General features: G+C 42.1%; 2 protein-coding genes and 2 long non-coding RNA genes across 7 annotated transcripts in view; 1 reads left to right on the top strand and 3 right to left on the bottom strand.

Moving 5' to 3' along the window:
- LOC105015791 overlaps positions 1 to 3,453 on the bottom strand; it is a 16,717-nt gene extending 13,264 nt beyond the window's left edge. Inside the window, exon 1 of the long non-coding RNA XR_828403.4 lies at positions 3,148 to 3,453. This is a non-coding gene — a long non-coding RNA (uncharacterized LOC105015791). The remainder of the gene's footprint in view (positions 1 to 3,147) is intronic.
- Positions 3,454 to 5,469: 2,016 nt separating this feature from the next.
- Positions 5,470 to 8,030, bottom strand: foxa2 (forkhead box A2). The gene is made up of 2 exons (XM_010879197.4): positions 7,755 to 8,030; positions 5,470 to 7,008 (listed from the first exon to the last, which is right to left on the bottom strand). The coding sequence occupies exons 1-2, from the start codon at positions 7,824 to 7,826 to the stop codon at positions 5,824 to 5,826; spliced, it is 1,257 nt and encodes a 418-aa protein (XP_010877499.1). The 5' UTR covers positions 7,827 to 8,030; the 3' UTR covers positions 5,470 to 5,823.
- Positions 8,031 to 21,237: 13,207 nt separating this feature from the next.
- On the bottom strand, positions 21,238 to 71,286 carry prkd3 (protein kinase D3). Of its 2 annotated transcripts, none has more exons than XM_010879196.4 (18): positions 71,026 to 71,286; positions 69,882 to 70,634; positions 50,135 to 50,273; positions 45,406 to 45,537; positions 43,646 to 43,809; positions 42,823 to 43,012; positions 42,612 to 42,689; positions 42,343 to 42,523; positions 41,974 to 42,175; positions 33,962 to 34,235; positions 28,419 to 28,474; positions 28,038 to 28,110; positions 27,647 to 27,753; positions 27,362 to 27,523; positions 24,784 to 24,882; positions 24,381 to 24,648; positions 23,342 to 23,427; positions 21,238 to 23,170 (listed from the first exon to the last, which is right to left on the bottom strand). In XM_010879196.4, exons 2-18 carry the CDS (start codon positions 70,188 to 70,190, stop codon positions 22,997 to 22,999), a joined length of 2,694 nt encoding a protein of 897 aa, XP_010877498.1. In that variant the 5' UTR covers positions 70,191 to 70,634; positions 71,026 to 71,286; the 3' UTR covers positions 21,238 to 22,996. The 2 variants fall into 2 exon arrangements, with proteins under 2 accessions (XP_010877498.1, XP_019909752.1); XM_020054193.2 differs by lacking the exon at positions 71,026 to 71,286 and adding an exon at positions 51,455 to 51,626 and having other exon boundaries at positions 69,882 to 69,934.
- LOC105015788 lies at positions 24,480 to 29,266 on the top strand. Of its 3 annotated transcripts, XR_828402.4 has the most exons (4): positions 24,480 to 24,567; positions 25,142 to 25,247; positions 26,250 to 26,306; positions 29,166 to 29,266. It is a non-coding gene; the product is annotated as an uncharacterized LOC105015788 (long non-coding RNA). The 3 variants fall into 3 exon arrangements; XR_003782934.2 differs by having other exon boundaries at positions 24,563 to 25,247; positions 29,169 to 29,266; XR_003782933.2 differs by having other exon boundaries at positions 24,563 to 25,247.
- Positions 71,287 to 72,089: the final 803 nt, after the last annotated feature.

Genomic DNA, 72,089 nt, shown 5'->3' with positions numbered 1-72,089 from the left:
AAATTAGAAATATTGTAAGAAATAAACCTGCAACTTTATATAATTCCTATTATAAATAAAAACGAAAACATGAACGAATGTTTTGTCTAACATGTTGTTTTGCCACCCATCGACTGTAAAGTGTGAAATTAGTCAATTCAAAATGCTTACAAGCAAAGATCATTAAATCAATATGTTGTCTGTGGTTGTCAAAAATCCATTATCAACGTTTAGCAATACTGACTGTTATTTTTTTGTTTGTTTGTTTTGCGACTCTTGTTAGTTTATGGTCAGTTGATTATGTAATTTTATTTCAAAGCAGCGATCACAATATTTTACATGAATAATAATAATAATAGTACCACTGATAATAATAATCACAATCATAATAGTTCCAGAAGAAAAATATTTGTTTGCGTCGCCAGGTGACCTGGGTGGGCGGGGTTTACACATTTTGGTACTAAAGTGATATCTCCACGCGTGCAGAATCCGAAGCAATTAGAATTTGCTAAGTCTTAACCGCCGTTTTTTTTCAAATAAATCTGTTTAACTATCGGTCTTCATAATGCATAGGCGTAGGTGTTTTAAATGCTAAATATATGCATTTCACGTGAATACGATAAATTAGCACGATTGCATTGAAATGTAATTCCAACAATTTCACCTATTTAGAAGAATTGCTACTAATAGTAGCGTTAATTGAAGCAAAATGGGCGCACACGAAGCGTAAATCCTGAGGAGCAAGGACCAACTGACTGCTAAAAAACCATGGGTGGCTTTTAGTTTGACTTTGTTGTCCTTTAATATACTGTGGGATAGCAGTTTCCCTTGCTAAAATATGGGATTAGGAGTATTTCGCGTGAAAGAGGAGTTAAATCGGGGTAGTGTGGACGGTCCCACCCCTGCAATAGGCTAAAACAGAATTACAGCTTGTTAGACTGGTGTCCCGCTATCACCCGGGAGACCGTTCTACTTGGGTGTTCCAGTCCTTGGTGTTGACAGCAGAGCTACTGGAGGCCACTAGTTTTCAGTGAGAATATAGGGCCAGAATTCCCCATCAAAACACACGGTGTTATTGTAGGTAGTCCATGGGCGTGCTATGTAATGCAAAATGTAATTATTCATTTCAACTGATTCGATTTTGGTTCCTAAACAATTTCAACGATGGGGATTGGGATTAACAAGAGTCATACTCCAGGCACAACCCTATTTGTTTTTTAAAATAAAAACCAATTTCAAACATGTTTTAAAACGTAGCCCATCATGGATTTAATGTCGCTTCAAAGCTTAGATCTGTATGCCGTAAATTGATTTATTCTATGCCATGGAAAACCTTATTAAACCTATTTTATTTAAAAATTGGGATAATAAAAAGGCAAACATGAGGATAGATAAAACATCAGCAACTCCAGCGTCAGAGTCTAGAGTCGAGCGTGAATTGCAGGGAGAATGTCATTCAAATTTGACCACAACTTGTTCTAGGAATTCACTTGGTCTAGAGAAATGCCATTGGTTCCTTGTAAGAGTCAAACTAATCTTGAAATATGCAAATAGGACGACTGGGTAGTGGTAAGAAATGTAATTAAATTGGTTTACCAAAGTAAAGGGATCAACAAGCTGGACTATCGCTTATTTTGTTTCTATAACAACAGTGAAGGGGTTGCCTGTGCTGGTGCTCCCAGGCCCTTTTAGAGGTTTCTCTCTGTGCTGACATTTGAAATCCCTTTAGGTGAGTGGGTGTGGGTGTGTGTGTGTTTTGCCATTTTCGTACATACTTAAATGTAGGCCTTCATACATGCTTCTCTACGATACTAAAGGGTTTCCACCATGCAGCCTTAGATGGATAGATATAATTGGATGATGTCGGCCTGATTTCAGAGTCATAAGCTATAATGCACTTTGAGATAGACACTTCTCCAGTGCAGATTGTAGCGGGTTACCTTTGAACAACGGTTCCAAAAAGGCCATTCCCAATTCACTCCGTCATAGAGAAGGCTTGACAGGGGTTATCCCCTCCATCAAAGTCGCGGAGTAGAAGAGTTTTGGCATACGCTCGAATAATAAGGGTAATGAGTGTTTTCGAGGGCTTTTGCTCCTAGTGAGAATGATATTGGATAAGAATTAATTATTGAAAAACGGTCCCTAGTGTTTTGGGCTCATTATCCGTTTTTATCTAAACAACTTTTACAATTACAGTTATCTGTATACAATGGTGGATATTCCTTTTCATACAGTAAGCCTATTATGCTCGTATTATTATTATCAGTTATTATATTAATAACTCGCATTATTATTATCACCTAATAATAGGCTATTGGCCTATAGCCTATTATTAGGTATATAGCCTATTAAATATATATTTGTATTGTTTATTATATTATGATTACGCTTAGTTTATCATTAGAAGTTCATTTGTAATGGGTATCATTAATAAGATGATGAAGATAAAGAAGATGTGTTTTAGCTAATCAATGGAAGATAAAATATGTTGATATTTAGAATTCCACATAGACTGGTGATTTAAGTGATGGAATTATTCTTCACCAGCAACACATATACATGGTTTTATTTTTCGATCATTCTCAAAGGAAAGACAATCTAACATAGTTTGTTGTTAATTCTATTAAATTCTAAAACCTGGAGCCAATAAAAATCCTCAAAAACAGATAGGAAAGATTATAATGATATGCTATATACCGGGGTGGAAATGAACCTATTCCGAAAGCCAGAGGATTGTAGCCTACTTTTTAGACAGGACTAGTAAAATGCTGTTACTTCAAATATGCATTGCACAGATTTAGGACTCCAGGCTAGTAAAACTGGTAACATGCTATTCAAAGGCTAACATTTGAATGATTAAGCGACATCATAACAGAGATCCATGTGCAATAGAGCAAGTGCTCTTTTCATGGTACCAGTGAAAGCTGTCAGCTGCAAGGCTCCTTGACAAGCCACAGACATGCACTGAACGAAGAGGCAACCTCTATCAGAGAACTTGCAAAGCTTTTGAACAATCCATTGTCATGTGAAATCCAATACGGCCTGCTCGAGGACTTTTCTCAAGCCTGCGCTCAGTTCTTATCTAGCTTACCTAGGCGAATAACGTATCACACTTATCAACGATTGAATTGAAATAAAGTTAGGAAATATACAATAAAATGTCCATACCTGTGCAATACTGTCGATGCTTATTGGCAATAGCCTATCGGAGCCCATTGTGGAACCTCGCCTTTCAGCCTTCTGCAAAGGGCTGGAGACATCACTGCATTTATTTGAGCTCAAACTCTGTCACTGTTGACTTTAGCACAAAGCAAAGATTTCACTGCCTCGCTAGTTTAAAAAAAACGATTATTTTACCGCGATATCGATCAGTGTGCTATAAAAAAAGTCAGCTTAGCGTTATGTCTAAAATGAAGAGAACGAAATGTAATGTCTATGTAAATTTACAGAGCGGTGACGTCCTATTCTAAGTTTATACTCCTGCAATTTGGTTGTGCATGCACACTTCCTATGTTGTGGGCATAGCCTCCACTCCATTGTTTACTGTCTTTGTTTATTCGCAGATCACGGCTGTTTAAAGTACGATTTGTGAGAGGAACTGGAGAATAAACGCACCCTTTACGTGTTCAGAAGTTGAACCGCTGTCCTATCTGGCAAGAGGACAAACTTGTCCTCTCGGCATCCTCTTGGATATGAAAGCACTCCGGCTGGGGCTTGGTATCCATCGTTTTAAGTAAAAGAATGGGCATCTTGCCGTGTTGGGAGTGTGAGGATTTTGATTCATTTTGACTACAATATCTTATCTTCAGGTTTATTTGAGATGGGATCTGAGTAGTCTGAAAGTACAATGGCTTAGTGATACAAAACAAAGCAGGTAGAGCATCACAGTCAGTAGACTTTGTTCTCAAATCAGCCTCCTTTTCCCCAACTATTCTCTGAAGCCATGGGACACTTATGTCATAGTTAAACAAAAGTAATCTAATGATTTCAGTGTGAGGATGTTATTAAGTCAGGGGGAATCACACTGTGTGTGAGAGTGTGTATGTTATAATTAATATTATGCATTATAATCATGACAAATGCAAAATAAAATGAGGCAATATTATTACTTCTATAGAGTAGGCCTAATCATAAATAACATTAATTGAGCTCGTAGCATTACTAACAATACGAACATTGGTCATCGTACTGCACTAAGATGTGAGTCCGGTGGTTGTATCTTACATCTGACACTGAGACGCTTTTGACGAGGCTAGGAACACGTTTGGCACCACAACTGGTACCACAATATTATCATAGAAAATACATTACTGTGTTAAGCAGAGCTAATTAATATTGTTCGGAGCATGTCCTAGCCTGTATTAAAGCCTGAATGCTTGTGGCTTCATCAAACGCCTACCTAAACTTCCCCCATAGTTCACCAATCATGGAATCAAATGTGTTTTTTTTATAGTTGCCAACCATAGAAGCCATGTGGATACATACTGCAGGTTCGTTGCTGCGTTTCTTTTGAAATGTATTTGTTATATTATTATATATATTAATGTAATTAACTGTTTCAATATTAAACGATATGGAATATAATCTTTTTTTTTGTTGCAAAAGTAAAGTAGTTTACTTGTTGGCAGGCACAAGGAAACATCTATACTCAAAAGTTGTGTAAGCTAAAGAACTTATATTGTTTGCTCAGGGGAAATGAAGACTAATAACTGCAATACAAAATGCGGGAAGCATTTTCTCAAATTGGTTAAACATATTTTGGGCATATTTATGATTTGTTTGATAAACTGTGTGAAGTGTGCGTGGGCCAGATTGGAACCCATGCTGTAGCGTTATATGTGCAACGTAGACCGCTGACAAGTAACTCTATATTTGTCAGTTTTTGACTCAAACATTATCTCTAGCCAAAATCTATGTATTTTCCCCTTCTCCTCATATAAACGTTTTCTCTATAGTTATTGCCACTGTTGCATGTTTTCGAAAGAAAAAAAAAATATTCTTGTTCAGTACACAAATGGCATTTGTATACGTTTTAAAATTCAGTTTACAGGATAAAAACTATTTATTCGAACTAGGCTTATTTAAACCTATTTCAACAGTATTTTCTAAAGACATGTTGCTATACGTACATATATATATATATATATATATATATATATATATATATATATATATATATATATATATATATATATATACAGAGAGAGAGAGAGAAAGAGAGAGAGAAAGAGAGGGAGAGAATTTAATAAAATATTTAAATTTATATTGTCTTATCTGGTGGTGCTCCTGCTAAAATAGGCCGATGCTTGATACTTAATGCTGCTGCCTAATGATACGAAAATATTTAATTTGATGCTGTGATTATGTTATAGTGATTATGATTATCATAGTCATTATTTGGCTGTGAAGAAAGTCCTCTGTACGCACTTAAAAATCAACCAATGTCTTCAGAAGAAAATCCAAATAACACTTTAATATATTCTGTTCTTGTTGTCAACTACAATAATGCACATTTAATACATACAAGCCATAAATAAGAAGTACACAAATTACTGAAGAATTTCAGTCTCCTGCCGGATGCATTGAAATTCATTTCAGAATGCCGGTAGCCTATATTTTACAGTAGGCTAATCATCTTTTGGTCATTCTCAAAGCCGCCTTTTAAACAGATTTAGTCACATTATTATTAACATCCCTTTACAAAATAATTACTAAACCAACTTGACAACTAAATCAGTGGGAAACGTCAAAAATATCTGGAATAGGCCTACATATGCACACACTTCAATTTTACAAATGTACAAATTACTGAAAAGGGTCCGTTTTGAGGTTTGAGGGCAGAGTTTATGAGGAGTTCATAATAGGCCTGGCGTATACACCTTGATAGTAAGATGCCTCAGTGGGTATTGACGAGGAATCTAAGCCCGTTTTTCCCATTGAACCCATGGATAGCGCCCCCGACATTGGGGAACCATAGCCGGAATAGTGCATCGCCTGCTCGTAAGTCTTTAAGTCCATTTTGTGATGCTGTTGCTCCGATGACATTAGGTTGTTGATGGAGAAAGGGTGATTAAACGAGTAGTGGTGCTCGGGTTTCAGGTGCGCTTCGTGAGCAAGAACTGAGTGATGTTGGGACATGAGGTGTCCATGCCCCTGGGAGTGGGACACCGGTGAGGCGGCGTGTTCCGGACTCAGCGCCTGGGTGGACGACTTCATGTCTGACAGAGACCTTTTGTGATCGTTGGAGGATGAGTTGGAGTGGGGGGACTCGTTTCCGTTGCAACTCTCCGAGCTGCTGTTGGAGCCGCCTTCTGATGTCTTACGCCCAGACTCCTTGCACATCTTCTTTTGACCGTCACACTTAAACCGCTTCTGCCTTCTCAGATAGCAGCCATTCTCGAACATGTTTCCTGAATCCGGGTGGAGGGTCCAAAATGAGCCCTTGCCGGGCTTATCCGGGGATCTAGGCACTTTAAGGAAACAATCATTGAACGATAGAGAGTGCCGAATTGAATTCTGCCAGCGCTGCTGGTTCTGTCGGTAGAACGGGAAAAGGTCCATTATCCACTGATAGATCTCAGCCAGTGTCAGCATCTTACTGGGGGACTGTTGGATAGCCATAGTGATGAGAGAAATGTAAGAGTACGGAGGCTTGGCGTGGGTGTAGCTCCTCCTGTAAGTCTTTGGGTCCCTAGATCTGTTGATGCTTGACTGTCCATACATGGGGCTCATAGCGTTCATGTTGGCATAGGACGACAGGGAGTTCATTGGTGGAGGTTGCGCGGTCATGGGACTCATGTTGGGGCTGAGCGCGGCGCTCATGGCTGTCATTCCTACACCCATGCCGTTCATTGCTCCGGTGCCCGGTGACATGCCGGTCATGGAGGGGCTCATGGCCGTGTTGACGTAAGACATGTTCATGGAGTTGGCAGTCATGTTGGCCGTCGTACCCATGCCCGACATGCTCATGTAGGTGTTCATTGAGTTCATGCCCAGGCCGGTGTTCATGTTGCCAACCGAGGTATAACACTGGAATGCAAGCCAGGAAAACAAAAACTGTTAGCTTAATATGAACTAAGATTTTAGCAGGGGATACACTCGACAGTATTGATGTGTAGGCCAAGCTATTTTAATAACATAATAACAACATCAGCAATAACACTGTCAACCACTAACATAACATTCATTAGGCCTATTATTAAACTGTGATCTATAGACAGGATGGTAATTGTGCGAAGTCGGTGTAGAAGCATGCAATGTCGGTGTTTAGCTAAATCATTGGCTACATTTGATAAAACAAAGTGAATTACTTAAATATGTCACTCGATGCACACCAACTGTAATGTCTAGCCTACATCAAGCAGGTAAAATAGAATTGTCACCATATCTTACTCCGTTAATCAGCTTAAATACAAATAGAAGATCTATTAAATTGTTGTAGTGTGTAGACGATAGTATACCCGCAACACAAATATTTGAATCAATCGTTCACCAATCAAATAGGCTAACACAAATGTTTGCTCAATGGGAAACATGGTAAACTATGATTTTGCTAAGATAAATTCAGACACATGGACTTACAAACTCAGTAAAAAGTTTCCCCTAAATGTCAAACACAACTTTGATAGGATAGTGCAGTGCGTAGAGATGGGGAAGGATTTGGAGGCGCCTCAAGTCAATATTTGATCACAAAGTTAATATTATCTCTGGGCTAATAGTGAGTTGTATAAAATGGGATCGGCGTTAGACGGAAAAAATATATTTAAGGTACCCACCTCGGGTTCTCCGTAGTATGTGCTCCAATCTGTGTGTTCGTGTCCTTCCATTTTAACTGCTCCAAGCATCATGGAAGTTCCGAATAGTTTTAAAACCGTTTCTCCGCAGAAGAGATAGCAAAACGCGCATTAACAGATGGTGATTTGGGACCAAGGGGTATTCAGATAGTTGGTATGCTCCTCTTAGTCAAGGACTGGCGCATGTGTCTTTCAGCCAGCCGTGCTCACGGTTGCTGAAAAGCTTCTGATGATGACTGGAGTTCAAATGACGTTCAGAGCTAGCAGTAAACGCTATGATATAGCTCCGTGCGACAGGCGAGCCTCCAATCCCTAGCCTACTTCTTCTCTTGCCCTATTTGAATAATCTCACACCTATGCGTGAGACTCCTCAACTTGCTCCCCTTTTGTACACCTGCGCGGACTAAAAAGCTCAGTCTCATATAAAAATATTCGGTATAAACTAATCTTCTTGAATTTCCGAAGGAGGGGAGGGTGGGTGCAATTTTAAGTCCTGTTTATTGCTGCTTTTTCATCATGTAAGCTTTTTCTAATGGAAATTCTTTCAAAAAAGAAATATAAAATCATTAAAAAATATATCTGGTTGACTAACCTACTTAATGATGAAATTCACTTTTTAAATAGTCTACCGATTTCAATAAAATGTTTTTTGTTTTAAAAAAAACGTAGGTTAAATATACAAGCTAGTCTAGATTTGATAGAAGGTAATAGAGAAATGATTTCGTTTAGGCTGTGTTTGATTCATTAGGCCTAGTCTATATAAAATGCAGCTTTATGACAACAATTCAGGTTTTACAGTTTTAAAAACACATACAAAGTAATACAATTTATATTTGGGTCTAATATGCATAGCAACAAAATATTGCACTTTAATATTATTTAATATTATTACTCTTGATATTTAAAGTTGGGACATAAAGAGGCCAGAGAGAGTGTAGCCCGTGAGCGCGGGTAAGGGTCAAGGGGTGGACTATTGATTGCTGAGAACACAAGGGCTGCTGTTAGTTACATTAAATAAAGTAGGCTAAAGTTTATTCAACGTGTTTGAGCACTGACAATTTAACGGATCACATCGATGACGGCTGATATGTCCCAGAAAAAAAGTAAGGCTTGACTGATTAAGGCTAAGCTTCTAGTATTACTAAAATCATCGAGCCACTAACGAGTTCATATTTTTGTGTAGGAAGCATATTTCAGGAATAAATAAATAATAACAAACAGCCTACAACAAATATTGTCAATAAACATGTAGAAGTAAAACAAATAAATAACCAATAAAATATTAAATGTTTCCAATACTGATTAAATTAAACATAATAATAGCGACAATGTATTAATTAAATAAAAAGTCAACGAAAGAAATTCATTTTAGGTATAATATTGATCATATTAATAATATCATAATATTGACGCTCCCATAGAAATGGATAGAAGACTCCATTGGGACTAAAAGCTTTTTATGTGGGACGGCATTGACAATTGCAAAGAAGTCATGATCAAATGGGAGGGACTTCCAACTTCATTGGCTGATTATCAGTAAATACATTATACTCGTTAAAAAATGTATATATTACCGTGCTGCCAATTATCTCACACACTACATGATGATACATTGGTCATTAGGCATATAGAAATGCGTTGTCTATCCAAGTCTATGGTTGCGCCACAACACAAGAGTAACCTATGAATACCTACGTTTCATAGCGCCCTCTCTTGGTTATATCTTACAATAGTGGCGCATTAGCATATGTACAGATTACACCATGTGAATCAGTGTTGCCTATCGTTATTTTAATTAATGACTGTCGTGTAGCAAGCCATAACCCAGGGATCTGGAATATTACAATCTTCAGTGCATCAAGGTGATGACAAAACCAATGACGCCAGACACGTGCCATTGGTTGAACATATATTCGACTGCATATAGACTTAGAATATCAGTAAAACACATCAGTAAAAGAGAGTAAACTGTGCCCTATTGACGTGAGGCCAACATGCTTAAATGAGATCACGATGGCCAGCTCTTGGTGTGACTAGATCCACTCAACACACATTCTTCCATTAAATGAGAGGTTTAAAAAAAAGTTCGTGCATTGCAATATTGATAATGATGTTTTAAATTCTGGTTGTATTTCACGTACGCTGTGGATACTGTATAACTATGTATAGGTCACTTACTTATTCACCAATTTCTCAGGTCTACATAAGAGCAAGATATGTTAGGGCAGTCTGAAAAACTTGCCTAATGTACGATATCAACAAAAACATGCTAAAAACAACTGTTCTATACTACTGTGAACTATGCAATTTCAATATGGAAATGTGGGTCTTTGGTTCAGACGTTGACCAGTGAAATGTAAACCTTTTGCCTATACATCCGCTGAAAAAGACCTTCAGGCATTCGCTGAATTTCCAATGTTACACATTTACCTTAAACCATGTAAAAGAACAACCAAATTACAACTGAATAAGAATGCAGTATTTTTGGTGAATGGCTAGTTGTCATCACGATTGCAAACAGGCGTTTTGAAATTCCGCGCAGATTATTAGCTAATTGTGAAGATCTCCACAGGCCTCCACAAACCATGACATCTAGCCTAAAACCCATACGCTTTCTATTAAAGTGCTCAAAATGTGGCTATGGATACAAAAGATGCCCATGTACCATTTTTATGGATACATAGCCTACATACCCGGCCCCGGATAACCGGAAGAAGATGGATGGATGGCATAGCCTACTTACCTAAATCAGAATCGCCTATATTCTGTCAGTAAGCCCAAAATGTACACATAACCATATTTCTACGAGGTGTAAAATTGGGCAATATAATTTTCGCCTAGGCCTACTTAGCAAGATATCTTTAACTCTGCGGTAATTCCGCAGTAAAATTTCAACATTTAAAGGAGTTTAATTTGAGCCAGTGGTTCAGGCGTTAAGGTGAAGCGTTACGGACCCCTTGGAGATGGAAAGAGGTCTCATCTGTTTTGTCGTAGGCTACCATTAGCGTCGGTTCGACAATATGCTTGCAGGGCCATTGAGGTCACCTCCATGTTAAAGTACTCCATTCCGCAGTGGCTTGGTATATCCTTCAGCTTCGCGTCTTTTTTGGAATAGCTCCAGAACTTTTTTATCCAATTCCAAAACATTAAGATGTCAACTTGTTTTGCATGCTGGTATTTATACAGTTGGACTGGGTGTTGAGAAAACACACTTGAAAACCATGACCAGAAACGACAGTAATTTTCAGTCATTACTTGATAATGCATGACACTATAGTTACTTGTTCTATTTAAAACAAATTTTACTTTATTAAAATAACAAAGTAGAAAACTAAAAAATAAAGCTAACAAACTAGCAAGTGTATTTGCGTATTATGCAATTGTTATTTAAATTGCAATGTCCCAATAACTTTTAGTGTGAACAGGCTCATATAGTTGGCTTTACAGTATTTAATACCTCATGTAGCGTGGTTCTGACCTCGCTGCCACCATGCAGGGGAATGCTGCTGGTACAGGGTGTTACATGGCACTACACAACCTGTGTCTTATTGGAGACTCAGTCTTAACCGTCTGGATGGCACTCACCATAACCGTGGGAAGTAGGGGTGCTGCAGCCCCCCTTGGCGTAGCCTCAGCTCCTACTAACATGATTCTGGAATGCATTTTCAGAGCTTGACCCCGACCGATCTGTGTGCGTTGTTCGTCTGTCCGTTGGCAAGGCACACACCGCTACTGCTGATAGGCTCTCTGTCCGGATCTGTGGCATACTGACTTGCGATCAGTCATTGTCAGCGCCCTCTGATCAAATCGTCTTTCCACGGGCCATGTAAGTCAATGCTTGACATGGGAAGGAGAGCCACAGGTCACTTAGATGGTGTACTGATTGAGCTCCTGCTCCTTATATCACATCATCGTATCATGTCATTATGTCAAGACATTATACTGAGCCATTATATCGCACATCAAATCTTGCCATCATATCACGCCATTGTATCACATCGTTGTATTGTCATAATAACAAGCCATCGTATCATTTCATTGAACTGTATTCTGCCATCATATAATGTCATTACATTACAAAGCCTAGTTCTCTGAATCCCTTCTGCATTAGGGTAATCTACAGGAGCCTGAGAGTTGCATGGAGCTGGGCTGGGGAATGGAAACTGGGTGCTCTCTGCATCGCGGGACCAACTAAACATTCCTTCAAACACCCAGAAGTTGTAGGCAGGAATGTGTTATTTTAAGATTTTACTTTCAAATTAGGATTTCCTTCCACTGTACTGCTTCAGTTTTTTCAGCAAACTCTAAATATTCACTTTTAAGGATTCCCGTTTGTACATTTTGTTGCATGCTTTCCTCAGAGGCCCATATAAAAAGTTGAGTTGAATACGTTTAACTTGTGATTTGTCTAAATGAAATTAATAAAGAGAGACCCTTTCTCTGGAAAGTCATTAAACATCTTTTGAGGCGAAGTGCCCGTGGTGACAGCAAACATTCCAGAGCAAAGTCCTGAGTTTAGACTGACCATTATCTGCCACAGCTGTGACAACGCCTGTTGGCTACAGGTTTGCCGCTTGCCACAGTGTGTTTACCTGGAAATGAATCTGAAAAGCGGCTAGACTGGGAAGGCACACAAGCAGGCTAAATAAAGGAGGACAGCAGTAGCAGTGTGATGCAGAAGGAAAGAGGGGGAGGCAGTTATTACACTGACTTGTCCCACTGTTGGCCCTGGGGGCAAATAGTGGTGTAAATGGTCCTAAGGATTTCCTCAAATACGTACCTTTTGATATTGAGAGGAATGCGCTCAGGAATTTCACGCAATAGCCTATGTTTCATGTGTGCCGTATCCAGGGCCTGACAATTTCATTTGTAATACTTTACTGTTGTCATGTTAAAAGAAGGCCTAAGCTGAGTGATGCTCTACATCGATCAAACAAGGTGACTGGCTCCTCAGTGGACCACAGGAGGAGACAGGAACCAATCTTTAGCGAAGTTAAAGTCAGATGACATCTCACAGGGGGAGGCAGAGGGCTAAAGGTAATAATATAAGAGCTACAGCGTAAGATGTGGAGCATGGTTTGTGTTGTTATTTACTCAACTGTTTGATGTTTGTCCATAAGCTTTTCATTTTGGTGACATATTTTACACTAACTGCTTGGTAACGACAAGCAAATATATTGCTCCAGAACCCAGTTTATGTTATACAATCTGAACAGATGTGTATTGGGGAGAATATTTAATATCACCAAATCACCCCATTGTTATTCATTAGCAGGTGAAATGCAGAGTCAATACACATTTAATCACAGACAGAAGGCAATCAAACGTGGGGCTGAGTATAGCTATGCTAAATAACCTGCTGTGATCCCATGGGAAGAACTGTGTCTAATATCACTCCAGCCACCCTTGATAATCAGCCAGTAACTGCCATTCTGTCACCTGCCACCCTCTAAGATCACAGGCAGCAATCAGGACGGTTGATTGGAAATATATCTGTTAATAGCCTCTAATGTTTAATCGAATGGTAAATGTTATCATGGGACCAATCATTCCTTCCCAGCATCAATTGCAAATGTAATATCTGAATGCTATATGTTTCCTTTTAATATAAAAAACATACACTAATTATCACACTGACCTGTCAAATCTCTATTTCAGGATGACAGGAAAATGTAAGATTGGTATGACCTTTGATATAACCACGTGGCTGACCTTAACTGACCTTTCAACCTGGGGATCTCCACTACACATCTACCATCACGACTACATCTGTCTTTAGGTAACGTGCAGGACGGAGGTGCAGAAGGGTCAAAATAAAGCTGCTGTGTCTGTGGAAAGCTGATATCTGCTAAGATGTCGTTCAGCATCCTTCCTGTGTTTTCCAGTAGTCGTCCATTTCTGGATTTGTAGATGGGTCATTTGTGGCGTTTACTAAGGAACATAGGGACTGCTGGGTAATTAAGAGGGCTTAAATAGATCAGCCTACATGTCACTCCAGGAGCCCGGCGGTAAAGCCTCCCCACTGGCCCTACAACATAAGTGTCCAATCTGTGTTTGCTTGCCCACCAACACCCTTGGCAGAGTTTTGGGAAGCCCATAAATTTAGCATTTACTAGCCTTGACAGCTAACATGCAATTGGCAAAGGAGGCCCATAGACATGGCCACTCAACAGATTAGCACCTCATCAGCCTCCTGCAGATTTCGAACAATTATGGCTCTGCCTGATGTAAAACACAATGGGGTCGCCAGTGCTAAACAGCTGCTCAGCAGGGGAGCCCCCACAAAACTTCCTGCTCTGCCCTTTCTCCGGGCCACAGCTGCACCAGAGGCCCCTCCCTTCCTTTCTCCACCCCAGCCCCAATTGGCAAGATGTGTGTATTTCAGGTGAGCAAATATTGCCACTTGCATGAGAGTTGAAAGGCCACTCTTTTTCGGGGGTTTGCGTATTGCCAGGAGGGTCCGTGTGGCCCCACACAGTGGCTCCGACAGGTCATGGGAAACATCCAGCCACAGATCAACGAATCAGTCCAATTTAATTTAATCTGCATTTACCACAAAACACAATGGACATCAAACTCCAGTGATCCTACAGTCATGATAAAATTATGCCAGGTTGTTGTGTTCCACCAACACCAGATTGGTCAGAGATGGCTTCTGGAATCGTATTGCGTAAACCTGACTTGAGTGATTCAAATCCAGGTTTATGAATCCTAATTGATAATCTCTTCTTTCATTTCTAATGTACTGTACATGCTACTTTATTTGTTTTTTGAGAAAATGGGCACACATTCTAGTCCCGTGACTCCTGTCATTAGGCTATTCTATGGGTAGGTAAACAGTCAAGGGAATTGAAAGTTGATCTTGTCAGTTACTTGCCATTTTTAAAACACCTTTGTCCCTAATACACATACATACACAGAAGTGTAAATGCCCTTAGTCTGTGATTTAAATTCTCACCTGGGCCTTAATGTGGAAAAAAGATAGGAAAAATAAATAATGTAGGTTGTGAGATTGCATTAGAGATTAGAGATATGGACTTTCCCTACTCCAGTTTGTCCTCCAGGAAGGACAGAAGAAACAAACACATAGGGAATGTTTAAAGGCTACATAAACAAAGCTTTAAAATAAACATTGTAGCTATTTCACATCCATTCAATATGTCATTTTATTTTGGTTTCTTATTGATCTTCAACTGGTTTCTGGTTAAGGGTCCCTTGATAAACAATATTTTGGATGGTTTACAACAGACTTTATATCCTAAACATTTTACAATATATAATTTCATATTTTATTTGAATAATGCATATTCATGAATGCAGCATATAGCATTTTGTCAGGTCATTCTTGGAAAGATTAATCAAATTAGGTGTGGCAGGATAGGATGATGATTACTGATTCACTATGGTACAAGCTATGGTAAGTTTTGTGAATTAGAGAGGCTGGAAAGTCCAGTGATTCATATTTTTCAGTATCTGCTTATTAAAACATGCTACACATGGAATGTCTCCCCCATGTGGAAGACAGGTGCATTACAATAACATTATCCTTCATTCAAAACCACCTCTCCTGCTCTCTCAGGAGTCTCACGCTTGACCACCAGTTTGACATAGCTGTAAACACAATATCTTTCTGATACTGAAAATACATTTTACTGCAATTCAAGTCTTGTTCACACTGGGAGTTTAATGTGACTCAAATCTGACTCATGAAATTGGATATGTCAAGGCTCATTCATGAACTCATTTATATGTGGTACTATATTGGAAAACAATCTGATATCTGCCAATTGATCTGACATCTGACAACCTCTGATGCATGTTAGCTCAGACCTCAATGTCTGAAAGCAGTCAAATCTGTTTCAGTCAGTAAACACTGTTTGAACAGTCAGTATTCCCAATCGCATTTCAAAATATTTACATTAAAGGACATAAACATAAAGGCCTGCAGTGTGAACAAAGCATTAAATGGTCAAATTACTGCATATACTATATAGTGCCACACTTTCTCGATGTATTTTTTTTCTGCAGAGTTTCAGTTTATTTACAGTAGCAGATTTTTTCCACTCTTTTTGGCTAACCTTTCTGTCTGAAGGCCCACCCATCAGTTTGACCGAAGCTGTAAATGGCTAACCAAGGTGAATATTGCTACCCAGACTGGATTGGTTGAACTGCCCCACATTGAAGAAGACATAACACCGCTGGGGCCAAAGCTCGTAACCCTGGTGTCACAGTGACCTCTTAAAAAGTGTAACAAGACAGACTAACGGGTGTTCTGTATTTACAGTGCTGTAGCTTGTCTCTCGTCCTGGCTGTCCTATGGAAAACATTTACCACAGAGGACAATAATCCGGGGCTCTCATTGACTCTGCATTATCAGGACATTCTCTGGTCAATATAAAGGATATGCTACAATATAAAGCCTGTTGATGGCGATTAACCCACAGAGACCCATTTATTTCAGTGAACAGAAGGAAGGTCGGCGTGGACCATTGGATGATGCAGGAATTATATATTAACTGGCAAGGGGCAAGGTTGGTGAAAGTATATTACAAATCTTTTATGATTTCTACAATCCTAACACTTTTTTTTACAGTCATAAAGACTTTGGAAACAACTGCTCCAGAAATGGAGACGTCCCCTTTGGAAGGCCAAGTTGTGGTCTAACCCGGGTCACTACAATGTTGACTGTTTCACGATCTTCCTGAAGGTGAGAATAGGTCTGATATATGTTGTTTTTATGTCAGCCTTTATGTGAAGAAATAAGGCACAATTGGTCTCTTTTTTACTTTGCATATAGTGGTGAATAAAGGCACTTAGATAAGATTAAAACTATAACAAAGTCTATTGCGGCCAGTGATGCTTCATGATCAAGTGTTGGGGCAGCTGTGTCACCAATCAGAGGCCTGTCCTGTCCTGAGAAGATTCGTGTGACATCACACTGAAATGGGACTTACCCACTGTGTAAACAAGATCACGCACCATCTCTCCTGAAGGCCAGGCAAGTCTTGCTTGTTAGATGGTTTTCTGTGGTGTTGTTTGTTTGCTTGTTTGGTTTCACAATCATGGATGCCCAGCATGAAGAATGAGGTAAGAGGCATCACATAGAGGTGTTGAGAGTGCAGTGAATCTATTGAGCAAAGCTGCTCTAGTACGAATGCAATTACACACAAGGAGCCCACTAAGACAGACTTCCATCTCTATGATATTTTGTTACACAAAAAGATGAATGGATTTTTGTTCATCACATACCACCAGTGGCATCGGGCCGAGGGGAAAGGGGTACTAAGTATATAGGGCCCTGACGTGTAGAGTTTGTGAAGTTTACTCATTACAGACTGAAGCTGTAGCAATGTTGCTAGTTCTCCATAGGGTAATGTCATATACAGTGGGGAGAACAAGTATTTGATACACGGCCGATTTTGCATGTTTTGGGCCAAAATCCCTGCTGCAGTGTGTGCAAACCTGGTCAAGAACTACAGGAAACGTGTGATCTCTGTAATTACAAACAAAGGTTTCTGTACCAAATATTAAGTTCTGCTTTTCTGATGTATCAAATACTTATGTCATGCAATAAAATGCAAATTAATTATTTAAAAATCATACAGTGTGATTTTCTGGATTTTTGTTTTAGATTCCATCTCTCACAGTTGAAGTGTACCTATGATAAAAATTACAGACCTCTACATGCTTTGTAAGTAGGAAAACCTGCAAAATCGGCAGTGTATCAAATACTTGTTCTCCCCACTGTATGTGAGCTATTGCTTTAACACGTGATTGAACGTTAAGAAATATTTTCAGGATGAGATTAGAAAGAATTAACAATATTAGTATTCAATGTATCTGCCTTTTAAATAATATATGCAGATTGAACCTTTTTAATGAAAACAGGTGGACATAAATAAAAGTTTGACTTTAACTCTGACATTTTCTCTATATACAGTATCTTCAAGTGAATCCCAATCCATTTAAAAATGTAAGAATTTTAATACTCCACAATTTATATAGCACATCATTTATTATTATTATTTACTAAACAAAATACAAAAAAAATCTATAATCTGGGATGTTACTTTTTTACGTTCAATATCTCAGAAATATATTTTACACTGATTCTTTAGAACCTTCTTAGTCTCAGAATCTCAACATATTAAGGAACAGTATGACACAATTCCACTACCTCTATTTCTGAGACTTCACAATCTTTGTTGAACTGATGTTTTGAGTGCTTTACTAGAGCAATACATACCAGTTTAACCTGTTCTTATCTAGGTATACAGGGCGAACTGACATTCCCCCATGTAGAGCGACACCTGGTGGTAACGCATTTATATAGTTCAGTATTATGTCTTATGCTTAAACCGTTATGCTTTATACCGTACGGTAGGCATATTACTTTTGGTAAGTAGGCTTAATAACTTACAGTTTTTATTCATAGTACAGATATCGAGAAAATCCTTCACTTCTTCGTGCTGCTTATCTAAAATTACTGTTTTCTCTTAGTCTTATGTTGTTGAACTGTCTTTCTTCCTCGTTTCCTTGTTTGCTTATCAATCGCTAGTCTGAAATTGTCCCGAAAATGTAATTGAAAATACGTATAATATACTATACATGTCGTATTCCCCAGAATATAAAGGTAGATTAATTTTAGGTTTTAAAAATAACTTTGGCAGTTTAATATGCCAATTAACGAACAATGTTTATAAATACACGTGAATAGAAATGTATCTTCACATTGTGTCTTGTCTCCGGTGTCGTATTTCTGCCATGGAAAAAATAAGGCCGCTCGAACTTAAAACAAAGTCGAAATATCTAAAAACTAAATTAGGTAAATCACATCGAAACAGTAGGCATGTCCGTAGATGCCATAGTTATGAATAATTTTAAATTTTACTCAAAACCATAACCACTGATAATTATCTTCGGCTCCCTCGGATTCTTTACCTGCACGAGCTTAACACATATTTCCATTCAAAGTCAATTGCGTTATGAAACAAACTCGGGTGTATTCACTTTGGCAGAAACCGAAATAGAATCTTTAATTTGTGTGTTCTCTGACTTCCTGGCATACAGATGAACTGAGTTGGCACATGTGTCACCCTCTGAGATATAAGTGTCACCTTGTTTACCTCAGAAAAGAAAGGGATTAGTAAAGGTTAAAATTCTCTATTATTTAGAGTGTAAGATAAAGCTGATAAATGGCAATGATATTTTTTCTTGCCTTTGTTGCTCAGCAATTTTGAAGGGCACATACCTCTGAGGTACACTGTGTGTGTCATGTTCTATCAAAATTTCTTACTTTTTAATTGACTTTGGCAAAATGCCCTGTGCTGACGAAAGACATTCCATGCAATATTTGGTAGATGTTGTGGCCATCTACACACACTGGTTAGTTGCTGAGTGTGTCCACACACATGTACTATATACACATGTACTATAAGTGTAGGTCCAGCCCACTGCAACCATCAGATGTTGGGGGATGGGGGGGTTGTGCCACAGAGACAGACCTGGCTCCCATGACCAGATGAGATGTAGCTGTGGTAATTCTAAAGCCGATGTTGGATCAGCTTGGACACAACAAACAAGAACAGGTAGTGCCACTTGGGCTGGCCATTGGAGGGAAGGAGTTGGGATAATTCAGGCCTGGTGAGTCCCGCACAGTCACAATGGGAGTTGACACCAGCGGTAGCAGGGCCTGAGCAGGGTCTGGTAGTGCACGCTGTGCAGGGATGTCACAGTTACCCAAGAAGAGGCCTGGTGCTGTGACGGAGCTGGCGCCATTGCGGGGCCCAAGGGCTGAAGATGGGTCTTTTGATGAGCCGAGGTCAGAGCCGGACAGGCTGTCATTGGTGACACCAGGCAGGTCAGGAGGACGTGGCAGACCTACAGATAGGTCTACTAAGGGCAGTTTCACAATCACCACAGGATAGATGACGCCACTGGGGCCTCTAAATCAGGTGGTTGGCGGATATATTGTAGGCCTCACCACTCCATAGGACCCATGTACCAAATCCTTTATGACTTCACGTCTCAACGGGGTAATGCCGGTGAACTTGTGAAGAAAGTGCCCCATCACACCAATCAGTGTGACTGTGTAAGACACATCCTCCACAAATTCCATTCAAATGGTGCCAGGAGTGTTTTCTTTGTTGAGGTATGGCATGTGTGTCCCTGGAGGAATGCGGTCAGTGTGCCCACATCAGGAAGCTATTTCTGTGAAGCTAATAGCCAAGAGCTCTATCACAGCTCTACAGCCTGAAGTGGTGAAGGGCAGGCCCCTGTTCCTGCTCACCAGCTGTTATGATTGCAAACTTGCATTTTCTTACTGGCTCCCGGTGGGAATCAAACCTATATCACTGGCTCCCGGTGGGAATCAAACCTATATCACTGGCTCCCGGTGGGAATCAAACCTATATCACTGGCTCCCGGTGAGAATCATACCTATATCACTGGCCCCCGGTGGGAATCAAACCTGTATCACTGGCTCCCGGTGGGAATCAAACCTGTATCACTGGCTCCCGGTGAGAATCAAACCTATATCACTGGCTCCAGGTGGGAATTAATCCTATATCACTGGCGTTGCGAGTGCCATTTTCTACCACCTGAGCTAAATATGATCCATCTCGCAGCCTATTGAACTCTGAAGTCCTCTTGCACTTGGAATAAGTACTGTAAGTTGATCCTTCAATCCATTTACATAGTTCACAAGTCAAATTTTGCGGACTGATCTGAAGTGTTAGGCTTTGTATTTATACTTCATTCATATTTTGTGTGACAAGATTCCTTAGACAAGATATCTTAGAAAAAGATTGGTATACCATTGGTAGATATTACCAAGATATCAAAACAGTGTAGTAGACTACTTATTAATGGTTAAATAATAAATACAAAAGTGAGGATGTTAAAGGAAATATACAGCTCCGGAAGAAATTGAGACCACTGCACCTTTTTCCTTTCCAAAAAAGTTGAAAAGGAAAGTTTTGAAAGAGGAACAGAAGCATTCAATTTGCAGTGTTATCTTAATTTAAACCCTTCTGTTCCTCACTCAAAACATTCCTTTTGAACTTTTTTGGCAAGGAAAGAAAAAGTTGCAGTGGTCTCTTAATTTTTTCCAGAGCTGTATAGAACATTTTATTCACAAAGACTTTTGTAAAACAAAGCAACTTGAGGATGAGTCCTCAAACAAGAACTTGAGGATGAGTTGTAAATGTTTTGCTTCTCTTATCAACCTTTCAAACTTGGCAACCTTGCAAAAACACAATGGGATAGCTTAGCATAATGTTTTCAAAGGTTTCACACACACAGGGGCAGGTTTAGGCTGTGTGTCCTGGATCAGCAAATCTTGGTCAAATGACCTCTCGGAACATGCATTTCAAATAAAAGCACAGTCCTCTCCCCATAAATAAAAAAATACACTAATGTTAAATGTTATACCTATTTCTATAACACATGAACTGAGTCATTAGGCTTGTAAGGAAGTAGAGTTTTTATTAAATTTGTATGTACTAAAATATACAAAACACTGACACCTGCCAATCCAGCGGCAACATATACAGGAACAAGAGAATGGGAACAGATCCACCTCTATTCTCCCAAAATAATTACCGTTAGGACTTAAATCAGGATCGATGCTCCCTGCTAACAGCTCATAAACACCACAGGCTTTAGGCTACATCTTCATTTATTGACTGAATGAACTTGGCACAAGCATTGAATGTAGTAAATGGGCATCAAAACTAAAACTTCCATTGGTAATCTTGGAGTAGACCGAGTACTCAAAAGCAGTACAGCAATATTAATTGACACCCACAGTGCACTGCACTTGACATATTCCAGAATTATGGGCGCATGTTCATCAACTGTCATATCAACCACATACAAATTGAAGATGAGGAAAATAAAATAAAACATTTAGAAAATGTTGTAGGGAAACAATTATATGCTCAGTAACAGCTATTCTTTCTAAACACTGTGCGAGACAAACCGATATGTAAAATGTACTTATTTTCTGTTTGCTTCACAGATTTAAATGATATAATCAACAATGTTGTATACCACAAACCCATGCTTCATATTGGTCTTTAACCTGCCAATATGGAGCCCCAGAATTAAAGCCTTTGTGCCATGACCAGACCTGTAGTAAGCCTTTTTCCCATTCCTTACTGTTCAGATGGCATAGCTTGGTACAGGGACATGGTGTTCTCGGTTCAACCAATCCTCTTTCACATAGTAGGTTTGATTTGAATCCAGCTTGGAATGTAGTAAAGCCACTTTCTAATAAATGAAGTAGAGTGAAGTACAAATATAAGACTGCAGTTACATAAACAGATGAGTTATTGGTCATGTTCTGTGGATAAACACAGGCCCTCATTTGGATTTAGTCTTTGGTCCCTCAGCTTTTCGAACTACTTTATTATGACAGGTGCTATACTCATTCTTTTGTATTGTAGCCCTCTTCACCACCTCTATGTTACTCACCACGGAATTACGTTATCAAGCTCTTACCGCAAACATTACTGTTGCCAACAACCCATTCTGTCTTAGTCATGTCATTCTCTCCAGGTGACCTGATGTAGCAGCTTTAACTTTTCAACTTCAAATTGTTAGGGTTGATGGTTGTATAGTGCAAAAAATTCCACCCCCATTAGTAAAGTACATCTGCATACAAAGTTTAGTTCCAGTTTCATACCGTCAAAGGACATTGTTTCAAAACAAACTTGGAATTAGCACAAAGTTAGGTTTGCCAATACAAAGGTTCCAACCTTTCTGTTGAGACAAATCCCTTGTTAATAGTGCCCTTTAAACTCACTCTGTAATTCCTTTACCAGTAGAATGCATAACATTACTGCCAATGGTGAGGAAAAGCTCCATCTTCCACTATAATTGTCCTAAATGACATATTTCCTAAAAGGAGCAAGGAGGTTGAGCTTCATTGTGGAATTACTCTACAATATTAAAAAAAATAAAACGACCCAAATCCTTCTCCCAGAGTTTTTGTTCACACTGCTACGTCATAAAGAAACAGACGCCTCCGCAGTGCCACCTGTCTTTTTCCTGTGGCAGGACGTGTAACCACAGAGTCTGGGGTCAGAATGTATCCCTGTCACACAGTCTCCTGACAGGGCTGTCTGTCCATGACTACCAGTTTTAGAAAGAATGCTTCCAAAGGTCCATAACGTGCCTAGGTTCCTCATGTTTGGTCACACCTGTAACATGCCCCCTGGCCACTAGGGGTCCTCCTCCATATCATCTAGGTTAGGTGCCATGATGAAGTGTTTAGGGTGGACCAGGCTGTGTTCGTCTGCGTACTCCTCCCAGCGCACGTCGTCACTCTCGTGGGTGATGTACCGTTCGCCACGCCGTGTCTCAAACTCCCTGAGGTCCAGCCATGTCTGGTAATCCTGAGAAAGACAGAGAAAGAGAGGGTGTAGGACTTACACAATTGATCCTTCACAATGTCTGCCATGTTCTTGGTCACATGAAGAAAAGCGTGTATGAATGTCTTGTTGGTTTTGCATGTGCTCTGCTTACAGTAGATTTGGGCTAATATATATATATATATATATATGTACCTGTAGCCAAGGATGGCTGAGGGACTTGTCCACACTGTACCGTTTCCTCATCTTCACTTGCAGAAGGTTATTGATAAGATCTGTAGCTAGAAGTGCCATAAAGAAGTTACGTTAGATGTGCAACATGTTGTTGCCCACACATCTGTCATTTTTAGACCGTGCATCTCTTTGACCTTTTTGTTGTTTGTGGTTTACATGAATCACTATCAAATGTCTCCAGCTGCCCATCTAAATATCCCCCACATAGGCCTACACAAGAGTCTATGAAAGGTCATAGTGAAACTTGGTCTACAATGTGACCTTGACATACTTACTTTGAGTTGCTTTAAAAAAACAGCTTATTTTATCACGCCTTTTATGTACTTGCTACAGTGCCTACAGAAGGTTAACACACCTTTGAACTCAAATTATGTTGTGTCAGCTTAGAAATGTTGATGCTTTTAACTTGATTGTCTTCTACTTACAGTTAAGTTTTAGATTTCCTAGTTACCACGGTAGATTTGAATGTGTGAATCAAGGTCAGTATATATTCCACAATTACTTTTCTTGCTTGTTGAATCATCAGTGTCATGTTCCCCGAAGATGACAGACATCCCATAACAAGACACAAGCACCTTGGGTAGACATGACCAGCAAGTCCCATTAACGGGATACAAAAACTTTGAGCCGTTGACACAACAAAAGGTGACACTTTCAATGGGATGTAGACTTTCTAAATGTAAGACTTTCTAAATGTTAGACTTTCTAAATGTTAGACTTTCTAAATGTAAGACTTTCTAAATGTAAGACTTTCTAAATGTAAGACTTTCTAAATGTAAGACTTTCTAAATGTAAGACTTTCTAAATGTTAGACTTTCTAAATGTTAGACTTTCTAAATGTTAGACTTTCTAAATGTAAGACTTTCTAAATGTTAGACTTTCTAAATGTTAGACTTTCTAAATGTTAGACTTTCTAAATGTAAGACTTTCTAAATGTAAGACTTTCTAAATTCCTTATTAAGCGTCGATGCATTTAAACGCGTCCGACAGGGCTTCCTACCTTCCGCAGAGATCTCCTTCCATGGCTGCGGCGGGTACATGAAGGCAGCATTTTGGATCTGGTCGTTGATGTCCTCGTCCTCATTGAAGGGGAAGGTCCCGCTGAGGCTGACGTAGACGATGACCCCCACTGACCACATGTCCAGGGAGCGGTTGTAGCCTTTACTGCGCAGCACCTCCGGAGCCAGGTAGGCCGGGGTGCCCACCACGGAACGCCTGAACGACTTCTCGCCGATGATACGGGCGAAGCCAAAGTCACACAGTTTGACCTGCCGGGGCACACAAACAAGGAAGCCTTCTACTACACACTTTATACACACACACACACTTTGTACACACACCAGCAATCATTGGCTAGACAGACGGTACACCTGTATGACAGGTTCGTGGTTGCTGGTTGATACCTGAGGAAAGGACTCAGCTGAGGCCAACAGCACGTTCTCGGGCTTCAGGTCACAATGGACGATGTTCTTGAAATGCAGATGTCTCAAAGCCACCAGGATCTGTACAGAACATAGCCCAAAGCCTGTGGGTTAGTTCGATATAACCTCATTAACAACCCATCCTGTTTGCAGGATGTGATTTCGCATTCAGTGCTTTTTTTTCTTTTCATTACAGGTTAAGACTGTGCTGTAGGCTTAAGACAGAAACGTTAGAAGGGTGGTTGGTCAGGGAGGATGGAAGGGTGTCCAATCAATGACCTCTATTATCCCTGGACTGCTTACGCTTTGTCCAAGCCCTCATTGATACTCCTCCTTTCAGGGCTTTGAGCAATTGGAGTGAGTTGGGCAAAAATGACACCCCCAAGACAGCCTTTTTCACAAACAATGCAACAAAATGGGGCATATGAATTCAGCATCAATTCAAGGTATGTGGGAAGATATTTCACATATATGTATCAACATTATTATTGTATTACATTTTGAGAGATGGACGACAGCTGAAAGCTTGTGGTACTAATATAACTGTAGCAGTGAATATCAGCAAAGCCTAAAAGCAAATGATTGTGGGATAGCCAAAGAGGGCCTATTAAATTACTTGAGGGGTTATATTAAAATACCACTTAAAGTTCCAGTATGGGACAAAATAGCAACCATTTTGATCAGGGAAAAATACAAACAAGTCAAATTTATATGAATGACAATATTGAAGCATTTGCTAATTCTCTCATGTTTGCTAAGATAACTTAAATGAAACTGGAGAGAAAATAATTCACTGTCTCAATAATTACAGAGGGCAACTTTATTGTTTTGCTATGAATTGCTACTTGTTATCTACACTCACCTAAAGGATTATTAGGAACACCACACTAATACTGTGTTTGACCCCCTTTCGCCTTCAGAACAGCCTTAAATCTATGTGGCATTGATTCAACAAGGTGCTGAAAGCATTCTTTAGAAATGTTGGCCCATATTGATAGGATAGCATCTTGCAGTTGATGGAGATTTGTGGGATGCACATCCAGGGCAACAAGCTCCCGTTCCACCACATCCCAAAAATGCTCTATTGGGTTGAGATCTGGTGACTCTGGGGGCCATTTCAGTACAGTTAACTCATTGTCATGTTCAAGAAACCAATTTGAAATGATTAGAGCTTTGTGACATGGTGCATTATCCTGCTGGAAGTGGCCATCAGAGGATGGGTACATGGTGGTCATGAAGGGATGGACATGGTCAGAAACAATGCTCAGGTAGGCCGTGGCATTTAAACGATGCCCAATTGGCACTAAGGGGCCTAAAGGGTGCCAAGAAAACATCCCCCACACCATTACACCACCACCAGGCTGCACAGTGGTAACAAGGCATGATGGATCCATGTTCTCATTCTGTTTACGCCAAATTCTGACTCTACCATCTGAATGTCTCAACAGATATCCAGACTCATCAGACCAGGCAACATTCTTCCAGTCTTCAACTGTCCAATTTTGGTGAGCTCGTGCAAATTGTAGCCTCTTTTTCCTATTTGTAGGGGAGATGAGTGGTACCCGGTGGGGTCTTCTGCTGTTGTAGCCCATTCGCCTCAAGGTTGTGCGTGTTGTGGCTTCACAAATGCTTTGCTGCATACCTTGGTTGTAACGAGTGGTTATTTCAGTAAAAGTTGCCCTTCTATCAGCTTGAATCAGTTGGCCCATTCTCCTCTGACCTCTAGCATCAACAAGGCATTTTCGCCCACAGGACTGCCGCGTACTGGATGTTTTTCCCTTTTCACACCATTCTTTATAAACCCTAGAAATGGTATTGCGTGAAAATCCCAGTAACTGAGCAGATTGTGAAATACTCAGACCGGCCCGTCTGGCACCAACAACCATGCCACGCTCAAAATTGCTTAAATCACCTTTCTTTCCCATTGTGACATTCAGTTTGGCGTTCAGGAGATTGTCTTGACCAGGACCACACCACATTCAATGTATCTCTCATGTGGACTATTTTCTGAGAGTCTCTATTTTTCAGCCCGATCACTTATACACACATATCTCTTCCCTGTCTCATCTCTGCTGTAAAACTCTGTTAGCTACAGCTGCATGCAAGTTTAGCTGTGGTCCTCGAACCACTCCACGCCACAACCACTCCACTCCTGGCCCCAAGAAATGTACCGATAAACCACATCAGAGCAAGGCCTGCTGCTGTTAATTGCTGTTAATGGACCAGCTACTGTTTGGGCCTGAGGCCTTCTCTAATCAGCCCAGAGAGCAGAGACCAAGCTGCACTGCTGAGCAGCAATCCATTGTACCACCGCAGGCTGTATTCCACTGGGAAGGGACACGATGCCATCCACACGAACAGTCCCCTCCCCACTGTACCCACACACCGCAAGAATCAACAGGCCCGGGGCTGAGTACTATAGTTTATATAGACGACCACACCGAAGAAAAGGGGGAGAAAGAGAGAGTGGGGGAAATACGAGGTAGGACAGAGTGACAGTGGAGTGGAGGGAAGTAAGAGAAGAGATCAGAGAATAGGGTAATAAACTGGAGACAGAGACCTGTGTGACCAGGAACTTGGTGATGCGTTCTGGGAGCTTGCCCTTCTCACTGGACAGGATCATCTCCAGCATATCTCCATGGAGCTTCTCCATGACAACAAAAACCCTCTCCGGAGTCTCAAACATGCACTCCAGGTTGACGATGCCAGGGTGGTGGAGGTTCTACATGACGGAACAGACCGCAGAGTTATCGTGCCAAACCATGTGACAGCTTCACCGCTGGAAACTCAACAATGACTACTGTATACGTGTCCCGATAATCCCTCACAAGGTTGTATCTGTTACCTGGAGAATGGCCACTTCATTCCTTAGCTGGCTCTCCTGTTTTGTAGGGAATCTCATCTTGTCAATCACCTTGATGGCAACATCTCTTCCAGTCTTTCTGTGTTTCCCTGCGAACATAGTGTCAACAGGTCTACAGTGTTTACATAGTATCATAAAGGTAGACATAATTAAGTGGTATCGAAGAGTATGTTTTTGGTTTGGCTGGATGTAATACGGTATGTTCAGCCGTGATAACTGGGTTGGCCGGTGACCTAACGGCAGTCAGAGTATCTGACCAGTAATCGGAAAGTTGTGAGATTAAATCCCTTCAATGACGAGGTGGAAATATCAACAAAGGTCACCCTAATTGGCTCCAATGTGTTGCTCCGGATAATAACGTCTAGGCACATACCTCCATACACAATCCCAAACTGTCCAGATCCCAGCACCTCATCAGAAAAGATTTGGTACACTGTGCTGATATCCTACAGACAAGAAAACCCTTTAGAATGACAAAAGTTTATCATATCGGCATTTATCATCCGATGGATTGATGCAAATCGATCTGACCACTGGGTGCTTTCACTCAATGCAGAAGTATAACACCCATGAAAATCCCCCATCTAACATAAGTGTATCAGTGACTTCCTGAATCTTTTAATATATTTTTATATTTTTTATAAAGTATAATGGTAGATAAAAAAAATACAGAACTAGCAGAAGTGATGACACATAAACAAACACTCTGCTGAGAAATTGTGAAACAATGTCCAGAAAGATGTACCACACTTACCACATTCTCCTGTATCTGGCAATTGGACACAGATATGCTGATAGACAACTCTTGTTCTGGAGGGGAAAACAAATGCAGTGTCCACAGCGTAAAACAAATGCAGTGTTAAAGGTATGTACAATTGTACATTACAAATGCATAAAGGTTGCAATACGTCCTTAACTAACGGACGAATTGCGAAACAGTTTGTCCCTCAAGCCTTCCACATTGGCACAGAACACATGATATGATGTAGTATTTTTTTGGTTTCATAATGAGCTTTTTAATTTGATAAGGGAAATTAACCTGGCCTATGGGTCGATTTTGTTATTAGTCGGCTCTATTCTGCACCGTTTTGGATTTGAGATCAAATGTTTCATTTTATTTTGGGGTATTTTTATTTGAGGGTGTTTCCTTACATTCATTTTTTGCAATTCAGAAATGAAAGCATCTACAGTAATACCAAGTCTATCAATTTGTAAGTGTCATGTAAGTATAATGTATGCATGTGTATTAGTCAAACATTTAGTATGTCCCATGCATTTTCAGTTAATATTGTTTGTGTTTCAGATACTTGTTTGTGTTTCAGATACCAATCAACAGATATTGATAAAATGTATCATGTTACTTAAAGTGGATTCTACAAAATTTTAACTACTGTGGATATTTGAGTACACATTTTTTGTTGTTGTAATTTTAGCTTACAGTATGCTTTTATCATAAGCCATTAAGCCAGGACATCAGATTTACCCCCATTGGCCGTTCCAGCAGGACAGAACCAGGACTGACCCAAGACGGAACCAGGACCGACCCAGAAATGACCCAGGACGGAACCAGGACCGACCCAGGACGGAACCAGGACCGACCCAGGACGGAACCAGGACCGACCCAGGACGGAACCAGGACCGACCCAGGACGGAACCAGGACCGACCCAGGACGGAACCAGGACCGACCCAGGATGGAACCAGGACGGAACCAGGACAGACCCATGAGGTGCAGGATGCTTTGGTGCTAGCTTCCATGATGATGAATAATCATCAGTCAATTTTGAAAGAGGCACAGAGATCATAACCCAAGCAGGGACAGAGTATAGCTTTCACGCCCCACCTCCATTCTAAACTAATGAGTACAAAGTGTTTCTTTTTTGAAAATCAGTATTTTTCATTGGTTTTACAGACAATGCAAATGCTAAGCCAATTTTTGCAAAACAGTAAACAAAACTCTCCACAAAAGATACAAAACTCTGTTGAGTATATCATATAAAATAATTAGTCAGCATTTACCAACTTCCTTGAATGTGAAGAAACTTCCTCTGCACGCGTGAAACGCCTTTTGCACAATTGTTCAATCAGCAATCAGTCCTTATTCATGCATAAGAGGTCACCTTTGAGTTGTTACTGTAAAAACTGACCAAACAAGAAGCCAGGCTGAGGGGAAGAACAGGGAGAAACAGAGGACTGGAGAGGAAGAGTTCAGATGAATGGTATTGCTGTAGCTCAATGGGAATACAAAGAGCTTAAAGTGTCAGATGAAATTCGTGCCACAATTATTTACCCTGTTAGTCAATCATGGCCTTTCAATTACTGAGGCTGGGCAGCTGAACATCAGTAGACCAACTGTGGCATCAACAGTGAGAATATTCGAGAACGACAAGGGACTATGCTGTACCACACTGTATTTCAGCATTACTGTACTGCATACAGTACAATATATTTGTAAAAAGTACTTTTGACATTTGGTTTTGCAGTGATTTTGTTAGCTTGGTGTATACATTTTTTTTTCTCTATATACAGCATCATATAAAAATTTAATAAAGCTTTTTGTGTCTGTATATTCATGCTCTAGAGAGACATTCTTTCTGAATTGGTCTTTGTTGCTATAATAATTTTAGTGAAGAAATACTGTACAGCCCATGTTGTGATGATATGTTTACTTCATTTAATGTTACATACTGTAATTATGGTGTGAACAAATGAAGCAGACATTTAAAAGAAGGTGAACCATGTTAGATGATATGGACCATTGTGGTAAGTATTAGGCCATTGCATAGAATTGATTGCAATGGCTTTTCAAACACAAATAAATTGATTAAACATTAAAACAGGCCCTGAGGATGGTAAGGACTGAACAACAAGTGTTTATTTCATAACAAAAATGTAAAAAAAAAAAAAGACCACTTATCTAATTCAGCCATTTTCATTATTAGATTCAGGGTGCATTACTGTATTAGATGTGATGGAAGGGGAACACACATTTTAACATGTGCGCGTACACACACACACACACACACACACACACACACACGAATCGTCATGTTTCAGGTGTTGTGCAATATGCCCACAGATGAGCATGTGCCAGTTTGACTGTAGCTTCTAAGACCATGATGATCCTCCACTTCACCATTATAATGAACTCACCTACCCTCCACCCCCTCGGGGAAATCAAGGACTAATATTGCTCATTTACAAGACACATCATTTAGCCAGGTTTTGTCAAGTTCGGGCCAGTGATCCATTGGTAAGCCAGACTCAACTCCCTGTGAAATGAGGTCACTTTTGATTTAAGTTCAAATCAATCGTGGTGAGACACTCATCGTCCTTTTCGAAATGCCAGATTGAAAAACACCAACCTAGATTTGGTCCAAATCCGGGCGGTGTTGTGTTGTCTGATAGTGTGACTTGTACACACCTACAGAGAGGGATTTCATCATAAGATTAGACTGGGCTTTATTGTCGATCGACTTACAGAGAACATAGATATGACTGTCTTTAGGTTCAAAACCCCCCTGACAAACATACCCTGAAGAACTGGAAGCAATGGGTAATCTACAGCCATTATATGGGATAAAGTGCATTCTTCAAAGGCACAAAAGCAGGCTGTGGTATTTTGGAATATGCCAGTAAGCCACCGACTGCCAGCTCACACTGGACCAAATGTTCTTATTTGAGCTCCGGTAGCTAGCCCGCTTGTCTAACCACCACGCGTCTTGTCTCCCCCCGAAATGATTTACAATCATGATCAGCATTACAGTAGTGAAGTGGTGAAATACAGCTTCTCAATACAATGCTCTGCTTTATCCTTAAGTACTTTCATTTGGTAATGCCACTGTTGTTCTTAACTCAAAACAAGACTGAATGCTTACTCACTGAACCTGACCAGATCTTACCTCTGGGATTCAAGCCTTCAACAGGGACTCTTTTGACCGACTTCACACTAATTTCACAATGACAGTTTCCTTTTACTGTGACTCTTTCATACTCTGGCTGACATTTTCCCAAGCTAACGTTATGAATGCAAAAATTTTTGTAGTCACCTGATTAAACGCACTCCGGTAATGGTAGGAACGGGCTCGATGGAATACAATGTTTTTCTGTAGCACCTAGAAGAACGCATTGTCTGGGATTTATTGTATCAAGAAAATAAACTATTTCAGTGTTGATTAGAAAATTACTTTTGCAATTCTAAAATGTTGTGTGTCCATATATGTATTTCTATGGTTTGCAATTGAACAAAACCAAAATATCTAAGTAATTTACTAAATCAGCTTATTCCACAAAGAAATCCTAAAATGGCCGGGACAAAGGCCCAGTCCACTGTAGCAAAAGCACCTGATAAACATTCAAACAGATTCAAGCTGACCATCGGACACAAAGTCTCAGTTTCAACATTCACCATCCGTCGCCAACTCAATAAAATGGGGTTGTATGGTAGGAGAGAAATGCTGAGAGAAAGATATAAGAAAGCTTGACTGCAATTTGTCAAAACAAAGCTGAACAAGCCACAATCCTTCTGGGTTCAGTGATGTTTTGGTTTTGATTTGCTGCTTCTGGCACTGGGTGACTTCAAGGTGTGCATGGCACAAAATCAAGAAAATACAGAGGCATTTTCAACCCAGTGTCAGAAATCTCTGTCAGATGTCATGGGTTTTCCAGTAGGACATTGACCAGAAACACACTTCAAAAGGCACCCAGGTATGGATCAAGACAGACACAGACACTGGACTGCTCTGAAGTGGACAGTAATGAGTCCATATCTACATCCTCTTGAAAATGTGTGATGAGATTGTAAAACAGTAGTTGGGAGGCATCAGGCAGCTTTCAAATCTGGGAGAACTATAGCAGTTTGCACAAGAAGAGTGGGCTAAACTGGGAGAGTGGGAAAACTGCCAAAACAGTGGTGCAGGATGCTCATCCGTGCCTATAGGAAGTGCTTGATTACTCTTATTCTGGCTAAAGGTTGTGCTAAATATTAAGTCTAGGGTGTCAATTTGTCAATGGTATCTATATTTATTTTCTGATTTGAAAGTATATATTAAGTTCCAAATCCAAATCAAATGTTCTTTAAAATTAACAGTGAAAGAAAGAATTATGGAGACCATTTTTAACTTCAACAGTCACAATATTAGTGAAGACTAGGCAAGCCAGCCTGAGTTGCATCCAAACAGTACATGCCAACCCAACATGCTTCACACAGGAGACTTTAAACTTCAGATCATGTGAAGTTCCTTTGTTTCTTTATACTTCTTTTGTTTCCTCTTTCCATCATTCTGGTAGAGATTAATCTGTCTCATTTGTCCAGTAGACCTTGTTCCAGAACTCCACAGGTTCTTTTAGGTACTGAAAAAAAATTATAATTACCTGGCCGTTCTGTTCTTGAGGCTTACTAAAAGTTTTGCAAGTTGTGGGTGTGTCCTCTGAAGGTTTGCATGTCCTCCTTTGCATCAAATACGGTGCTTTTGGTATGCTACAATAGGGGGGACCTAAAACCTTGTTTCCAAAAAGGTTGTGATGCTGTGTAGCCCTAACCCTAACTCTAATAGACAATAGTACAAAGACAACTTATCAAATGTTGAAGCTGATTGTTTAATTGTTTACATTTTATTTATTATTTATGAGCTCGTGTCCAGAGAAGACCCCAGCATTTCTGTTTGTTGTTTATGTATGGTTTCTTCTTTGCATGGTAGAGTTTTAACCTCCATTTGTGGATGCAGCAACAAACTGTGTTCACAAACAGTGGTTTTTGGAGGTGTTTCTGAGCCCATGCAGTGATTTCCACTACAGAATATATATTACGTACAGAGATTTCTCCGGTTTCTCTGAATCTTTTATTAGTATTTTGTACCGTAGATGATGAGATCCCCAAACAAAATGTTTCAATGAGAAACAATATTCGTAAATTGGTACACTCTTTGCATGCACAGTCTTTCACAGAGTGGTGAACCCCTCCCCAATCTTTACTTCTGAAAGATTTTTTATACCCAATCATGTTACTGACCTGTTGCCAATTAACCTAATTCGTTGGGAGATGCTCCACCATGTTATTTTTTAGTATTACACAACTTTCCCATCCTTTTTGTAATGTTGTTGGCATCAAATTTAAAGTGGGCATATATATTTCAACAACAAACAAAAAAATCCGGGCTAGTGCCAATAATACGCTGCAATATGTAAAATACGCATGTCAGAGCCACTTCCAATAGGCCAAGTCTATTCAGAGAATAACATATGCAGTACCTATAGTCACACATCTACCGAGGAAACATTGAAGCTGGTACTGTACTCACTGTGGTCCTTGCCCTGGCCTGCTGTGGCAGTCACGCTTGGCTGGGGTGTGACGGGCATCAGGGCCTGCCGGATGGCCTTCTCCCAGCCTTGGGCCACCTCCATGCCCACGCCTGTGGCTGCCAGCGCGGGGCTTTGGTAATGGCCCCCGTTGTTCTCCCCTACATAGTAGACCATAGTGGAGGTGATGATTTCAAAGCAGTGTGGGTTGCTGCTCAGGGCCAGGCTGAGGTCCCGAGCCGGTTCCACCTGCAGGATCTCTGAGAGAGGAATCTCCTGGGGGCCATGAGGAGAGAGAAGGAGAAGGAGAGAGAGAGAGAGGGAGAGAGAGATCCTGTGATTTATTATGTCATTTACCACATGATTTGGCAATATAAACAAGTGTTTCCAATGACAAGAAACCCCTTTAAAAAATAACTGAGACAGAGGATGAGCGAGAACAGGGTCGTAAGTGACAGAAACTAAGAACAGACATCACCTCTATGGACAGTCACCGAGTACAAAAACAATGACAGAAAAATAAGAAACCACAGTCTAGTAAATCACTCAGACAGAACTCAGCAAATCACTGGCTTAAACAAGAAACCGTCACATCACAAAGGAGCAGACTCCAATTCCTTTCAAGGGACCGTCAAAACAAGTCAGAGATAACTACAAAAAAATGCTCCTCCACTTACCAGAAAGAGTAACCCAGAGTAGGTCCCAGAGTAGGTCCCAGAGTAGGTCCCAGTGCCTCAACACAGCGATTTCACTGCCCCTGTTCAGTACACAGCCTCTATCTGACAGTCCATTACAGAAGTGGAGCAAGGGGTAGTTTGAGCACACTAGAAAAGTCCCTTTTCCCTGCAGTCTCACTGTCAAATGCTAATCAAAGAAGAAGGAAGTGCTTAGCCAATCAGAGCCCCTGCAGTACCTTCCCCCCGGCCACCCCCCCTCCTCCCAGGGGTCCCCAGATTTCAGCTCACCACAGAGTATCGGTTGAAGTGGTTTGGGTTAGCCGGGTTGGGCCACGTGACCTGGGCCTGGGCCCACTAAAGAGTGGAGGCCCCATGATTACAAGGCAGGAAACCAGAGCCCCATCTGAGCACGAGCCGCCGGTCTGCCGTTCTGCCAGCCACCAAGACGCAAGACACGGCGACTACTGTTCCGGAGACCGTCGGACACCAAAACCCCTGGTTGGAGGAGGGGAGAGGGGCGGGGATGGTAATCTGCTCGAGACAAAGTGAAGCCCCCATACCCCCATAAAAGGGTTTTGGCGACCACAAGTAATGGGGTCTCGTCTTCAAAAAAGAAGCCTATATTACTTCCAAATGTAGAAAATGGCAGCCATCTGAGGCATCGCCACACAACCACCGTCGCTAATCAGAAGAATGGAGGTAGAGGGTGGATAGAAGGGGGATAGCCGCACAACAGTGGGCTAGGGGGCTGAGGAGAACAGAACAGAGAGAGACCCACAGAAGGAGAAGGACAGAGAGAGACACACAAAAGGAGAGGGACAGAGAGAGACAGTGTTATAGAGACAAAGAGAGATTGAGACAAAAAGAAACAGAAAGTGGGAGACAGACAGACCAAGCAATAGACTATAGATGACCTACTGTGACCACAGGCTCAATCTGACACAAACTACCAACAAACAAAACAGGACAACCCATTTGAAGAGATTTGAGAGAATAAACAAAGAAACATTCACAAACAGCTAGTCTTCAATTAGTCTCCCGAACAATGTGCTGAGTGCTAAGCTGAGTGCCAAGTTGATAATAAACAACCATATCAAGTTGCCTCTAAACACACCCTGAATGTCCCAGCTGCATAAAATAGTGGGGTTTCCTACCCGCTGTTTCCCTATTGTCTGTCACTGTAGAACCACTGAGTGTTGAGCTTTTATACTGAGATTTCTGTCTCACCAACAAAATAACATTACTGTTAGGCAATAAGATACTGTATATACAGTGGATATAAAAAGTCTACACTACCCTGTTAAAATTGTAAGGTTTTTATTTTTTCATTTTTCTCCCTCGAAGATTTCAGGTGGTTTTTCAATTTGAATTGTTCACATTATAGATCATTTCTGACGTGATTTATCTTTATCTCATTCTTTTACATCACAATAACCTGGTATTTTAACAGGGGTGTGTAGACTTTTTATATCCACTGTATACACACAAACACATACTCTCACTTCCGCTCTATATATTTCTCTTTCACACACATATACACACACACACACACACACTGACACACTCACACATACTAGGGCTGACTCCATTCATTTTTATTTGGTAGTCTGTGCTCTAATTATTTTTATTTTTTTTATCAGTTTTGATCAGAATTGCCACACAACACCTGCATGAACCCCACCTCTCTCAGTTGACTATGCCAGTGTGGAGCTCTGGGCATTCAAACGGTTGCGTTAAAGGACTTCATTATATTATGTACGACCAGTGATTCGACTTAAATAAAATAAAATAATGTATAACACTTGTTTTCAGAATTGGTATTGCAATAACGCCTAGCCAATGCCAAACATAACCTTTAAATGATCACTTTGGCAGACATAATTGAGATTTTGCTGGTCAGTTACAGACCTAGAAAACACATGGCTACATAACAATAAAAGTCGTTAGAAACCATTTCAGTATGAACACCGTCCCATTGGTTTAATCTCTGGCCACAATCAGAGGTGTCAAAGTAACACGCCCACACGATATTGAAATTGAGACAGACCAACTCACGCGGCTAGGACGTATTGAACATGTGGAAGCCTTTACAGCCAAAGTTACAGGGCCTGACTGAACTCTAATCCTCAGCCCTTGTCTTATTACACAGCTATTAAGCCCCAGTGGTAAAGACTGCTAACGTCGCTGGTGTCACCACTGGTCTGTCACACTCTCTAAAAGCTGGTGTCACCACTGGTCTGTCACACTCTCTAAAAGCTGGTGTCACCACTGGTCTGTCACACTCTCTAAAAGCTGGTGTCACCACTGGTCTGTCACACTCTCTAAAAGCTGGTGTCACCACTGGTCTGTCACACTGTCTAAAAGCAGGTATCACCACTGTTCTGTCACACTCTCTAAAGCTGGTGTCATAGGATTACAATTACACAGTTATTACAAAATGTAATCAAACATTTACAATTATGCTTTGGTAAGACTTACATAGTGAAAATGTATAAAAATCCCTGATATTGGTGACATGACAAATGTGTTGGACATCCCTTTCATTCAGAGTTCCCCAACAAAAACCCATTACATTTTCAAAGAAGAAATACTACCGATGGATGACATGTGGCTGTAAATAAAAGTGAAAACTCACTCAATCTGTGACCACACAGAAATGTCAACGCGACGGGGTTTGACACAACAGGAGAAAGGCTAGGGGGTTTTCTCTGAATATCACTGACCTTACTGTAGTTTACAGTTGCAACAAAGCACTTGGTTAGTCACACCCCCACTAATGGGCACTTTGGGCAGGACTATTTACATACTGTCGCCCGTCGCCCCCCCCCACCCCCGTCTTTTTTGAAAATGATATATAGACTAATCAAAATACGAGTGTAGGGAAGTGGAGAGAGTCTGTAACTGTACAAATTAAAAGCGTACCAAAAGAACCATTACACCTAATGGATAGTGAAAAGGCAACCAAGTGAAGTGATGAACAAAAGACCCGCAAGGCCTAAGACTGAGAGGCCTTGTGAATAGGCTGTAAAAACAGTGCATCTTTGCCCGTGGTTCTGGTGGGGCAAACCAGTTGATTTCAATGCCAGTGTATAGGCCCAGACTCCTAGTTTAAGCACATTGTTTGTCTATAGATGACATGAATAAGATATAGTAAAACCGAGAGGAGATTTTGGCAAAATACGACGCCATTTTCAAGGTAATAGGCTACAAAAACAGTGCGTATTTGCGGATCTGTTCAAGGAGTTCCGGTGGGGTGAATGTGTCATTTCAAATGTCAGAGTATAGGTCCAGACTCCTAGGTCATTCATATGAATAGTTTGTCTATAGATAAACATGAATAAACTATCGAAAAACCAAGAGGAATTCTTGGGGAAAAAATTGCCTAATGAATATGATATTATCATGTGTATTATTAACATGATATAAATATTTCATTTTTAAAATGTCACGGTAATCATCAATGCCATTATATCGTGATACCCCCAACATACAGTATTTAGGATCAATCCAGGTTGGTAAAAACATTGGGTTAAATTCAGGCAGATCATTAGGAGTCCAGAACAGAATGCAAATGATTATAATCAAAATCATTTCTACACTTTAGATTGATCATCGAAGTCCATGAAGAAATAACGTATTACAAGATAAATAGTGAACACGTTGTCCCCCACGAATGATGACAGCCCATCTATGTTGTTTGGGACTAAAACGTTTCAGTTGATTACTGTAGTCCCCTCAGCCTAAACTGTGTCAATTTGTAAATGCCAGATCTCTACGGCAGACGCACCACTCACCCACAGTCATACAATATGGGGACAGTGGTGTCTGAGACACAGCGTGAGATGACTAAACTCCCTGTCTGCGATATCACATCACTCTCAAACAGATCAAGAGATACAGCATAAAAAGTTGCCGGTTAAAGCGCCACCTTGTGTTGAATTTCAGTGGTCTTGTATAGGTTGAGTCGAGACCGTGTTTGTAACATGAAAGAAATTCTGTTGCAATACAAATATCGTTGACTCATTTATATTAATTAATGTGCCAGACCACACCAAACATGTATTGGTTATTAGCATCTGTGTTGTTTTAGGTAGTGTTAGGAGACCTTTTGTGTTAGGAGACCTTTTGTTGCTTGATGCCACGTTTCGGGCAAATCAATAATTTGGGTCCGGCGGTGTGTAAATGTTGTAAGTGTGTAAAGTGTGTAAGTGTTTTAAAACGGCATGGGGAGATCCAGAGGTCATCTTACCCACATAAGTCATTTAGCAGAAGCTCTTCTCCACAACCCTGACTGACAGGATACATTTTCTATTTCATTTATTTTAAACATGTAAATGCCACATCCTGAAACCTAGTCCTGAAACCTTGTCCTGAAACCTAGTCTTGATTTATAGACAGTCGATATGTGGATCCTGAAGGCAAGTTTGAGGTGGTTTTAATGACCCACTTCAATGTCGTCAAATGTTTTCTGCTTCAATGTCGACAAATATTTTCAGCTTAAATTTCGTAAAATGTTTTCAGCTTGAATTACGTAAAAATGTTCCGCTTCAATGTCGTCAAATGTTTCTGGGTTCATTTCAATAACAAATGTAATCCCATTCATGGTCAGAGGGACAGGGCACATTTTTGTAGCATAGTGTGAATAATTGTAGATGTTCAGTGCAATGTGTCTTGATGTACATAAGCTAACAAAGCTGTTCCAGTAATACTGCTCTTACATTAAAACCCTGTTTCCAAAAAAGTTGGAATGCTGCATAAAATGCTAAATAAAAGAATGCAATGATGTACTAATCAATTATTCCTATATTTAATTGCAAAGAATACAAAGACAACATATCAAATGTTGAAACAGAAATTATATTTTTGAGGGGAAAATACATGCCCATTTTAAATTTGATGCCAGCAACCCGTTTAGAAAAAGTTGAGATGAGGTCATGTTTACCACTGTGTCGCATCACCTCTTTAAAAAAATAATCTAAGCGTTTGGGAACTGAGGAGACCAATTGTTGTAGTTTTGAAAGTGAAATGTATTCCCATTCTTGCTTAATAAAGGATTTCAGATGCTCAACAGTTCGGGGTCTCTTATATTTTTTGCTTCATGATGCTGCAATTTATTTTAATAGGTAAACAGGTCTGAACAGCAGACAGGCCAGTTTAGCACCCAGAATCTTTTATTACGGAGCCATGCTGTTGTAATACATACAGAATGTTAATTGGCATTGTCTTGCTGAAATAAGCAAGCCCTTCCCTGAAAGAAATATGTTGTCTGGATGGCAGCATATGTTGCTCCAAAACCTGTATGTATTGTTCAGCATTAATGGTGCCTTAACAGATGTGCAAGTCACCCCTGCATGTGCAATAATGCAACCCCATACCATCATGGACGCTGGCTATTGAACTGTACACTGATAAGAAGCCGGATGGTCCCTCTCCTCTCTAGTCCAGAGGACAGGGCGTCCATGATTCCCTAAAATAATTTCAAATTTTGATTCGTCAGACCACAGGACCGTTATGCACTTAGTCTCAGTCCATCTGAAATGACCTTTGGCCCAGAGAAGGCAGTGGCGGTTCTGGATCTTACTTATATCTGGTTTCGTCTTGGCACGGTAGAGTTTTAACTTGCATTTGTGGATGCAGCGAAACAAACTGTGTTCACAGACAATGATTTTCGGAAGTGTTTCTAAACCCATGCAGTGATTTTCACTGTTTTTAATGTAGTGCCGCCTGAGGGCCCGAAGATCATGGCCATCCAATATTGGTTTTTGGCCTTGTCCCTTGTATCGAGATTTCTCCGGATTCTCTGAATCTTTGAATGATATTACGTACTAGAGATGATGAGATCCCTAAAGTCTTCGCAATTTTATGTTGAAAAACGTTGAAAATTGTTAAATTGTTGTGCTATTTGCCCACCCAGTCTTTCACAGAGTGGTGAACCCCTTCCCATCCTGACTACTGACAGACTCATCAAGGATCTTTTTATACCAAATCATGTTACTGACCTGTTGAAAATTAACCTAATTAGTTGTAAGTTGATCCACCAGGTCTTTTTTTGCATTACCCAACTTTACCAGTCTTTTGTCGCCTCTGTCCAAACTTTTTTGAAATGTGTTGCTGGGATCAAATTTAAAGTGGGCATACATTTGTCAAGAAACAATCTCTGTTTCAACACTTGATATGTTGTCTTTGTACTATTTTCAATTGAATATAGGGTTTAAATGATTTGCACATCATTGCATTCTGCTTTTATTTACATTTTACACAGCGTCCCAACCTTTTTGGAAACAGGGTTGTAGACCTATGTTAATGAATCAGGTCTTGATGTCCACTTGATGTAACCATCAGTTAACAAGATGCTGCTGATCATTTCATTATAGACTTCTAGTCATAGTCAATGAATGGTAACTTAAAGCCTAACCAAGGCAGCCGGAAAAGTGACATCAGGCAGCAATTCACACAACATTTTTTACATTTCTGTCTTGGCTCAGGATTTGTGAACTTGATCACAATTTCTCTCTGCCTATCAAGTTCACTGATCGCTAGACAAAAAGGCACAAAGCTAAAAGTTGACTCACTTCTGTGGTAATTACTGAGCTTGTGTGATAATAGATCAATCCCGTTAGCCACAATTCAAATATTGTACCTGCTTGTAGCAACCTACATTTAAACATTCGGTTTTGGAATAAATGATTTCATTGATAGCATTGCTGAAAACAAAATAATCCGCGGCACACTAAATTGGTCACACAGATACACCCTTTCAGGGGTAGAAATGATGCTGCAACTATCATCAAAAAAACACGAGCGATGGAAGCTTGCAAATATGAAGCGCATCATGGGGGAGACAATAACATTTATTTTATACCTTGACAACATTGTGACATAATCCAATTATGTCCATTTTATTTTTTGGGAATACTTGGGAACATATTCCCTAAATTAAACATTTGGAGCAGAATTCCTCGTGCTAAAAATAACTTTAAAAATGACTCCCCAGCCAATGACCATAATTTAGCTTGCAGGCTCCCAACCCATCTCAACGAGGTAAGGCAATCCTGTCCAACATCTGACCACCCATTCCAGACAAAGCTTATCCAATCAGCAATGCCCTCTACCAGACTCCCAAACGATGTCAGTATGCCGCGATTAAGGTTCAAACTGAACACCATCAATGACGCAACTGTCATTTAGGTTCAGTGACCACTGTACCATTTGGGCCCCACTCAATCTCTTTTTAGTAAGAAAGTTTAAGGTAAATGCAAACTCTGAAATCCACATTTCATTCCACAGTCCCACTGCTGCCGTCAGGTAATATTTGATCTGTGGTGTTGCTCTCTCACCTTATAGAATTTGGCTCCAGTATCGTTCTGGAACAGGCTGAGGCTCTTGGTGTCCAGCCTCCAGTAGTGTCTCTTCCTCAGGTTGTCTTTGCTGGTGTAGTGGACCATCCAACCCTCCTTCACCATAGTGGAGCTCCTTCTCTTGGTGTGTTTGACTGACTGAACTACCCGCATCAGAGGTATGTTACTGCTCGTGGATGGACTGGACAGAAACACACACACGCACACACATTGGTAACAAAGGACAAAGCAGCAACCAAGAAAGTAGCGAACAGAAGCAACAATCGCGTTGAAGACGATTCACTGACCCTGGTCAGGTATTCTGATTAGTCAGCTTAAATGTGTCCCGGTAATAGGGGGGGTACCTACCTGATGGTCTTGATGGGCTCCTCATCCTTCTCACGGTCCAGGAAAGGAGAATCCATGAAGAACATCTTGTCGTCTGGGGTGGAAGGTTCCTCAGAGTCGTCCAGTAGCCCTCTGGTGCTCTCCACGTCACTACTGTCCACCTCCATGGTGCTGTCCGAGTCAGGTCCTGGGCTAGCAGGCTCTGTGGATCACACCTTTTCACTACGTACCCGACACTGGTCTGGAGACGATACTCCAACGGAATTTGAAAATAAGAAAGCAGAAATTACCTCCATCAAAGGAGACTTCCCCCAAGCAATCTCTTGGAACCTTAGAGGCACACCGCTTATGGCAGTTGAATCGACAATCTGAAAAGTATAGGAAACACAGATTTAATTACACATCTCTGAGCAATGTAGAGGGGGGTATCGGGAATGAAAGAAACATGCCAACATCCACAATTGAAATGAGAGACAAGAGGAAGAGGAAGAGAGACCTGACCTTTGCACTGCATGCCCTGGCGGAACAGGCCCTTGAGCAGCCGTTTACAGTATTGGCAGATTGTGGGCCGGGTGTAGGTGTGGATGGCAAAGGTGTGGGGCACCTTGACCCGGCCCAGCACCATCTTCTCCATCCAGATGGGCCGGCCGCTACACGATGGGATCCTCTTCCCTGCCTCCTGGTGGGAGCGCTGCCGGTGGGAGCGGGAGCGGGGAGGAGGGATGGGGAGTCAGTCACATACAGTAGGGGATACCAACAACACTATTATGGGATGGAATTAATCCTAACTGGATTTTCATTGACCTTTTAGTGGTGGTTGTAAACGAGGGTAGAACAACCACCCAGGGCTTACACAAACCTTACATAAACCTTGATGACAGCATAACAGACCCATTTATGAAATTCCATTTGCTGCGTCTTTGTGTTTTTTCACATCAAGATGTTCCTAGAGATTTGGCCAACCAAATCAGACATTTGATAAGAAACAACTGGACACGATGTGTTGTTGATTACTCTCAACTAACAAAATGTGTCTCAACCGGAATAACAGTTAGCTCACGTCAAAAGAGAACTCGATCTTCAATCACACTGAACCCTCATGATAATGAATGTCACAGCCAGTTGTTGCGTGTACAGATCAGGACCTCACAGCACATTTACAAGCGGGCAGTAACAACCCTGTCGCATTGCAAGCGGTAAACTCTGCTTGGGTGTAACTTTATACGGGACTGCATTTACAAAGCCCCTTTCTCTCAAGGCTCTTCACAGTTGTATCTTTACCGCTGGATTTTACTCCACCAATGAGGGTGCTGGTCTTTCTTACCTCCTCCGTGGCGACCACAGCATGTTCAGCAGGACCAGGGAGGGGCCGGGGGACAGACAGCGAGGGGCCCGGCAGGGACACGTTGGAGAGACGTCTCTTCCTCACCCCGCTGCAGTTGTTGGGGATCTTAAAGGCGCAGCGCTTGTGGTAGTTCAGCCCACACCCTGGAAGTACACAGTGAACAGTGGTCACTAATTACACATGGAGAATAACACACATACTATACAGCCCGGCCTATACGCAACAAACAGACGCACTATGTCTTTTGATGTTGGCACTGGGCTTAATATACTTGGCCTGGCAACACACCAAACAATCTTAGGACATCTGTAGTAAACATTTCTGAAGACATCTTGAGACAGGTAGTAAGAAGGAAACTAAATAGGTTACCACTGTGGGACAGAACTAACATCCTCTTAAATGTCCACAAGAGGGCTCTAGATCTTGTCATTTCTGAAAGAAGTACTTTTCATTAAAATAGCAGAGGAAACAACAATCTAATGCAATTGTACATTCCAAAATTCAAATTTTTTTCTTTTTCGGTTATTTTACAACACAGAACAGTTCTTATTTACAGCAACAACCTGGGAGCAAAGAGGGATTTTCACCTTTTGCCTGAACAATTAGAACCTTTTTTTTAATGGCCCAATGGCCTTGACCTTGCTTCCTCCAAGCATACAATCCTGTCTCAATGCTGTGTTACACTGAGGGCCAGGCTGAGTTACACGGAGGGCCAGGCTGAGTTACACGGAGGGCCAGGCTGAGTTACACGGAGGGCCAGGCTGAGTTACACTGAGGGCCAGGCTGAGTTACACTGAGGGCCAGGCTGAGTTACACGGAGGGCCAGGCTGAGTTACACGGAGGGCCAGGCTGAGTTACACGGAGGGCCAGGCTGAGTTACACGGAGGGCCAGGCTGAGTTACACGGAGGGCCAGGCTGAGTTACACGGAGGGCCAGGCTGAGTTACACGGAGGGCCAGGCTGAGTTACACGGAGGGCCAGGCTGAGTTACACTAAGGGACAGCCTGCGTCAGAGTCCAATGCCTGGCATCAGTACACTGGGCTCTATTGAAACACTGCGCTCTTCAAAGGCCTGCTGTGGTAATGGAAGGAAGTCACATATTACACTGAGGCATCCTGTTGCATGGCTTTGCCAGCCTTAATGTGACCCTCAGACTGGACCAAGAGAAGGGCTGTTTCATGTGTGTGTGTGTGTGTGTGTGTGTTTGTCGAGTAAGCATTTGACACCTTGGCCTCTACTTTGCAGTGCACTCCGCGTAGATGTGAGAGATCAAATCAAATGTATTTATAAAGCCCTTTTACATCAGCAGTTGTCACAAAGTGCTTTTACAAAACACCCGGCCTTAAACAACAGTAGTGTTGAATTTCAGTGGCTAGGAAAACTCCCTAAGAAGGCCGAAATTTAGGAAGAAACCTAAAGAGGACCCAGGCTCAGAGGGGTGACCAGTCCTCTTCTGGCTGTGCCGGGTGAACATATCGTCAGAGTGCAAATTGTAATAATTAATAAATGCATGTGGGCTGAGTTCAGAGCCTATTTAAAGTCCAGGTCGGAAGCATGACCAGATGGACAAGGACAGGGACAACAGGGGGGAGGGGGAGGTGTCATCACAGTGGCAGCTGAAATCGTCAGGTATCGTCTTGATCTGCAACACAACCAGGAGGAGATAACTTGATGTGTGTGTGTGTGTGTGTGAGAGAGAGAGAGAGAGAGAGAGAGAGAGAGATTGTGAGTATGCTTACCTTCACATTTGAGGCCCTGCCGGACAAGGCCCCATAGCATCTCCCCACAATAGTCACAGAAGGTAGGGGCCTTGTAGGAGTGGACATAGAGAGCATGGGGCCGGATCTGGAAGTCCTTCACTGTAGCTAACGCTGAAATTCAGACAAAACTTAAAACAAAAACATGGCAAAGAAACTAAAGGAACCCAAATAAACTTCAAATACATTAACGACAAAAACCAAGAATGACAAAAGAAAGGAAGTTAGTTAAGATGTTTATTGCACATTGTAAAGTTATGCAAAAGCATTTAAGCTTATTTTATCTGCTAATATTTAGTTGTTACAAAATATTATCCTCATGTGTGTCATTGCAATGCATTAGGCAAGCTGGGACTCCAGGGAATAATCTTTTGACAGAGAGGAGAGAATACCCCCTGACATGGGTCGGACCCCATAACCTCCTGGTGTTGCAGGGGGACAAACATGTACTGTAGGAGAGGGAAGGGTTCTGTTCTGCTGTCAAGGTTCTCTCCCCAGAGCTTGGTTCTATAAGAGCTACTTACAGTAGGAGGCGTTACAGCAGAAACAAACAACAAGCTACAAGGCTGTAATAATCTTGTGGGTTATTATTATATTTGGCCGTTTAATGCGCGTGTGAATTTGGAAAGGTTTTTGTTGCGTAAGCAACTCTCCATAAGGCACCCCTTTAGACTGGGGTCCTAGTTGGGGAATGAGCCATTTATCCACTCTGGACCAGTAAGGGCTAAACGTCCTTCTCACGGACAGAACAAATAATTTTTCACCTTGTTGACTCAAGGATTTGGCCTAGCACCCTTTGGGTAACAGTTTTGATGCTGAGAATGCTTGGCTATCTGCCCCCCATTTTGCCCACAACATTACCAGTTTTAGAGGGATCTGGCATCACTGAGCACATTAAAGACCACTAATGCAGATGATCTCATTAAACAGAACAGGACTACAGAAGACCAGATCCCACTATAATGATAAAAAACACTCTTTAATCAGTTAGTTCTTAGTAGCATTGTACGGTAGGGTTTGTTCCCTATCTGGACTGAAAAACAACATAGAGCAAAGCTCCCTGAGTAATGGCTATATCTGCTGCTGTAATTTGTGTCTGAGAGGTTTTTCTAAAGTCATTACTTCAAAATGTGATTAGGAGATCACTTTTCACTAGCATATCGGATATGATCTGGCAGTGAAAATGCAGCAAAACAGGTCCAAATCAAAAGATTTCACACAATTCTTTCAACTACAGACCAACAAAGGAATAATTATCTTTTAAACCAGAATCTAGGGGGAAAATGCTGTGTGATATCAATAAATATGTGTTGCGGTTTTGTGTTTCAGTGGGTTTCTGCATTTTCTTTCTGAAATCCCATTAAGAAATGCAGCCGGGACATACAGGGGAGCTGTTGCCGTGACAACATACAACTCTAAACAAAAACAAAAAAGTGTCTAGATCTAGATTGATACACATTTAGGGATACTAACTTAAATTAATTGGAACAGAGAAACTTGGAAGAGAAAACTAAGGAAAAAATACTGAGCTCAATAACAATCAATACATTTCCACAAAAACAACCTAAACCATCATTGCTGATATTTTCTGTTTAACCTAAGGGAAACAAATAAAACATGAATACGGCTTCACAGTTTATTTGAAGGAGATTGTATTTCTTTAAAAGCTACTTTTCGTTAAGTTTAACTACAGTAAACAAGCTAGGGAGTTGAGACATCTGAAACAACAAAGATCTTTGGAAAGCCGATTTTCCCAATTCAAGGAAATATAGCGGCAATTGGGTACGGGCACATTTTGGGTCGAACTTCAAAGCAGTGAAAGAAGTCAAGAAAGTCACATGCACCACACTGTGCATAGCTGCCTTGAACAAACACATGAAAGGAGGCATTCATGGGCTTTTCAAACACATTGAGGAAAAGAATGCACAGCCTATTAACATTCTATTTTATGAAATGGCTGTCGAGATGTTTTGCATCAAACACCACAGAAAATTTAGCCAAAAAAGCGGCCGGCCTGACATCAATGCGATGTCTGTGAAGATAATTTCAAACTGCATCCTTAAGGCTCAAATCCGTATATTTCTTTTAAAAGCGATACTGACTTTTCAAACAGTGTGTACAAGTGACCAAATTGGATTTGTCTATGTTCAGACAGTGAGGTCAGAGCAAACTTAGATATCATATTGGTTAAAGGAACTCACCCCAAACAATGGAAATGTCATGGCAATGAGTGGGGCAAAGATGCCGAGTGGGAACGCTTGTGAATGTTTTCATTGCCCACCAGCAAAATTACTTTTTAATTTACAGCGCCTTCAGAAAGTATTCAGACCCCATCACACTGTCCCCATTTTGTTTTGTTATAGACTTCTTTTAAAATCAATAACCTCTTAATTAATACACGCACAATACCCCAGAATGACTAAGCAAAAACAAGTTTTTCAATATTTGTGCTAATTTATCACAAATTTAAAATCTAATATGCATAAGTAATCAAACCTTTTCCATGACATTCCAAATTTTGCTCAGATGATTCCTGTGTACATTGATCATTCTTGAGATGTCTCTAGAACATGATCGAGAACAACTTTGGGAAATTCAATTGATTGGACATGATAAGGTACCAAACTTCACAGAGCATGTCAATGCAAAAACCAAACCATGAAGTTAAGGAACTCTCCATAGAGCTCTGAAATAGATCTGGGGAAGAGTATAAAAAAATTCTAAAGTATTGAAAGCTCCCAGGAGCACAGTGGACTCAAACATTTGGAAATGGAAGAAATTGGGAACCTCAAAGACTTCCTACAGAGAACCCAATGGCCACTAACAGTTCCTCTGCCAAGAAGGGAGAACCTGGGTCTGAAGAGACCCAAATGGTACTATTAGACCTGAATGCCAAGTGCTACCTCTGCCAAAAATGAAGTGTACCGATTCACCTGACTGATACCATCTCTATAAGGTGAAATGATGGTGGTGGTGAGAGCATCATGCTATGGGGATGGTTCACATCGGCAGGGACTGGGAGACTAGTCAGGTTGAGGGAAGGATTAATTAACCAAAATACAACAAGGACCTTGAAAAAAATGCTGGACTGGCTTTAGGATGAGTCTGTGAATGTCCTTGAGTGGTCAAGCCAAAGCCCGGACTTGAAACTAACTGAGCATCTGTGGGGAAACCTAAACATTGCATTTCATTGACACTCCCCATCCAATCTGACAAAGCCTGAAAGCATCTGCAAGGAAGAACTGGAGATCTGTCCAAAACCTGGTTTGCAAAACTGGTCGAGGCACATTGTACCAGACAAGACTCAAAGCTGTTATTGCTGCCAAAGGCACTTCTACAAAGTACTGAATAAAGGATCTGATGTTTTTTTATTTGTAATAAATCGGCAAATTTATAACAAAATGTCTCTAACAACATGTTTTTGCTTTTGTCGTTATGGGGTATATAGTGAAAATGTATGGGGTAATGAGTGAAAAGTTAAAGGGGTCTAAAAACTATGAAAGCACTGTAGGTTATTGTTTGCATGTGTATTTCACACATTGCTGAGGTAAAACTATGAATATGATGCTTATATGGACAGAAACCCCAACATCTGATTGGAATCGGGTATTGGGTAAAAAGTTGATTTCAGACAATTCAAATTGCCAGTGGGAACAAAGCTTAACTGATCAGGCTTCACAAAGGTCAATCACACAAAATTGAGCAGTTGCGGTTTGTAACATTAATCAAAGATGTAAGGTGTTATAAAATAAGTGTCGTTTTTATATGCATTAAAATGAATTTGTATGTTAAATCTTGTCCAATAAAAGAGCTACTAAGTGAGAAACAGTGACTGGGATTCAAACAGCGCTGTCCTGTCCAAACCTGGGGTTAGGGATGGTGTTCTACTCTTTCCACAGCAGTCCTGCACAGTCCAGCATGTTTATGCTCAGTGGGTCCCCTACAATCACTTACTGCAGAGAAAACAAGCTAGAGTCTTTTAGTCTAGCGCCAAGAATAATCGGCTCTGGCCTCCCTCTAACAGTAAGAAGCAAACCACTGAGCTGTTTGTCCCACATAACTGAAAAATAAGTCTCAGAATTGACAGAATTTAATGGTGTCTTTAAAGTATTTAATTGATTTAAATTAGAAGCAACTTCAGGACAAAAAACAGGTCATTGAGCTGCAATTGTCTTTTATTAGATTTTCTAAACTAAAATGGTATAAATTGCAGTGCACCAGTTTTACAGAAGCCAGATGTAGGCCAACTATAACCATAAAACAAAAAAGAATGGCTCCCCCAGTCACCAAGGTGCAACCCTGAGATTGACACCTGTCAATCCTCTGTCCCCAGAGTGAAGGAGAGGAGACCAGGGTTGTCCTGGAGACCCTCCACCGGGGTCTCACGGCTCAGCATGTGTGCTGCTGGGTTATGTCTAGGAGGATGTCCAGACCGGGTGGTGTGACTGGGAGGGGCTTCCCAAACACAGCATGTCTGTACACGCCACTGTTAGCAGGAAACCAAAATGTGTTGCAGGAAAAGACAGGGGAAATGAGACACCTGTGTTGCTGGGGGTGAGCTTCAGATCGCAGACTGAGGGGTGGGGGGGGCATTGTACAACAGACAGGTTGGAATTGCAGAAAAACCTTGACTGAATAAATCGCTTTAGGTACAAATCAAAGAGTGTACAACAGCTGTTTGGGCTGGGCACAGTGGATTAGCACTACTTACCAGAGAGCACCACCTCTATGAGATCTCCCTCATGGATATCCTCTGCTGATGTCAGCCTCTGGAGGATGTTTTCAGAGTTCAGGTCATGGCGGAAGAGCAGAATCTTGTCATACATGCCAAAGAAGCCACACTCCGGAAACTGGGGAGGAGAAACTTATTTGAGTGTACACTATTCAAAACACACCTAATGTACCTTCTGCAACAACAACAAACACCCAGTAACACTGAGGATTATTTTATATCCATCAACAGATCAAGACCCTGTCATCAGTTCAATTTGGTTTGGGCACATTTATGATTATGTTCAGTTCGGTTTGACATAGTCACTTGACACGTACTGTTATTAACTGTTGTAGGGCTCCATCTGATAAGTTAATATTGTATACAGGACTATACAGACCTCCTCATCTGACTCATGAACTAATGTCTGACTAATGTCTGTCATCAAAGCAAACGCCAGCATGTCTGTGTGTGTAGGAAGGGAACGAGTAGGTGTGTGTGTGTGTGTGTGTGTGTGTGTGGAATTAAGATTAGGCTGAATATCACCACAGACAGACAGACAGAGAAAGGGAGTCTGACACAAAGCTGTTTCATTCCTGCAGCCATAATGACTCACACACACACACACACTCCTGCTTCCATTAGCTACTTCCTGTGGCTCACATCAGCAGTCACTGTGAAGGATAGAGCAGACAAAGTGTTTCAGGAAAAGACCTCCCATTCAAAAACCTTTATTCCACTAAAATATTAAAACAGTGGAATGAACTGAATACAACAAAAGGAAATTCCAGTCAAATGGCCATTCATTATACTAATAAAGCTACTGCAATAACACTGTAATACCTTTTTCTAGTCAGTAGGATGGATTAGTTAATAATTGTCAGTAATATGTTAAATTCTTCACCTCATTCAACAACTGACATACATAAAAAAAAGTCACATCCCAACAGTTGGCCCAGGTGCCTCATGATATACCACAAGTGGGAAGGAGTCTTTCAAATGTTGTTTTCTATTATTATCTATTGTTCCTCAAGCCACAGGAGGGTCAATCTCAACAGACCAACTCACTTTGTGACAGTTATGGCCTTTGTTCATTGCAACAACTCTGCAGCAGGTTCAGGAAAGTCAAAGATCAAGATGTGTCATCCAACACACATCTCACTATATATAAAAAAACGTTTTTTACTAGTTTGCAGTAATTCTACAAAGTAGTATTGGAAGCAAAATGACAAGTGAGAACTCAACAATCTGACAGAAAAGACAAAACTACAGCTCATGGCCTGGCCTTGGTTCTCAGTAGGGAGCCTGAGGGAAGCTCACTTCAATGGTGCTGTCCAGTAGCTGTGATGTAACCTCCAGCCAGGCAGGCAGTCAGGGTCATGCTCTGGACTCTCGGATCAGGGTTACGGCCCAGACCAGCAGACAGTGAGGAAACAGAGGAGAGGAGGAGGGGTAAACATCCTGAGAGGAGTAACAGAGGAGCAGCAGCCTCCTGAAACACAGCAAGGAAGTGAGCGAAGTCAACACTAAGTCACTTCCTGCTCCCAGGCCCACAGCCTCCACACAACTCATGTCAACACCAAGGTTACACACACACACACACACACACACAGGTTACACACAGACACACACACACACACACAGGTTACACACACACATACACACAAACACAGGTTACACATACATAAACCTGCCTACGATCCATTTTCTTTTCATTTCCACTAAACATTTTACAAGGTTCATCAATTCAACCTTTCCACTGGACATGTATTACTGGACACACACTCACACACACACAGGTTACACACACACACACCAAGGTTACACACACAGGTTACACTTACACACACATCGTGATTAGCCTGTTTAAGTCTTCCGTCACACAGGAAGTCATGCCGTTTGCCTAGCAGGAACACGATGGGCAACAATGCTTTTCAACACTCCTCTTAACCCCCCCCCCCCCCCCCCCCCCGCCGAAGCATTACCGTAACCCCTCTGCCATCCAGCCACCTCACAGAAAGGCGCCCTTAATCAGCAGCGTGTCATTTTTAAATGTGATTGGTGAAAAGGGTCTGGTAGAGACACAGAGAATCAAAGAAAAGCATGTATGGATGTCAGGGGCCGTCCTGTGTGGCCCTCATCAAAGCAGGTCCCTGGTGGAGGGCCCAGCCAAGACCATGTCTTGCTGCCAAGATGACTACCCTGGCAGGCCCACCTAATGCAGCTGCTTTCCTGTCAGGGTCATACACAATGCCCATGGAACAATGTTCCCCAGCACTGCGGCCAACGAGGCCCACGGGCACCAAGGTTGGCACACCACACAGCAGAGAGAGGAACACCTGGGCCTCCTAAAACCCGGCCGAGGCACAGCTGCATGCTGGCACCATAAAAAAGGACTAACTACGAAAAACTGCTTTTGTATCACAGTGGGTCACGCTGTGAGATACTGTACAGCATCAACCAGTATTAATGTATTGGATATAAAAATAGTAATACACACACCCCTGAACAGCTCATCCAGTGTGCCAGGTCCTCCTCTCTCACAGTAAAGACATCCGAGCAACAAAGCAGAGCCTGACACTGAATGGCCTTCATTGGGTCGGCCAAGCAGTTGGAGTCTTGAAACCAGCACGCCAAGCAGTTGGAGTGCTGACAGCGGTATGGAGTCAAGCTTGGTTCATTTTACAGAAGGATTCAGAGTTCCAAATAGTATTCACATTGTAGGACAAAACTGAAAATGAGAATGTTTTTTCACTAGGTCAAAGTTTGAGCTGTAACTACGCCACTTGGCGGTGGTCTGCCGGGAGTCCCACGGGCCAGTGCATATTAACCAGCATCGCCCGGGTGGAGGGAGGCATTTCGGGCAAGAATTTCCTTCACTCATTATGCTCCAGCGGGTTGAGGGCCTACAAGCTAACTGAGGTCAGTAATTGGTTAAGCCCGTCTCCACGTGGGTTGACCTTAATTACTTCCTGTTTGGAAAAGCAGTGCAGCAAAAAAGCCGAAGGGCTCCTTTTTTTTATTATTATACTTCACCAATTTTACCTCACCAATTTTGTAATATCCTATTTGTGATTAAGGCTCTGCGTCCTAACAGCAACTTTCAGCCGTATTGGGATAGTCAATGTTGAGATACAGTGGGGAGAACAAGTATTTGCAGATTTTCCTACTTACAAAGCATGTAGAGGTCTGTCATTTTTATCATAGGTACACAGAAAACGGTGAGAGACGGAATCTAAATTTAAAAATTCAGAAAATCACATTGTATGATTTTTAAATAATTAATTTGCATTTTATTGCATGACATAAGTATTTGATCACCTACCAACCAGAAAGAATCCAGGCTCTCACAGACCTGTTAGTTTTTCTTTAAGAAGCCCTCCTGTTCTCAACTCATTACCTGTTTAAAAGACACCTGTCCACACACTCAATCAAACAGACTCCAACCTCTTCACAATGGCCAAGACCAGAGAGCTGTGTAAGGACATCTGGGATAAAATTGTAGACCTGCACAAGGCTGGGATGGGCTACAGGACAATAGGCAAGCAGCTTGGTGAGAAGGCAATAACTGTTGGCGCAATTATTAGAAAATGGAAGAAGTTCAAGATGACGGTCAATCTCCCTCGGTCTGGGGCTCCATGCAAGATCTCCCTCGTGGGGCATAAATGATCATGAGGAAGGTGAGGGATCAGCCCAGAACTACATGGCAGGACCTGGTCAATGACCTGAAGAGAGCTGGGACCACAGTCTCAAAGAAAATCATTAGTAACACACTACCCAGTCATGGATTCAAATCCTGCAGCACACGCAAGGTCCCCCTGCTCAAGCCAGCGCATGTCCAGGCCCGTCTGAAGTTTGCCAATGACCATCTGGATGATCCAGAGGAGGAATGGGAGAAGGTCATGTGGTCTGGAGGAAGAAGAAGGATGAGTACAACCCCAAGAACACCATCCCAACCGTGAAGCATGGAGGTGGAAACATCATTCTTTGGGGATGCTTTTCTGCAAAGGGAACAGGACGACTGCACCGTATTGAGGGGAGGATGGATGGGGCCATGTATCGCGAGATCTTGGCCAACAACCTCCTTCCCTCAGTAAGAGCATTGAAGATCATGGCTAGGTCTTCCAGCATGCCAACGACCCGAAACACACAGCCAGGGCAACTAAGGAGTGGCTCCGTAAGAAGCATCTCAAGGACCTGGAGTGGCCTAGCCAGTCTCCAGACCTGAACCAAATAAAAAATCTTTGGAGGGAGCTGAAAGTCCGTATTGCCCAGCAACCTGAAGGATCTGGAGAAGGTCTGTATGGAGGAGTGGGCCAAAATCCCTGCTGCAGTGTGTGCAAACCTGGTCAAGAACTACAGGAAACGTATGATCTCTGTAATTGCAAACAAAAGTTTCTGTACCAAATATTATGTTCTGCTTTTCTGATGTATCAAATACTTGCAAATGAATTACTTAAAAATCATACAATGTGATTGTCGGGATTTTTGTTTTAGATTCCGTCACTCACAGTTGAAGAGTACCTATGATAAAAAATTACAGACTTCTACATGCTTTGTAAGTGGGAAAACCGGCAAAATCGGCAGTGTATCAAATACTTGTTCTCCCCACTGTACATGTCTTTCGGAGCACATACAATGCCATTCTGATTCTTAAAAAGTTTTCCTGAAGAAGTATGGCCATATAACTTTTTTTAAATTTTATTCAGGGTTATTGCTTTGATTATTTTGTGCTTACGTTTTTTTTTTTATATCACACCTCCATCTGAAGACCCCAGAGAGTAATGGTGCATGGGTCATAATTCTAAGTCATCCAAAAAAGCCAGACTACACAGAAACATTATATTCTGAAGCTTGCACTCGACCTTAAACCCGCAAATATAGCCACTGCTGCTGTAAAAACATGTCTCAAAGTCGATGTTGCTTTTTACATTGAACCAAAATTTGAACATGTAAAGTCTTGGGAAAGGAAGACAAATATGGTAAAAAGCATGAGTAGGCAAGCTCGAGAGCAATCTGCAAAGATTCTTCAAGGCTGCAATAGCTGTAGTTCAAATTTGCATATTCCAACTTTTTCAATGCTTTTTGCACATAAAAGGCATCCCATGGCAAAATTAGTACATTTGCATGAAATGTCTTACACATTTGTAAACACTTGCTCCCTCCCCTGTGGCAAATTGAATGGACTGCATTAACTGTGTTTGCAAATAGCATAATTTTCTTTTCGTCCCTTGGCAGAATGTCTATAACTGGCATTATCAATAATAAATGTGTAGAGGTAAATTAATGTTAAGGCAGATTGAGCGAATCATCTCCATGCTGCAGGTCTATGAGGACGGCCGGCTCCAGGCTTGTAGGGCTGAGCAGGCAGGGAAAGAAACAGTGTAACCATAACAATGACTCCAGTGTTAGGGAGTCCGCTTCTGCTCTTCAGCTCCTGGTCATCAGCTCCTGGTCTTCAGCTGAGATCAGCCTGGGTCCTGGGGAGAGCAGGGAGTTATGGGAACAAAGAGATAAGATGTCTGTGCGGCTGTGTGTGTGCGCTGGCCCTGGCTGTGAAGACCGGGTGCTGAAAGGAGGGTGTGACAGCGAGGAGAGCTCTATGACTAAGGATCTTATGATAGCTGCTTGGCATTCCACTGGATCCCACCTTACTGGGCGTCAGGAATTCTTCACTTCAGGGATTCAGGATGAAATGTAAGACAGCAGCGAGCGTCTGCTTTCTAAATCTAGACATTGCTAAACAACATCAAGAACATAAACATTCACACAGCTTGATTCCAGAACAGTAATAAAGGCCCTAAGTCAGTGATTCGTGCCATGGCTCCGGCATCCTTCCTGCGTGCAGAGTAAGGTTTTCCTCCGTACGACCGACAGGCCCGGGCCCGCCCCCTCCACTTCCCCTCCTGCCCTGCTCCGAGACCTGGCCAGCTGCGCTCACCTCCTGTCGGCAGTGATGCCAATCTTTCACAACCGTCCGCGGTTCCCCTTTCGGCGCGGGAGCGGTCTGGTGCAGCTCGGGGCAGCTAGGAGGCACGCTGGTGTAACGGGAGGGAAAGGCTGGGCAGAGGGCTGTACGTCTTTCGGGGTACCATAAAGCCTGTGTTATGGAAGACCATGGGGCCGTGTGGCCCGGAGGGCGGGAAGAGAGTGAAACTGTTCACCGGTGTTAAGCAAGGTGGCGTCAAGGCCGCAACCGGGTCAAATCAAGTCAGAATCAAGACCAATATCAGGAAGGAGGAGATGCGGGCAGGTCAGGGTCAAAGTCGTGATCAGAAGAGTGCTAGTCAAATACAGCGTAATGGTGTCAGATGGGCGCAACAATAAGAGCCATAATAACCAACAATATTTCAGTATTAACAATTCATCTTAATATAGGGATTATTTAGCCATTTAGAATGGTAATAAAGAGGTAAAACAAAGTTGTTACAACGTCCCCTAATCACTCCAGTCCCCTCATAAACCCCTCAGTGTGTGTGAACACTCAAACATGCTAGCCTTTCCTTGAGGATATTTTTCAGTAAGGGTTGGATTAAATTCATTAAATTAAGGAGTGTGGATTTGGCCTGACAAAGCAATTTTATATTGACTGATAATTATGACTGGTCTTGGCAGGTCTCCGGAATATACAGGCTAACCACAAGTACTCCTGGAGACAAGTCAAGACCAAGGTAGTCAATATTAGGTCATCTGGCCTCAGGACTCGTTTCCAGCACTTGAACACCGCTGTGCACATTTGCTGTACTGAATAGATCAAAACGGGGAATCGCCAGGAGAGTGACTGCACAGGGAGACACTCGCTTTGGCAAACAATGCTTGTGGGGTTGTTAGGCAATAAAGCTGGTCGGAGGAATGACCCAGAGAGCTCAAGTCAGGTCCCATAGTGACTAAGCATGGCCTTTGTAATAAACACACACTGTGAGGGTATCAGCAACACAGGCATTCAGTCCTGCTCTGCACAAAGAGACGCAAGGCGACCACACACACACACCAAAGACACCAGCATCGCAAATCTGTGTGTGAGGTCCGCACGGCAGACTGGAAAGCAGAGTGGAAAAGGGCTTTGCCGTGGTAAGCTTTTGATATACTGACTAATCTGCCATTGATATGCTAAATCCTGTTAGAGGCAGAAAAAGAGGGAACAGAGGGACGGACGGGGCAGACGTGAAATATGGTACATTTCAATGACTGCCAGAAACAAATAGCCTCAGAACAGACATGGAAAATGGAGTCTGACACAACAGTTCTGGATTGAATTAAAATCAGTTTGTCTCAGTCTGCAGTTTGTTTCAGAGAAACAAGATTAACTTCTTGCCTATCTGAAGCAAATTTCAAAAGGACACAAACTCTAAAATGCAAATGAATTTCAAAACTGACATGGTCATCAATCTGCTAAGATTACTCAAAGTAAGAAAAATGCACAGAACTGCTACTATTTGATAAAAGAAACATGAAAAACAAGATAAAACTATGTCGTGTCTTGCCTGGTTCCAATACAGAGATCATGACATTAATCTAAAACATTCTGTTGATGCAGTTAAAAGCAAAACTATTTTCAAATTCAAGCCAAGGAAATGGGATGTGTAGGGCATGTTACATGCTTGTCTGTCTGTGTATGTTAGCGTGTGGGCCGCCAAAGGGTCTCAGTCCTCATTGCGAGAGACGGGTGGTAACAGGGAAAGCCTGTCAGAGAGGGAGCAGGCAGGGCCTGACAGATGGACACATGGTTACACTGAGGAAGGTGTGTTGTCTGACCCGGGCTGCCTGACACCTTTATGAGGCTGGACCCAGGCCAAGTCTGCAGCGATCCACAGCTATAACAGAGTGCATGTTTCAGTAACTAACTCGGTATGGCTAAATTGCTGTATATGAAGTACGATACTCAATGGGAACAGGAAAATAAATCTAACAACTTATGTCCACTGCTTACTACAGTGCTTTTTTGCAGCAAAAAGCAGCAAAGTGGGCTCTTGTGACTTTGGTGAGGGTTTGCCTGTACATCAGATCTGGGTTCTTCTGAAATAGCATACATTGTTGGGTTCACAATGAATTCAAAACAACAGAAGGCTTACAGTTAGTTAATAATAATGTTATTACTATTTAGCAAACACTACAATTCCAGTGTAGGGTGTTATAAACTCATCAAGGTAATAAGGCCACATGTCAGATGATAAATCCTATCACAAGACTGGAGTATGAAACGAGGTGCTTTTATCTCCCATAATGCAGCCATTCATAGCTGTGTATGACATTGTTTATCAGCACAAAGAACAGCCTAGCCCTTCAACCCCCAACAGACCAACCTACCAGGAAGCACAAGATGTTATTCAGTTGTTTCTGTGGTAGGGCATTAGACATGGAGCAACAGGTTAGAGGAGGATGCGCTACAGGTTAAAGGTTAAAGAACGAATGTGACTTAGGGGTTAAAGAATGTAAAACGTTGATGGGGCAAAGCTGCCTGAGACATGGTTAAAGTGCATAGGAACTAAGCTATGACTACTACGTTAGACTGAATGTCTATGACAAATAAAAAAGATTGTTTTGATGTCAAATGAAAAACTGTTGTGGCACATGTTAGGGACCACATCAGTGGAAAATGCATTGAATACACAATTCAAAATCTACACATAGGAAAAGCTAATGTGCGCTATGTGGCATTGGGGAAAGTAATTGGTGTGTGTGAGTCACATCAAGCACATTTGCTGACAGTATTCAAACCAATGAGGGTTCAGGACTTATAAGTCAATTATACCAGAATCATCTTTTGTAGATAGAACACTTCAGTTCCAAAGCTCTCACTCTCTCAGTGTCCGGTGAAATTATTGCATTGGAATTCATAAGATGATTAATATAATTGGAAACAGCAATATTATATCTACCCCACATAGCAGAGACAGCACTAACATAAACCACATGTCGAAAACAACAGTAGTATTCATATGGATATCCCCCTCCTGGCAATGAAGATTGTATAACAAACATTTATGTTACTGTTATTTTACCAGGTATGCTGATTTTCAGCAACTAGGTTTAACGGTCTTGCTCAGGGACAGAACAACAGCCTTTTCACCTTTAGCTTTCAATTAACACTCAGTTCTACCATGCATCATGTACTGGACATTATGCTGTGTTTCAGAAGAAATTGGAGGAGGTAAGGAGGTTTTAAAAACAAAAAATAAATCTAAACAAAAGAATAACTATACAAGGCTAATATTGAAAAGAAAACCTCTCAGCCAGCATCCTGTCGGTTGTAGTCTTAGCTCAGATCAATGCTGCAAAACCACAACATTTTCCAATGTGTCTGGGCTGGGGTTTTTCACACTAATGTGCTTGGCAGTGCTCCCGATGACTAGCCACTTATTTGTCTAATTCTATTAGATCAGTCCTGTTTTGTTGAGACAAAAAAATAACAACAACACACCAACAAAGGTATCCACCATCTAATTAAGCCTTCATGAAAACAACGAGGCTGACGCACACAACACACCAGGCAGCTACTGGAGGCCCTCAAGACAGTTTGAATAGAGCACTAAAAGGCCAAGCATTCACAAACCCCTTTATGCCTTATGAGACAATAAGGACACCACACTCAATGTACAAGTGTTTTAGACCACAGTAGGCACATGTGGCTTCTCTGGGGCTTGTGTGTGTGTGTGTGTGTGTGTGTGTGTGTGTGTGTGTGTGTGTGTGCGCATCAGTCCATTTCACAGCTCTTTCCTGTACAACGCGTCTTCTGTATATGCAGATTTAGACCGCTGCAATATATAATCTACTGCTCCTAATCTCTGAGGCCCAGACGTCAGCAGAGCATGTGCCTTCCCTTCCACCCAGCCCGGCAGCCAGTGGGAGGACAGGCAGCAAGAGAGAGAAAATCATGCTTCATTTCTTCAGCGTATTACATAAAACTATTCACTCCCCATTTGGCAGGCCAGAGCCAAGGCAAACACAGTACAGCTGGAGCAGAGAGGCAGATAGACAGACAGAAAACTGCACAGCCAATCTGCAACAGCACACCAATATCATATGGTTCACATGTCACACATACTGCTGCATAGAGGACCAACCAACAGTCTCAGTCTCTCTCGCTCTTTATCTCTCCCTTTCTGTTTTATTCTTTGTACAGTATCTGGAACACTCACTACTTTCTCTGCTGCAGAACCCAGCAGCTATGTTCCACGGCAGGAAAAAGAAACGTGAAGAAAATCATCCCTGGTAACAAACTGAGCCCAATCCAGAAAGATGCAGTGGCAAGGAAATTCATGTTGCGAGGTCATTTCTTTCCCTTGCTTAAAAATCACTAACTGCAGTTCCATGTTTAATGATGATTCAGATACATCTGATAATAAACTACTTTTCAATCTAATGTAGAATTTTGAAATAATGAGTGGACATGCACAATAAGCCAGTTTGTACTAGTGGAAAGACCATGGGACCTTAAGCTCAAAGCACAAATGCTGCAGCCCCGCTAGGCTAAAACATTTCCCATTTATCCGCCCAGGACAGGATTTGGAACAAAAAAGCAGAACTTGCACATTACATCGTCTATGGTCAAGGTTCACCATAATGACAGAGCAACTTATTGTCTGAGCAGCTTTCCACAGCAGTAAACCACATTAGCTCCTTCTACCTATGTTCACCATGTTCCAAGAAAAGTGTGAAGAGCACAATCTGTGAGATGCGGAAAGCAAATGCCAGATTCTCTTATGTGACTAATTCAGAGCTGGTGGGACGCCCTTACCTCAAAGACCCTGTAAACATTGAGACACAGGGTGCTGACAAGGTGAAATGTCAGAGCTAACCAATGAGCTTAAGTCTAGGCCTCTCTCCAAACCGCAGAGCAGTGCTGTAATGAAAAGAGCCATACACCTGTCAGCACAGACCTGCTTTCACTATCACGACCAACCAACAGAGCTGCTACTATCATTTAGACTACTGCAAACAGGAAGAGACAGTCCACATCCGGGGAGTGTCATAATCTCAGCTTTAAACGGTGTGCTCCGAATTTGACTGAACACTCAGAATGCGTGGCACTCTGTTGCTGCACTTCCATTATCGCGTGGAATCATCCTCACAACTACACCACACAACTCCTGCGTGGCATCAGGTACAACAAGTGCTCCAGAACGGTCCTCGGAGGAGAGGAGGTCACACGCCGGGTGGCCGGGTCCTTTAAAGAGTGGCGAGTGCGTGATGGAGAGCGTGCGTCTGGGGCCCGGGAGGAGGAGGAGGAGGAGTGGGAGGGGGGCTCTAAGTCACAGGGTCTAAACCCTCTCAGGAGGAGAGCAGACTTGCCAGGCCTAGGGCTTTGAGTTATGGTCCCATGGTGCTTGTGGAGGCCAGTGCTCCATGGAGATATACTGTGGATATTCTCTGGCCACTGTCGGGGGATTTCACAGGACTAGTGCCTACCAGGTGGAGCTCGTTATGAACAGCCTAAACAATTACCTTCACTGCTTATCGGTTTGGAGGCTGAAAGGAAGTGTAGTCTGTGCAGGACACAGAATATACAAAAGTGAGTACATTTCTTTTTGGTGAAAAATGTCATGATGATTACTTTCACTAAGAGACAAGTGATTTGGTTATTTACCAGGACTAAAAGCCACTGCCTTGGACAGACAAGCCAATCGGAACCGGGCCAGAGCCACACAGACAATTCAATTGGCCACTGAGCTCACTGTCCTCCTACACTAACCGCAGGCAGCTGATTGAGAAGGAGCAGAAAACACAGCCTGCCGGGTAACAGGGAGAGGCTTTGGAGTGGAACTGAAGTTAAGAGCATGAATGTCTGTGGAGATGGTAACAGACGTCACACCAACTGTCTGACTGGCTGGCTAGTTAACTTGTGGTCGAGACAAAAGTAAACACAACACAGAAGAAATGTTTTCCCCCAGTGTGATTTGCTTTTTAAACCACTGGGAGAGCTGATCAGATCCACTGTTGCTCAATGTCACCATTAAAGTGTAATTCAATGTCCATAATGTTGTCGGGGGTTAAGGGTTTGTGTGTGGTATGAAGGCCCCGTTGCAATTACTCCTCCACCTTGCCACCAGCCTGGTACATCACTCAGTGAGCTGACAGACAGGAAAAGAAGACAATGTTGAAAAAACACCAGAGAATGCAGTGCTTCCCATCCGTCACCTGACAGATCCATTATGCTGGCGCTGACAAAAACATCAGGCTCAATACGGTTTTCATTGAAAAGAAACCTACTGCTATAAACATGCTGGTGGGGGAAATCACTGTTTCTGAGACCTAGCACAGTTTCCCCACTGTTACGGCTTGTCGGGACACCTGTGGACACTAGCCTCCATTCTTCTGCTAAGACAAGTGATGTTGTTACTGTGGAACTTCAAGGGCAAGCTGAGGTCCTGGCACCTAAGGGGTTAAGCCTGTGGACGTGAAGAGGAGAGAACTTGACACCAGGCCAGCCGGCCAGTGGCCTCGGTACCGGGCCGGTTATGCGGGGGAGGGCAGACCAGGTGGAATCCCTGTCAATGCAGGGGGGGGGGGGGGTCCAAGAGTACGTGAGCAGTCACCTGCCAAATCAAACAGGAGTGTGTTGCACACTGGTGTACCATTTATTAGGGGACGCATTTCCTCTTTGTATATCTGTCCCCAATCACTTCACATGCTCTAAACAGGGTCAGCACAACAATAAATGTAAGGTGGTTGTAGGTTGATTGCGGTATTCACTAATACTCTACATGTCGGGCCCTTCAACACAATCACATTCCGAACCCCTACTTAGACCTATTCAACCAATACTAAAAGAGATTGTAATAATGCCAGATTACTTCCAGCTACAGACTATTCATCCCAGCGGACATCCGCCCCAGCGGGCCAAACACAGACAGACCACGGCGCGGCGGTGAATTCCCTGGCTCGAGCCACGGCATCGGTGGGATTAGAACAGGTCTGCCGCCCTCACCCTCCTCTCCGTCGCCTAAAGGAGGAGCGCCTCGGCAGTCCCATGTGCCAGCGCCGTTCTGTTACCCTGCAATGCCATGCCACTCCACATTGGGGGAGAAGGAGAGGAGAAATGTCAGCTACAGATGGGAGACATTACTCAGCGATCTTAACTACAGAGGGGCTCCCTCCCACCCCTCTGCACAAATGACTTAGGGCTGGACAAATTGACAGATTGCTTGCACAACATGGGGTTTTCCGGACATAAGTAAAGACATATGGTGATACAGGTATCCCTTAGTTACAGCATTCACATAAACATGAATGTACCTGCAGTAGCCTAAAAAAGGTTGCACATTTACGCCCATGACAGTAAGACCGAACACAAACTCTACAGAAAAACCAAAGACGATGGAAAAAAACGGAACCCCGAAATCATACAGCAGTCTCTATTCAGAAGCAATTCCCGAATCGTGTAACACTGATAGGCTTCGACTCGTTTTCTGAGAAGCAGCAGAACGTGCTTTCCAGGAAGTGTCCTGCCCCAGGAATATGACACGTACTGCCCAGAGTCCAGCCACCTCAGAGTAAAGGATGGTTGTTTCCTAGGAACATGTACATGTGTGCTGAGTAGAGCAAAAGCTGAGCTGTGCATGCAAATGGGGGAGGGGACGGGGGAGGGGGTGGACATGATTTATTTCCTGTGAGTTTCAGTTAGTTTTGGCCAGTGGGAGAGGAACACTATCCAGTTTCCATCTGCACTCTTTTTTTTCTCTTTTACCCCCTTTTCTTATACTCTCTCCCTCTCCCTCCCTCCCTCCCTCCCTCCATCACTCCCACAGTCATATACACTACCTGTTTCCAGGCCTGGATTTTCTGTGGCAACAATTCACCACTTTGACATCTATCCTCTACATGACCCTAAAGAGAAGAATCAGGAAAACAAAGTGCATTGAGGGCGTCTCGATAATGCTCGGAGGCTCTGTTCACCCAAATCATGCTCTTTTCACCATACTATTTCATATGGTCCAGCTTGGACCATAGAGTGTGTGCTTCTCAAAAGGCTTTTTGTTCAGCTAATTACACAGGCAGCTGTGCTACTCTCAACCAGAAACAGGGAATTACTCAACTGTACTAACAAACCAGTAGTAAAACAAATGTGTGCTGTGCGAGACAGCAACATTTTGCAGTACCATATTCCCAGCTGCAACGATTATGTTCAGAACAGGAATATATTCGAGGGAATGTTCATAAAACAGCCTTTTGAGGAAAGGTTTTATGTTTTTTTCCATTGCTTATGCCAAACGGACTTCAAATGTTCTTCCTCCTTGCATGCTTTCTAATACCCTCTGAGAGTTAAGACTTAACTTGGAGGCCACATGTTAACAGGTTAAAGGTTAACCAGTAAACCTGGGGTCATCTAACATGAGATCCACTATCATGAGAGCTACTGTTACAAGCTATACGTTTTTTTAAAATGTATACAATTAAAACATTTACTGGTGATATACTGTAGGCCTTTGAGAGTGTTTTGGGAAAGTATCATGAAGTTATCATTAAACCTGAAATGGGAACAATTGCATGCAATCTGAAAACTGTTTGACAACTACTCAGTTGCGAGTTAACTAGCAACTCGCAATTGACTTGTTGAATACCCATGCTATAAACACTCCATTTAACCTCAACACCTCAACGTTTCAACTGACAAGGCTATACATCCCAAAATTCTCCTCTAACCTTTGACCCACTTATAAACGGTAGTTATAAGGCAAGCGATCCATAAATATAGGATATTGAGCTTCATCAAGCATGCCATGACCATAACACCATCCTCTGAAAACGTTGCACTGTGTGATAGTGGAAAATATGTACATTTCATGGGACCCCTTCCCGACTCATCCCAACAACATCACATCATTCTACAAGTATGCCTGGTTGGGGAACAGAGGAATGCTAGTTGGCTGGGTTGGTTGGCTGCTGGAGACAAGTCATTCTCAGGGAGTCGTGAACTTTTGTGGTTGCTTCCTCTCTGGCTGCACAAGAAGACTTGGGCGACATCAAACAGGAAGAAGCTCCACAAGCGGACGCTATCACTGTATGTCCCCCTCCATTCATCAAGCCCTAAGACCTGGACCAAAAAGCCAGGGCCAGGGAGACGGAGCCAGTCTGGTGGCAGGCGGCCACAGACACAAAAGAGCCAAGCCTGGACAGCCTGGCTTCAGATTTAGGTGTCCCAGCCTCAGCCTCCTCCCTTCTGCAATGTCACAGTCACAGAGTAGCCTGATGAGGGATTTACAGCCAACTTCAGCTAACTTTTGCCATCGCCTCATGTAATAAGGGAGAACGTACATTTTGTAAGTCTTCCAATCACCTGAAATCAATTCCAAATGTGTTTTGATTATACTCACTAGGGATTTAGCAATTACACCAAAAACATACTTACACAATTTTATATTTAACCAAGTTAAATATTTATTTCAATCTATAAAATGGGAGGTTTCAGAAATAATAATAATTTCGAAAATGGGCAGGGACTCTGCTGTCTAACTTTTGGAATGCCAGGGTAGAGAAGAGCCTTGACAAGGCTGAGTAAGACCTACCCTCCATTGTGGCTGTTCGCCCAAGGGACCCGAGGTGGCAGAACAAAGGGAATGTAGTTTCAGCATAATTTGATGGTAGGAAGGGGCAGTTCCGTAAGTAAGCGCCATGGTCTTTCAGTGGATGCAAGCTTCAACTGGAAACCAGTGTATTATCTGGAGGAGTCAGGTGATGTGGGAGAACTTAAAAAGAACGTAAAAAAAAAAACGTTTAAAAAACGATCTTGCTGAGGTTGAGCTTGAGGTTGTGGCCCAACATCCAAACAGAGAAGTCTGTCAGGCACCAGAAATGTGTGTCACCACCTGGGTGTCAGGAGAGGTAAAGGAGAACATTTGTAAAACGTCATTGACGAAGCAGGATGGAATCCAAGGGTGTTCCGATCCTGAGAAGCCCATGCTTGAGATGCTTGGAGAGGAAGATATAATGGTTCTGTTTCGGAGGGAGTGGACTGATCTAGGGAGATGAGAACAGAAGAGAGATAGTTTGAAGGGTCTCTGATACAGAGGACAGCAGTCCTGGTTGAGTGACCCCTCTTCAAGCCTGACTGAGCAGACTGGGCGAGGCCATTTCGAGAGACAACATCAGGTTGTTGATAAAACATCGGCAGGGAGGGAAGACAGAGGTGGAGGACTGAGTAGAGAGGAGAAAGTGGCAAACGGTTTCATGGGGAAGTATATCATTCTGTGCTGAGGTTTAGCAGCGCGTACAGAGAGCAAGAGAAGGCAGTGGTGAGGAAGTGAAAGGACGATAGGTAATCCGGAGGTTTCATCTTTCGAACGTTTCACTCAGCTGCCTATTGCCCTGTTATGTGAACTCACAGTGAGTCACCAAGCAGTTGAGCGGGAGGGAAGGCCAAGCTGACCACCGAGAAAAAGGAAAGTGGGAGTCATAGGATGTGGATAGGACAGAGGGAAGAGAAAACGTTGAGGATGGAGGAGAAGAACACAAAAAGAATGACTTAGCAGATGGGAGAGATAATAGAACAGAGTAGGGAAGAGAGGAGAGGAGAGAGAGCAAAGACAACGGATGACCATCTGAGTAAGGAGAAGTTGGATAGGGTTGGAGGAGAAAATACGAGAAAAGAGAAAGAAGTATTTACCAGAGAGGTGTTGAAATGAGATCCATTGACAAAAAGAATGTGTCAGAGACAGGGGTCAAGCTCATTGCCTTGTGAGGGGGCGGGGACTGGAAAGGGTGATGTCACTAGAGGAAAGGGGTCGCAAGAGAAAAAAAAAAAAGGAATAGAAGGCCGATGTCTGGAGGGGGAAGTCACACTAATACGAGTGGTGAGCCATCGTAACAACATTTGCCTAGCACTGTGACAAACTCATTATACCTCCAAGGTCATCCACTGGATGAGAGGGATGACAGTGTGGAATTCAAAGGAGGACACAAAGACAGATGAAGGACGAGAGTGTGAGAGAGAGAAAAATACTTTATTTTGGACTAATTTGTAGCCCTGTGACACCACCACAAGAACCAGACAGTAAAGGGCCTGAAGGAGGCCCAGGTGAGCTCCGGCTCCAAAACAGTTCCAAACACTGACAAGGATGAGGGACTCCACGAGCTGAGCGACTTGGGATGCAAAATCAGAAGGGACTGTCGCTGGATGTGGAGCGTCTGTACAAACTACAGGGCGAGGAGAAAACACAGCCGATACTTAATTTGTAGCTGGCAGTGCATACGTTAGTGGTGAGTTTCTGTGGTTTCTGTTGGACAATAGAACTACTTTCCGGGTAAGGAACAGACAAACATAATGTAAAAAAAAAAAAAAGAAAATAAGAAAGATAAGCAAATTGGCACTGAACTTGCCACTTGAAGCGTGCATATATTGTTAAAAGCCTGCAAGATTTGGTAGCAGATGGACTCATCCACTGTCATAGTACGGACGAAGCCTGAGCTCGAATGTGAAGCTTAGTCAAGTTGACTAGCTTTAGAACCACTTGGATAAATGTAGGGTCGCTCCTTCTGCGCCAACTGGGTATCGTCCAGACAGATGTCGCTCTATGCCTGTTTGCCTGGCTCTTCACCTGCCTGGTGAATCACTTACCCACCTCGCAGTCCCATAGTGGGGGAAATGACAGCATACAGAGGCTCAGTTCGGTCTAGACTTTATCAACTCAGTCTTTAGAACATTAAGTACTTTTCCACCCCATTCCCCACTGACACAGAAATCTGGGTTGTATTCTGCTGACTAGAACGATTCCAGGATGATCAGCGTTCATCTGCTGGAAAGGCTACTGAGGCACAGAAAGCTGCTGCATTAACAAAAGGCTAACAATTTTACTTATGGCAAAGCAATATGGTTGGATACGGTTTGTAAGACCAAACAACTTTTAGCCATAAAAAAGCACATTGCAGATAGAATAACAGATTATTTGTTACACAGCAACACATAAAATACTTGAAATGGATGCAATAACTATCTAAGGTTATCGTAGGTACAACATTTTGCCTTTGCTCTCATGTCAACTCCAGCAACCCGTGCCAACACATTACAAAGATAGATTCAACATATCAGCTATCCGGACTAGAAATCCCCAAACTAGTAAGTCTGCATCAGCAGACCTCGTAAGGAGCAATGACATCACACTGACCTGGAGGAATGTCAACTTAGCGTACATTACATTACAGGGCACAAGTAAGACACTATGATTGATTAATTCAGGGTTGTTTCAAATTTCTTCTACAAAAGGGAACAGTGCAGTAAGACGGCTTTTAGCCCTACTGAAAAGTCACCACTATATTCCTTCGGGCGATGGCCAGCTAAGTTGTTCAATGAACGTCGTGAGAGGAAAGGGTAAAAAATATTCCAGAGGTGTTGAGTCAGTGGAGTGGAGGAGTGAACAAAGTGATGCATACCTCCTTCTCCTCCTCCTCACTACAAACGTCACAGCCCTTTTCTCCAAAATGCCAGATCCCTGTGACGGCAATTCTTTGCCATGCACCCCTCGTTCATTAGAGCTGATGGAATGACGTCTGTAATCTCAACCTGCCGCACACACTTAATCTCAGATTATTTATGGCCTCAAAGTCATTTTCATTATGGATGTAAGATGATAATACCAAGAGGAACGTGTGAATGTAATTTCATTAAAACAGTGGTCTGTGAAAAGACCTTCCCCGACAGTAGGCCCTGAAACACACCGAACGGAAATCCAATACCATAGAACGGCCAGAGAAAAACTATGCAGAATGTCACTGAGTAACACATTTGGAAAGACAGAGTACGCAGATCTTCACCTCAGAACTCACAAGCTGACCGTAACTATAATGTCATTGTTTTGTGATCAAATAAGCAGTCTAATGTACGGTATCAGTCAGATCTGAACATGAATCTGAAACCAAGGCCGTTCGTGTTGTACTTTATCCTAGGGGCCAGTGTGCTACGTGTTAAACAACACCAAGGCATGGTGATGGAAAACCTGTTAAGGACAGAGACAGCCTGTAAAGGACAGAGACAGCCTGTAAAGGACAGAAACAGCCTAAACCAACACATCCAGTCAGCAAACTACTTTTGGATCCTTTGGTTTGCACTTCATTTTCCCAACTTAACCGAGCCTCTTTCCCGCCAGTGTCACATGGGCAACCGCTGCCGATTGATGCAGCCTTTATTTCAGGTATTCAAAACCTCTTACGCCAGGGCCATAACCCAACGCTATTACAGAGAGCCACCATTACAATGGAAAACCACATGGCTGGAGCATTAAATCACGGGGGTGACTTTGAGAGGGATGGAGCTCTGAGAGGATCAGTGTTAGTGTCTCCAGTGAGAGTACGCCACAGTCTAAATACCCTGATGGTAGTAGAACGCGCAGGGCAACCGGGGAGTCACTACTGCTGCCGGGCGTGCCACTGCTGCGGTGCTTAAAACGAACACGGCACACAGAACACAGACGTCTGGTCACAAAACTGATGCATGAACGGAAAAGTACTGGGACAGAACCTGTGGGATTTCAACGTGCAGTCAAAGCAAAAAAAACAAAACAATGTTTCACAGAGTATTGTTAACAAACCGTGCCACTCATTCTCTTTAAGAGTTCCCTCAATGAAAGACTCAAAACGCATCCATTGAAAAGTCAACTTATCTTTTAGGATGGAGTTCATCTGCCGTCTCTTACTTACGTCTATCCATCTACACATGGCTTATCGGTTCATATCAATGAGTGAAACATTTTCCACTTTCATTTAGCATTAGATGCGGCAGGTCAGAGGTATTGACAAGGAAGTGTTATGTCCTTACCTTCTGGTCGACAATAGAGCAGACCAGGTCTTTGACAGCAGACAGCGACAGGTCATGGCTCTCCAGGTTCACCGTCTCCCTGGTCAGGCCGATCTGGAGGAGGAAGGACACTCCGTGGAAGGAGCTCCGGGAGTTGGTGGGACTGGGAGCGCTGTGACCGTGACTCCCGTGACTCCCGTTGGACAGGCGGCTGTAAAGGGGCGCCGGGGGACTCGGCGACGGCGACGGGGTCGGTGGCGCGGCTGGGAGTTGTGAGTGGAGGTAAGCTTTAGGGAAGGACGGCGGGGTGGAACTGCTGCAGGCAGACATTGGGTTTCTTCCAATGGCAGAGATGATTATGCAAAATGGAACGGAACGGAACTGTCAGCGATGCCTCGATAAATAAGACACCACTGAATCACTAAGAACTGACACCAGGTTGAAGCAACACTCAATCCTCCTCATTGGACACATGACATGTCATTCGCAGTGTTAACTCCATGTCCGTATGTCAAACACTTCTTCCCATTGACATATCTGATGTGGCTGGCAATCAAAATGTGGATGAGGCCAGGTGTCTTCACTAAAAGGCCGTCGTTCACACTCCAGGACAAGAGATGTGTGCAGTACGCACTGCTGAGATACTGTGAATGGTGTCCTCGACTGATTCCCCAACGCTCACTGAAAGAGGCAGTCACCATTCCAAACCTCATGTTCTTGAATGGTGTCCCCACACAGTACTGGAGTCAGATATCTGCCTTGACCACAAGAAACCTGTCAGAAAACATATAGTATGCACATATTAAATGGTGGTATAATGGAACAGAATAATGTCTATACATTTAAAAAAAAGTAATTGTAATTTACGCTGAAAACACATTTTTAAAAATGAATCACGTTTAAGTAATGTATCTGACAAATTACAGACAGTTCCCATACATTATGGCATGTTTTCTGTTATCAATTCTCATGCACAACCAACATCTGGAATCGCGCTTCGCAACATCTGGAACCTCCCAGTTTCGATTGAATTGCTGGACGAAAACGACCCCATGTCCACTTATCCCAGCAAAACAAGTTATACAAGATCTAAAAATATTGTTAACTGTGAATAAAACGATTAAAATAGTCAATAAATATCTAAAACATCGTAGAGCGACATTACCTCCACTTTCTCCAAAACGCAACGTTTGATCCATGGCAAGTGGATAGCAGAAACTTCTCCAAAAACTCAAACATTCGAAGAAAACAGAGGTTAAAAGTTAATTCGCTTTATCGGTTTATCGCACAAATACACCACATAGACAATAAATGCATTTGCAACATTTTCTAAATGTGTTAAGATTTACATTAACGAATTTTAAGCTTTTTGAAAGTTTCTCTCGTCCAGCCGTGGGTGCCAAATAGTAAATGCATGCGCATCTTATTATCCTTCCAGCTGTGACTACTCCCCCTTTTCTGAGAGAAAAAGGAAAGAAGGGATCCTGGGTCTTGGAGTTCAATTACGTGTTCTCTGTTTGGTGCCATCAGTGAGGCAAACATATTTAAACTACAATCTCACAAATGCAATGGCGTATCTAAAACGTTATCTTCACTTTGCGCATGACTGTTTCATCTCTTTCCGTTATTCGGGTATTCGGGCTGATGCAGGGGAAAGAAACACGGCCTTTTGAGTTATTACAAAAAAGTAATACAAAGGAGGGAAAAAATCACACTATTCGTTTAACGTTTGCACTATTGATTCTAAACTTATTTACGAGACGAGGATGGCTTGAATTAATTAATTTTGTTTCATGTTTTAATAAGAAATTAGAAATTACACTTCGTGAATGTAGTTCCAGACAATTTTAATAAAAGCGTATCTTGGTAACCAATGTGGCCACAGTGCTCACTCTCATTCCATACCCACAACACCTATCTCCAGTATAAAGGTACATCCACTATTGGTTTCTTGTTGTGCTATGATATGCTACTTTTTATACAATAAAACACCCTTTACCCACATTTCCAAGCACGCCCTTATGAAAATCACCTTCCTGCCAATCCTGGACTATGACAGAAAACAGGCTTGCCTCTAAAACTCCCTCAATAAACTAGATTAATGTAGCACATAAGGTTTGCTGCCAGTGCCCCTTTAAACCTTCAGCACTGTGATGACATCACACTTAACAACTCCGGTCAACTGGCCCATTGCCATGTACGAAACCAGACCAACTGGTAACCATTAAT

Source organism: Esox lucius, chromosome 15, assembly GCF_011004845.1.
Source record: "Esox lucius isolate fEsoLuc1 chromosome 15, fEsoLuc1.pri, whole genome shotgun sequence".
In the NCBI taxonomy this organism is placed as follows: Eukaryota; Metazoa; Chordata; class Actinopteri; order Esociformes; family Esocidae; genus Esox; species Esox lucius.
Note: the sequence above shows the minus strand (reverse complement) of the source record. Positions and strands in the feature narration are given on the sequence as shown.

What these genes read in the sequence shown, in the direction of transcription:
- foxa2 (XM_010879197.4), bottom strand. Translation starts at nt 7,826, where the DNA reads ATGATGCTTGGAGCAGTTAAAATGGAAGGACACGAACACACAGATTGG. An exon ending in CATACTACGGAGAACCCGAG is followed by an intron (nt 7,009 to 7,754) that starts GTGGGTACCTTA and finishes CTTGCATTCCAG; the next exon opens with TGTTATACCTCGGTTGGCAA.
- prkd3 (XM_010879196.4), bottom strand. Translation starts at nt 70,190, where the DNA reads ATGTCTGCCTGCAGCAGTTCCACCCCGCCGTCCTTCCCTAAAGCTTAC. An exon ending in CTGTGGTCGCCACGGAGGAG is followed by an intron (nt 43,013 to 43,645) that starts GTAAGAAAGACC and finishes TCCCACCGGCAG; the next exon opens with CGCTCCCACCAGGAGGCAGG. An exon ending in CCAGGGCATGCAGTGCAAAG is followed by an intron (nt 42,690 to 42,822) that starts GTCAGGTCTCTC and finishes TATACTTTTCAG; the next exon opens with ATTGTCGATTCAACTGCCAT.